General features: G+C 31.7%; 3 protein-coding genes across 5 annotated transcripts; 1 reads left to right on the top strand and 2 right to left on the bottom strand.

Moving 5' to 3' along the window:
* Positions 1 to 2,733: 2,733 nt before the first annotated feature.
* Positions 2,734 to 5,633, bottom strand: LOC112801187 (uncharacterized). 3 transcript variants are annotated; one of them, XM_072237082.1, is made up of 4 exons: positions 5,059 to 5,633; positions 4,851 to 4,977; positions 4,630 to 4,774; positions 2,734 to 3,107 (listed from the first exon to the last, which is right to left on the bottom strand). In XM_072237082.1, the coding sequence occupies exons 1-3, from the start codon at positions 5,318 to 5,320 to the stop codon at positions 4,717 to 4,719; spliced, it is 447 nt and encodes a 148-aa protein (XP_072093183.1). In that variant the 5' UTR covers positions 5,321 to 5,633; the 3' UTR covers positions 2,734 to 3,107; positions 4,630 to 4,716. The 3 variants fall into 3 exon arrangements, 2 of the variants coding, with proteins under 2 accessions (XP_072093183.1, XP_072093184.1); XM_072237083.1 differs by having other exon boundaries at positions 2,934 to 3,093; positions 5,059 to 5,452; XR_003201784.3 differs by lacking the exon at positions 5,059 to 5,633 and having other exon boundaries at positions 3,009 to 3,107; positions 4,855 to 4,983.
* Positions 5,634 to 13,977: 8,344 nt separating this feature from the next.
* Positions 13,978 to 15,347, bottom strand: LOC140184882 (uncharacterized). Its single transcript, XM_072238077.1, has 4 exons — positions 15,321 to 15,347; positions 15,128 to 15,239; positions 14,354 to 15,011; positions 13,978 to 14,293 (listed from the first exon to the last, which is right to left on the bottom strand). Exons 1-4 carry the CDS (start codon positions 15,345 to 15,347, stop codon positions 13,978 to 13,980), a joined length of 1,113 nt encoding a protein of 370 aa, XP_072094178.1.
* A 6,400-nt stretch (positions 15,348 to 21,747) lies between these two features.
* Positions 21,748 to 22,437, top strand: LOC112803436 (uncharacterized). The gene has a single exon (XM_029298702.1). It carries the CDS (start codon positions 21,748 to 21,750, stop codon positions 22,435 to 22,437), a length of 690 nt encoding a protein of 229 aa, XP_029154535.1.
* The last annotated feature ends 39,376 nt before the right edge of the window (positions 22,438 to 61,813 follow it).

The following is a 61,813-nucleotide window of genomic DNA, read 5'->3' as shown; positions in this document are numbered from 1 at the left end:
ACGCTCGGTTCTAAATTTTGGGCCGCAATATCTGCAGGGTACAATTCAATAATTTGTTACAACTTTTGTGGGCCACTTTTCGAAAATATAAAACTTTCAGGGTCCCAATATATAATTATAGGGTACAACCCAATAGAATTATTATATATACATATAATTATTATGACTTATAGTTGTGCCTTTGCTTTTTACTTCATAAATAGGGGTTTCGCATAGTATATACAAATTCAGAAAATATTGTTCGTTATTTTTAACCATGAATTTGACTCCTCCAAAGCGCACTTCCACATTTTGGACTGCAATTTTTAGGTGTTACAACCCGATAAATTATTACAACCAATGTGTCACTTTTCGAAAATGTAAAACTTTCATGGTGCCAATGTATAATTATAGGGTACAGCCTAATAGCATTACTATATATACATATAATTATTGTGGTTTATAGCTGTGCCTTTATTTTTTCTTCATAAAAAGGGGTTTGGTATAGTACATATAAATTTAGGATATCTTCGGTATTTTAACCACAAATTAGACCCGTCAAAAACTCAATTCCAGATTTTAGGCCACAGTTTCTGCGAGAAATAACTTAATTATTTATTACAATCTATGTGTCACTTTTCGAAAATATAAAACTTTCATGGCGCCAACGTATAATTATAGGGTATAGTCCAATAGTATTACTATATATGCATATAGTTATTGTGGTTTATAGTTGTGCCTTTCCTTTTTGCTTCATAAAAAGGGGTTCTCCATAGTACATACAAATTCAAGATATCTTGTTCGCTATTTTTAATCACGAATTGGACCCTTCCAAAGCTCAGTTTCACATTTTGGGTCCCAATTTTTGCGGGGTATAACCCAATAATTTATTACAATCTATGGGTCACTTTTCGAAAATTTAAAACTTTCATGACGCCAACGTGTAATTATAGGGTACAATCTAATAGCATTACTATATATGCATATAGTTATTGTGGTTTATAGATGTGGCTTTACTTTTTGCTTCATAAAAAATGGTTTTGCATAGTAGATACGAATTCTGAATATTTTGTTTGCTATTTTTAATCACGAATTAGATCACTCCAAAACTCAGTTCCACATTTCAGGTCGCAATATCTGCGGGGTACATCCCAATAATTTATTACAACCTATGTGTCACTTTATGAAAATATAAAAGTCAGGGGCGCCAAAATATAATTATAGGGTACAATCCAATAGCATTACTATATATACATGTAATTATTGTGGTTTATTACTGTGCCTTTACTTTTTGCTTCATAAGAAGGGGTTCTACATAGTACATACAAATTTATGATATCTTCTTCGTTATTTTAAACCACGAATTGGACCCCTCCAAAACTCAGTTACACATTTGGACCACAATTTCTGCGGGTTACAACCCAATAATTTATTACAACCAATGGGTCACTTTTCGAAAATGTAAAACTTTCATGGTGCCAATGTATAATTATGGGGTACTACACAATAGCATTATTATATATACATATAATTATTGTGATTTATAGCTGTGCCTTTATTTTTTGCTTCATAAAAAGGGATTCGGTATAGTACATATAAATTTAGGATATCTTCTTCGATATTTTAACCACGAATTGGACCCTTCCAAAACTCAATTCCAAATTTTAGACCGCAATTTCTACAGGGAACAACCCAATTATTTATTACAATCTATGTGTCACTTTTCAAAAATTTAAAACTTTCATGGCGCCAACCTATAATTATAGGGTACAATCCAATAGCCTTACTATATATGCATATAGTTATTGTGGTTTATATCTGTGCCTTTACTTTTTGCTTCATGAAAAGGGGTTCTGCATAGTATATACAAATTCAGGATATCTTTTTCACTATTTTTTTATCACGAATTGGACCCCTCCAAAGCTCAGTTCCACATTTTGGGTCGCAATTTCTACGGGGTATAACCCAATAATTTATTACAATTTATGGGTTACTTTTCGAAAATGTAAAACTTTCATGACGCCAACATGTAATTATAGGGTACAACCCAATAGCATTACTATATATGCATATAGTTATTGTGGTTTATAGCTGTGCTTTTACTTTTTGCTTCATAAAAAGGGGTTCTGCATAGTACATACAAATTTTGGATATTTTGTTCGCTATTTTTAATGACGAATTGGATCCCTCCAAAGCTCAATTCCACATTTTGGGACGTAATATCTATGGGGTACATCTCAATAATTTATTACAACCTATGGGTCATTTTACGAAAATATAAAAGTTCAATGGCGCCAATATATAATTATAGGGTACAACCCAATAACATTACTATATATACATATAATTGTTGTGGTTTATATCTGTGCCTTTACTTTTTGCTTGATAAAAGGAGTTCTGAATAGTACATACAAGCTCACGAATTGTTCGCTATTTCTAACCACGAATTGGACCCCTCGAAAACGCAGTTCGACATTTTAGGTCGCAATTTTTGCGGAGTATAACCCAATAATTTATTGCAATTTATGGGTCACTTTTCGAAAATGTAAAACTTTTATAGCGGCAACGTATAATTATAAGGTACAACCCCATAACATTACTATATGTATATATAATTATTGCAGTTTATAGTTGTGCCTTTGCTTTTTGCTTCATAAAAAGGGATTCTGCATAGTACATACAAATTCATGGTATCTTGTTCGCTATTTTTAATCACGAATTGGATCCCTCCAAAGGTTAGTTCCACATTTTGGGTGTAACACCCTCTCTATCAGAAGTCACGCTTCCGGCTGCGCTACTCTGATAGAAAGAAGTATTACGACTACTTTACATACTAAATACTAAAATAGGAGCCTGTGACTTGCACTGTAGCGCTGATTTCTTTGAAAAACCGGAAATAAACAGTTGATTTTAAGGAAATACAAACATGCATAGATTCATATACAAGACTACTTACATAATAACTCATAATATAATATACATATAAAACAAACAAATCCTATCCCTCTTACAAACTTGTGATAACAAAGACGAGGGAAGAAAATAATCTAATTAATTCAACAACTTATAAACCAAACGCAGTACAACTCTTCTTAATGCTTCTTCTTCCGGTTCCTGAAAAGGTAAAGCTGTAGGGGGGGTGAGAACCTAACCACATGGTCTCACCACGGAGTTTCAAAGTTGTCATAAGAAGATATTTATTAAGAAACTGTTTTCAAGCTCAGTGATTATCATTGCCTTATGAATCTTTTAAAACCAATAGGAAATCGTTCAAAACCCTTTTCAAAGAAACAATGTTTAATCTTTCAGAAATCCGAAATCTTTCCTTTCTTATAAAAAAAAACCTCAATCAGAAATTAACCACGCAATCAAACAACACAATCATTAATTCAGCATCCCAGTTCATTCTCAAATGTAGCACGCCAGAACAAACACAGGCAAGACAGACAAGGAAAGCACAAGTAGGTAGCAGTTACAGCAAATAGTTCAAGTAGCAGTTAAAAACAGTTTAGCAATTAGGCAAACCAAAACAAGTTCAAACCCAAGCAAAGCATACAAATGCATATGGTGCATGCCTGTCCTATGGCTGATGAGGCTCATCTGTCGGTTATCCAGCCAACCCGACAAGTCTGAATTGTACTTAGACTGTCCCCCGATGTGCATCCCCAAGAGTCTATGCATAGCTTTTTCTCAAATAATCAATATTACTCAATGGGGGTAACATTTTCCGGGAATTTATATAGTGCCCGGTCACCCACTTACATCGTAGGGTCAACAGAGTATCGAGTTTTCAACCTGGTACACGTGGTGGCAAGCCACGGCACTTAATCCAGGGAACCTCGTATGTCAGATATTTCAAATTCATAAGCCATGTGAATAATTCAAAGTTCACATCTCATCATACTCAACATCATAATCATTCATCAATCCAAATCTCATTTCCAAGTTCATTTCAAAGAAAATCCTCATCATCCTCTTTTTCATTCTATTTGTTAACAATCTCAATTCCAAAATAAAATTCTTTCTTTGATAGACAAATCAATCTTAAAACGTATAATGCTTAAAAACAAATCTTTTTAATTAATTACTTTAAATAAAACTTTCAATTTTATGAAATTTCGGCAGCATCTCCTCTAAAACTCGAACACTGCCACCCTTTTCGGGTCCCATCCAAACATCTCTCAAACCTTTTCTCAACCATTTCCAAATCTCAAACATTTTCCAGAATTGAACCAGTACCAATGTCAAATTATTTTCAAATCAACCAATTCTAACAATAAAACTCTTTTTAAAATCGAATCAACTCAAATATTAAATCATTCATAAAATCAAACCAACTCACAATCAAACCATTCCCAGAATCAATTTATTTTCATATCTCAAATTATTTCCAAAATAGTTTCATTTTTATTACTAAGTAAACTCTAAAACCAAGAAAATACACCTTTCTTAATAATCAAGTAAATGACATTCCAAACCGGTTTTTTATCCACAACCACACACCACTCACGCAATCAAACATCCAATAATTCAGTCCAACAAACCATCACATCCATAAGACCAATATAATCACAGAAGTAAATCTCTTTGCATCAATATCTATTTATCACAACTCTGTAATATAAGATAGATTTTAAGAAAAACCCCTACCTCAAAAGTTGAACCCATAAACTAAAGGCGTCACAAGAACCATTCCTCTCCGCCTGAAACCAACTGCAGCCTCAATCGCAGGTCTGCTCACTTCCACAATAGCAGAAACGACTTTAATTGCAACAGGCAATCCGATAACTCAATCCTAAAACATAAATATCACGAAAACCTTAATAACACATAATAGAAAACTAATGGCGAGGGTTCGCAATAAGATATACCTACAGTAAGAGCAAAATGGAACAGCCACAATCCTGAGATGACCCGGCGGCATCTCCGACAGCGGCCAGAAACTCCGATGGTCGAACGGTAACCTTAACTTTGATATAAAATCGTCGGAATTCAATCCTACAATACTAACAGCTCAGAGCCTCTAATAACTTATATTGGAATATTGATTTCAGAAGTTCTGGAAGTAAAAACGCTTACCAAGAAGGCAAAGGCTCGGCAGCGGCTTCCGGCAGCCAGAACAGCGGCGGTTCGTGGCGGTGACACGGATCTGGCAGTGGAACAGCGGTGGAAGGTGTCTCCCTCTCCCATCACATTCTGACCCTTCCTTCCATAGCTCAGCTCGGCGATGAAACAGATCCACGGCGCTGATGGAAGCATGGCGGTGACGAGGCAGATCTGACGGCGACGGGATTCTCGACGGCGTCTTCTCCCTCTTCCCGCGAGCGTTCTCCCTTGGCATGACTGCGCGGCGGCTTGGCGGCGACGGACTCAGAGGCGGCGACGACAGGGACCCGCGGAGACAACAACGGACACGAGGCTCCTTCCTTGTGCACGCTCTCTGCTCTCAGACGACAGCACGGCAACCCAACAGTGGCGGCGGCGCTCCAGTGGCGCGACGACTCCTCTCCCTGCTCCGGCGATGATGGCGATTCGGGATGAGGGCGACGGCGTGTTTCTCTGCTCCCTCAACTCCACCCTCTCTCTCTCTTCCTCGGATCTCCCTCCTGACAGCACAGCGGCGGCGACGGTGGCAGTGATGCCCACCGGCGCCGTCTCCCTCTCTTCCCCTTCTACTCTCCCTCTTTTCTTTTCCCGTTTTCTCCCCTTCCTTTCTGCCGTTTCTTTCTTTCCTGTGTCTGCTGGGTATGTGTTTAGGGAAAAGGGGGAATAGGGTGAGTGCTGATGAGTGGCGGTGAGTGTGGGTAAAGGTTAGGGTAAAATTAAGGTTAGGGTTTGTGTATAAAATTGGGGATTTTGGGATTAATTTAGATTTGGTTAATTTTAATCAAATTAGGGTATAGAGTGTTAATTTAAAATCTAATTTAATCCTCAAAACTATTTTAAAATATTATTTATTGTATTAAAATACTAATTGATTTGAAATCAAATTCTTTAATTCAATTTATAAGATAATAAGATTTATTTTCTTTATTCCTAAAATTTAAAGTATTAAATCATAAAAATATCAATTATTTGAATTAAATCACATAAAAATTCTTGTCATTCCATAACTACTAATTTTATAATTTAAATATAAAAAATAATTCAATAATTATAAAATTAGGTAAAATTCTAATTAATTATTAAAACCTGATTTAATTTTTGATTTAATTAGCTTTAATAAAATAATTTCTAAAAATAGAATTTCTAATGAATAAATGAATTGAGATTAATTCAAAATAAGATTTATTTAAAAAAAATTCTGGATCTTACATTGGGCGCCAATATCTGCGGGGTACAACCCAATAATCTATTACAACCTTTGGGTCACTTTTTGAAATTGTAAAACTTTCATGGTGCCAACGTATAATTGTAGGATACAGCTCAATAGCATTACTATATATACATATAATTATTGTGGTTTATAGCTGTATCTTTGCTATTTTGCTTCATAAAAAGGGGTTCTGCATGGTATATATAAATTTGAGATATCTTGTTTGCTATTTTAATTACGAGTTGGACCCCTTCAAAATTCAATTCGACATTTTGGGCCGTAATTTTTGCGGAATACAACCCAATAATTTATTACAATCTATGAGTCTTTTTTCGAAAATGTAAAACTTTTATTGCTCTAACTAGGGGTGTTCAAAATTGAACAAAACCGAGTAACCGAACCGAAAAAACAGAAAAGTGAACAAACCAAAAATAAAAAAAACCGAATAAATGACATATTGCTTTTTTTGCGGTTCGGTTCGGTTTTTGGTTCTTCCAATAAAAGTTCTAACCAAACCGAACCGAACTGAGTTACTTAAAAAACCTTAAATAAATCAACCCCCAACCTAGAGTAGATGACCTAGCTAGCTGCACTCATTCAGTAACCCTTCGCCCTCTCTACTCTCCATACTCAATCACTCCATAATCCATAACAGCGCCGGAAACTCCTTTTTCCACCTTCTACAAAGCCGTCATCCTCTCAACTCCTGACGTTGCCGGACAGAACCCTCGCGGCGGCCCTTCCTCGTCGCTTTTCCCCCTTCCCGGTGCAGTCCTTTCTTTCTCTTCCCCCCTTCGTCGTCGTCCTTCACACATAGTAGCCGCCGCTCCTCCACTCCTTGTCTCTCCACGCATGAGGAGCTGTCGTCATCCTCCATGCACAGCAGCCGCCGTGTCTGCGTAGTCCCTGTTTTCGCTATCTGGGCTCTCCGTGTCATTCTCCCTGCACTATTTGTCTGCGTCTAGAATGTAGTTCTAAGTGTTGGTTCTTGATTTTTTTCTGAACTTTTTTTCCTTCTGATTTCTAATTGGTACTGATTTTCTAATTCTGATCATGATGATTTTCAATTTGTTATGATGATTGGTTTTGATCTATTTTTGTTCTGAGCCAATGTGAACAAGGACAATAATTATCATTGGGAGGGATGGAAGATTGGGTTAAGTCTAATGATTTGATCAAATCGAAGAACTTCACTTTGTGTGAATCAAGTATAGTGGTGTTTTGCTTCTTTATTTTTTGATAGCTTTCTTTTATTCTTTATTTAATACTCTTAGAAATTAGATTTGTTTTGATAAAAGAAATTCAATTAATTGTCAGTAACCAATTAAAATGAGATCCATGTCAATGAATGGTCCTAATTTCAAGATATTGCATATTGTTATAACTTCTGTTGAGTATTTGTTGTTGCAAAAACTTGGAAATTGTTAGAGTATTTTTTTCAATCTATTTTATTTTGTTGTTGGAAACTTTTGTTGAGGACTTGTTGGAAATTTGCAAATTGTGATTGAGTATTTGTTCAATATATTTGATTATTGTTTAATTTATTTTGTTTTGTTGTTGAAACTTCTGTTTAATCTATTTTATTTGAATATTGTTTAATTTGCAATGTTATGACATTGTGAAATCGTTATTAGTTTATTAGTTGCTTACACTTTATTATTTTTTATACTTGTTATGACTCTAACCGTTTCTGTAACTTTTAGACACTTTTTTTTTTGAAATTTTGAAAAACCAAATAAATCGAACCAAACCAAACCGATATTAATTGATTTGGTTTGGTTTAGATGGTCTAAAAAATTTAGAATTTGATGGACAAAATTATTTTTTCTATAGTCTCATAACCATCTGTTATAATTGGTGTATACTATTTATATTGGGTTATTTTTTACCATAAGTCCATAATTAAATGGAGATTTTAAATAAAAAGACATTTATTAACACACACTATCATCTCTCACTAATTCTAATTTATTTATTTATACCCCCTCATTATTACAAATAAAACTGCTAACTTATTTGATGATCGTTAAAATTTTCAAATGAAATATTATGGCTGAAATTTTGATAACCATACTCTATAGATATTCAAAAAACCGATATAAAAGCAATCGATGATGAATTGGAAGGTGAACTACTCACATGCATTATTATGTTGTATGCCGCAAAAATTACGGTCTAAAATGTGAAACTGAATTTTGAAGAGTTCAATTCATAGTTAAAATAAACGAATAAAATATCCTGAATTTATATGTACTATATAGAATTTTTTTTTATGAAACAAAAAACAAAGGCACAGTTATAAACCACAATAATTATATGTATATATAGTAATATAATTGAGCTGTACCCTATAATTATACGTTGGCCATGAAAGTTTTACATTTTTGAAAAGTGATCTATAAGTTGTAATAAATTATTGGGTTGTAACCCGCAGAAATTGCGGCCCAAAATGTGAAACTGAGCTTTGGAGGGGTCAAATTCGTGGTTAAAAATAGCAAACAAGATATCCTGAATTTATATGTATTATGCAAAACCCCTTTTTATGAAGCAAAAAACAAAGGCACAAGTATAAATCATAATAATTATTTGTATATATAGTAATGTTATTGGATTGTACCCTATAACTATGTGTTAGAGCTAGGGGTGTTCGGTTTGCAGTTTGGTTCAATTTTTTAACAAAAACTCATCCGATCCAATGTTATTTTAATTGCTAACAAAAGTAAATTTGGCTAAAATCTATAAGTTATTAGTTAGAAACTTATTTGTACTTATCAGTGACTATTAAAATTGGTAGTACTTATTAGTATATTATTGGTTAACGGTGAGTCGGCGATCACACTAAAAAAAAAATACTATTTAATATTTATTTATATAAATCCAACACAATTAAAAGAAAATAATAAAAATAGAGAGAAAGATAAGTATTTTTTTCTTAATTCCTAATTCGAGACATATTTTGTTAAATTTAAATTTGTTATTTTTATTTGGTGTTATTTTTGAGTTAGATTTGTATTATACTTAAGTCACTTGTGCTAATTTAAAATTATCTTTTATATTAAAAATATATATTTTAGAATAAAATTAATAATATTATATTATATTTTTATTAATATTTTTTATATTATACGATATTTTTTATTTTAAAATAATTTATTTTAGTATAAATATAATATAATATTTGTTAAATTTAATTTTTAAAAATAAAATTTTATTTTTAATATATAAAATTTATAAATTTGTATATATTAATTCTATATTGAGTATATTCGATTTACTTTGATGTGTATTTTTTTTAGATCACTTGGATTGAAGTCAAGATGAATCTACTAACTTTTTAAAGACGAATTTAAATCTACTTAAATCTAATTCGGTCCGACTATAAATACTCTAGATAAAGAGATGAGATTTTTTTTTTGTAGATACAAAATTAAAAATTCTATATGATACTATAATAACTTGTTTTAATTTGCTATTATAAATACCAAGCAATCAACCTTAATTAATTTTATAAGGATAAAATAATCCAAAATTCAATTTATTGCCACATTTATATATTTTTTAACTAAAGTCTATATCAAATATAATGGAACACCATGTGTTACTGTATGGCTGTTAATAATTATGTTAATTACTAAATTTTCTTATAATTTGTATGATGATGTAAAAACACATACATTGGCCTTTCTATAAAATGATTCTCTCATGTGATGAATCTTATATTTGTATGAAGGAAGCTTGATAGATGAGGAAAGAATATCTGGATATTTAGTGGTCCAAAATTCTTTATAAATTTTATTTATTAAAAGTTTAAATCAACAGATGAGATTAAAATATTTTTATATATAAAAAATAATTCTATAAAATATATTTATATTAAAATATTTTAAAAAAATATTTAAAAATATCTATTTTATCCTTCTTCTTTGTTATTATTTTTATTAACATTTATATGTGGCTAAATTTTTTTTATGAAAGTAAAAATAATGATAAAACAAAAGAAGTAAGAAATAACTGTTTGCCAATTATTAGGAGAAGTTGATGGAGATAAATAAAATAGATGAAGAATAGGACTTTAGGAGATAACCGTTTGCAAATTGTTAGGAGAGGTTTGCCAATTGTTAGGAGAAGTTGATGGGATAAATAAAACAGAGGAAGAGTAGAAGATAGTCATTTTAATTCTCTTCTCATTTTTTTTTTGTTTTATTTATTGTGTATCAACTTCATGCCATCTTTTAATTGGTATGAGTTAGCATCTTATAAATAATTAAATATAATTTTTGAAAATAATAAAAAATATTAATAATTTAAATTAGACCAAATTCTTAAAAATGGAATGTTTCAAATAATAAAAAAGATGGACGATTTTAAATAATAAGGAAGATAAACAGTCCATTTTAAATAATAAAAAAGATGGATTGTCTATTTAAAATAAGCACGTTAACACGTTCCCTATTAACGTGTTTAAAATGGATTGTCCATTTTAAATCATTTTAAATCATTTAAACGTGTTAACGTGTTTATTTTAAATCAACAGTACATCTTTTCTATTATTTAAAATAAATAGTTTATCTTTCTTATTTTTTAAAATCGTTCATCTTCCCTATTAATTAAAACGTTCCATTTTAAAGAGTTTGGTCCAATTTAAATTATTAGTATTTTTTATTATTTTTAAAAATTATATTTAATTATGTATAAATACATATATTTTATTTATATTGTAAACGAGATATATGCAAAATTATCTCGTTTACACTGTAAATGAGATAAGAAAAAGAAATTTATTTTAGTAAATATTTTTAAATTATTTATTTTAGTAATTATTATAATTATTTTATTTATTAAAATAAAAAATTCGCTGAAAAAATGAAAAAAAATAAAAAAATAAGTATAAAATAATCATTTTACATTATATTTTATATTTTTCTTTTAAAAACCACCAAGATCTTAGGTTCCACCTAAGTCAATTCCTTGTTTGAAATGACTTAAATAGAGTGATATAATAATTACATATTCTAAATTCGGTTCTTACATCTGCACGTCTCCGCACCATGCTTTGATTTTTTTTAATGACTAAATAGAAAAAAAAAGACAAAATTAAATTAATTGACTAGGTTCATATCTAAATTTATTAGATGTTAAAGTTTATTCTATGGTGGGCTCTAATTGGAGTGAATGTTTGTGCCAGAAACAGCTGCTTTAGCTATACAATCTGCAACACTATTTGTATTCCTCTGAATTAAAAGAATAGAGACTCTCCAATTTCAATTCAATACCTCCTGTATATGCTTTGCCAAATCCCATTCCGGAATATCTTTACCAAGCATTCTTTGGTTTACCAAAAAAAGAGCTTCTAAACAGTCTGTTTCACAAATAACCTCACGAAAATCCACTCTCCCAAACAAGAAGTAAACCTCTTCAAATTGCATACATTTCAGCAAAAAGAACACTACACACTTCGACTTTCCCAGTGCAACCTTTCAACCAATATCCATCAGGATTGCGAATGATACAACCAAAACCAACATAGCCAAAAGGAGCAAAACAACTAGCATCACAATTCAATTTAATAGAATGAACTGGAGGTGGAACCCAATGCAAACAAAGCGAAGGAGGAGACAAAGATTGATGCATAGCAAAAATAATGTGAAACTCCCTTACTGAACTACGAATCAAACTCACCACTTTACTAGCACTCCAAGAATCATCTATATTAAATAAGGCATGATTCCTGCTTCTCCAAATTCACCAGATGGTCGAAAAGAAAAAGAAAAACATCTCCACTCCTTACACCTCTGTAGAGCTAATCACGTAAATCCGAGTTATCTGAATACAGGACTAAAACGTTCCAGACCTCCTTGGCATTAAGGCACCCCCGAAGACAATGAAGAATGGATTCAGAACCATTCTGACACCGATGACAGGTGCTAGATAAAGCTAAGCCACGACCCAAACGAAACTCTACCGTAGGAATATGCAGTCGTCATACCCACAACCAATTATCATGCTCATTCCGATCAAATTTTTTTTGGCTAGCCAACTGTACCCACTCCTAGCTGAGTAGAGTCTAGAAGATGCCACACCCCACGACCAACCCGAACTCTCTCCAGCATTCAAATCCGGATTATAAGCATTTAAACGCTGTTTGACATCTTCTGGAATGATAGAGAAAATATCATGGAGATTCCATTGACCATCTTTCCAACGTCTCTAATAGTTAAATCAGAGTCAGATATATGTACAAAAGGGACATCTTGAGCAATTGGGCCCTCAATACTCCAATTGTCAAACCAAAAAGATTGATCAAGTGACCCAACGCACCAAGAGAAGGCATCCTTAAGAGCACCAAAAGCCTTTGAGATACTCTTCCAAACATGAGAAGTGTTGCAAGGGACAGGGCCATCTAAAACTCCCTCATTCCTCAGGTACTTCACCCTCAATAGAGCAACCCAAGGCTTGTCCTGACAATGAAAAAGTTGCCAAACCAATTTACCAAGTAAAGATATATTAACACACGCAGGACCTCTAATACCGAGGCCACCAAATTTCTTTGGAGTGATCACGGTCCTCCAATTAACAAGAGAAAGACCTCTACCATCAACTTGACCCTTCCAAAGGAACTATCTCATCATAGAAGACAATTTATCGCAAACCCAATTTGGAAAAAAAGAGACCTGCATATGATAGGTAGGAATGGATGCTGCAACAGAATTGATCAGGCAAAGTCTCCCTGCTTTATTTAGAAGCCTTCTTTTCCAGTTAGCTAATCTTCCTCTCACCTTTTCAATCACCGAATGAAAAGAAGCCCTACTGGTACGAGAATGATTAAGGTTAACTCCAAGATATCTTCCTAAGTCCAAAGCAAAACGTATTGAAGAAATACTAGTAAAAATATCTCTTCTACGAGCAGTCACATTTTTAGAACAAAAAGCTTTAGACTTTTCAAGATTCACTTTCATGCCAGATGCATTGCAAAAAATGTTAAGAGAATGCATGACCATTTGGACTTGACTCTTTGTAGCCTGACAGAAAAGTAAGAGATCATCTGCAAACATCAAATGAGAAAATTTTGGGCGACCCCTAGTAATAGAAACTGGTTTCCATACACCCTCGACCACCTTATGAGATATATAGCAAGCAAGTCTTTCCATATAAAGCACAAATAAGTAAGGAGACATTGGATCGCCCTGTCTAAGTCCCCTTCTAGGAGCAAAACTATCCAATCTATTCCCATTCCACATAATAGAAAGAGATGATACGCGAACACAATTCATAATCAAATTAACAGTGATGATAGGAAAACCAAAAGCAATGAGAGTACTCTCCAAAAATTTTCAACCCACCCTATCATAAGCTTTTTCAAGATCAATTTTAAAAGCAAGAGTACCTTTCTTGAATTTTGTGTGCTTCATGAAATTCAGAATTTCTTGTGTCATAATAATATTATCAGGAGCACCATGACTCGGAATAAAACCTTCTTGTAAAGGACTAACAATATCTGGAAGAAAAGGCCGAAGTCGATTAGTCAATACTTTGGTGATAATTTTATAAACAACATTACACAAGCTAATAGGCCTGAAATCTTTCATAAAGGCAGGGTTATCAATTTTAGGAATAAGCACAATTAGAGTTTCCATGATGCTAGGATTTAAGTACTCTCCCAAAAAAGTGCTCCGGACAATATTTCAAATCTCAGTGCCTACTATCTCCCAATATTCTTTAAAAAAATAAGCTTGAAAGCCACCTGGACTAGGAGCCTTAAAAGGGCTCATACTAAATACTGCTGACTTAACTTCCGCAAAAAAGACAGGGTCAATTAACCTAGCACAAGCCTCAGTGCTTAGAGTGGGTATCGAAACATCCCCTAAACAATCAACCTCAACCTCTTCCATTGTACCAAAGAGATTCTTGTAAAAAGAGAGGGCTTCTTCCTGAAGAATATCTGGATCAGTAGACCAAGACCCATCTCTAACATATAATCCATGTACTCTATTATTGTTTCTACGCACCAAAGTCTGAAGATGAAAGAATTTAGTGTTTCTATCCCCATACTTGACCTACTGCTCTCTAGATTTTTGGTACCAAAAAAGTTCCTCTTGCAATAAAAGCCTATTGTAATCTTCCCTCAGTTCAGCTTCTTTAATTCTCAAAGATAACACAACGATAACCTCCAAACGCCGTTGAATCTGATCAATCTGATATTCCAGCTTACTTTTCTGCACAAAAATATTTCCAAAAATCTTTGAGTTAAAGTCCAAAGAAGCCTGTTGAACCATCTTAAGCCTTTCAGTAACGCCTCCAAACTCTTGACTCCAAGCCTTACTAATAACATGTTTATAAGAAGGATGTGTTGCCCACGCAGCTTGAAACCTAAAAGGACAACAATCTTTCACTCTGGGGTCACCATGATAACGAACTAAAATAGGACAATGATCAGAATGAAACCTGCTAAGAATTTCAGAATAACCCTCAGGAAACATTGTCATCCACGCCTCATTAACTAGAGCTCTATCCAACTTTTTAGCCAAATCCTTGCCAGCCTGAACTGCTCTATACCAAGTATATCTCCTACCAGTCACTTTAAGATCAAAGAGCTTACAGTCATCTAGAGTAGTAGTTAATAGACTAGCTCTGTGAGAAGAAAAATAAGCACCTGTACTCTCGTCTGGTGCCACAATCTCATTAAAATCACCAACAGTCATCCACGGTCCATTATGGCCTGAATTAATAGAACGCAAATGATCCCAAAGCATACTTCTTTTTTCGAATTGAGGACTCCCATACACTGTACTACAAGCCAAACTAAGTTGCCCACACTCACTTTCACTGTGATACATTGGTCAATTTGGTCAATAACCACACAAGAAGCATTAGCAATAGAAGATAGAAACCAAATGCCACCCTTGTGTCCTACTGCTTCCTCAATACCAACACAATGAAAACCCAACTGATCCCAAAAATTCTTCAAACTATTAAACATGGTATGAGTCTCAAAGAGAAAGACGAAAAATGGTTTATATATTCTCACCAAATTTTTGCAATGCACACGGGCCATCTTACTAGACGCACCCCTCACATTCCAAGCTATGATATTGAAACTATCCATAAAAAACAGCAAAAAGGGAGCTCCAATAACAAACCCGAGACTCAACATGATGTCCCTGTCTTCGACGATCCTGCCTTTAATGGACTCTCAAGTTGCAGCAGAATTTTCTCCATCGAAACTTGCGCCACACCCGCTGTCGATGCTCCATCCTTATCTACTGGTGAATTCTGCAAAGAGTTTGGGCGAGGACGCTTTTGCACAGTGCCATTTGTTGTCTCGCCTTGCTGCTGATGATGAACGTTGTGTCGGGTCCCTGAAGAAGCCACACTAACCAGTTTTCTAATATTGATGCCCCTACTTAATTTTACTTTGGATCCAGTAACATGTGTTGTATGTTGGTGATTAGGCCTTGTCCAAGTATTGGTAGCTTTGTTAGGAGTCTTCTTTGCTTTTGGTTGGACCTGATGAGTGCTAGGAGAAGGCTTTTGACCCATGTTATACTTTTCTTTCCTAATCACTTGAGTCCAGCCTTCCAAATCCTCATGTTGTGCATGGTCTACATGAACAGCATGCAAATCACTATCCATCAAATCCGGGACACCAACATTTACAGTTTCATCTCCAAGATTTTTGCCAAAATTAAAACTTGCCTTTTCCACATGCACCGGATTTTTTGAATTTGAACTTTCTAGCTACTTTGCTACATCGCCGACCACCTTGGCATTAGTTCCTCCTCCCGCATTTCTGTCAGTCTTGCACACCTTCATATCATGACCAAACTTGAGACAGGAGCCACAAATAAGGTGAAGACTTTCATATTCAACACATTCAACAAGAATCTTCTTAGTCAGTGGCAATCCTAAATCTATCTGAACACAGGCTCGAACATATCATCCTCTTTCAACTAATTTTGTTGCCAAATCAACCTTGACGGGAATGTCAACTATAGTCGCAACACGGAGCATTGCATCTTCTTGGTAGCACCAAATTGGTAATCCGAAAATTCTAATCCACACTAAAGTTGCTCCAAAATAGTTTTCACTTGATCTAAACTCTTGATCCCAAGGCTTCACAGCCACATAATTTCCCTCGATCATCCATGGACCTCCTAAGAGAACCTTTTCTCGCTCCTCAGCCACATCAAACTTTACAAGAAAATAGTCAAACCCCATATCCAATAAATCAAAACCTCCCTTAATCTGTCATATCGTTCAGAGTTTATGAGATAATGCAGTGTAGCTATAATGTTTACCTAGCACCTTAATCACTATAGCATCCTTATAAGGTTCTGCCAAACAATTCTTAGCTTCTTGGGTAAACATGACACTCGTTGGCAAGAGTGCTTCCCAGAAACTACCGCAATGTTATCTCCCGACAAAGTTTCAACGAGAGAAAAAGTTTTAGCAATCTTGGAACCCACAACTTTGTTCCTGAAAGAAACCTTGAAAGACTTAGAAACCCCTCCCAAAATATGATCCTCCTTTTTTCCTGATGCAAGTCCTCCTCCACTCTCCCTCTTATCTCTTCTGCCGACATTCGACTCTTACCGTATTTCACCCTTAAAGTCTCTTCCCCCCTCACTCCACCGCTCATCTTTTGATTGCCTTCTCTACATTTTATCTCTATTAATTCTTTCTCAATATATATTTGTTTCATTACCATCTTCTATATTTTTCATATGCAATTTGTCTTTAATATTAATGTTAAATTGTTAATTGTACATTCCATTGGTTCAGCCATCCTATTAAATGCTTCTTTGAAGCTTTGACGAATTATGTTTCACCGGTGTAATAAAATAATTCTTCCAATTCTATTTTATCTTTTATGTTTTTTTTTTTAAAATATCATTTTAACATGTTATAAATATTTTAGTGTTTTACTGCCACCCACACAGAAGTAGAGAAAACAGCTTCAGAGTTCGCTTCTTTTTCTTCAAAAACATAAATTTGTCTATCATGAAAAAAAATATAAATTAATTCTTTAAAAATTAAAAAAATATGCTATTTTTGTAATTATAATAATTTTTCTATACTAATTTTTAATATTATGTGGATAGCCTCTAAATTTATAAAATTATAATGAATAAATTAAAAGATAGTCTAATTATACTAATAATTATAAGTATAAATTTAGTAAAAAATATGAATTTATTTGTGATAAATACGTATTTAAGAAAATTAATTTATTATATATATAAGTAAATATCAATTTTAAATAAAAAAATCGGTTATTTCTTTATTTTTTATATTGATATAAAGTGGTATTAATTTTGTTTACTTTGTTTTATTGCTACCATAAAAATATATAATTAATTCATATTTTTTAACAAAATTATCATTGAAAGTAGATATCAAATTTGAAATTATTATTTACAAATTATGTAATTTATATATTCAAAATGATTAATAGATAAATATTAGTAACTACATATGTGATGAGTAATACAATTATAAATAATACGATGATATTATTTAATTTATTATTCATATAATTCTATTAATTAAGTAAATATAGTCAATCTTTTAATTATTTTTTAAATTAATATATTAATTAAACACAAAGAAGTTACACATATATTGATTATGGTGTAATTTTAATTCTTTAGAAATTAATAAAAAATAATACATCAGCAAAATCTACCCTCTTAATATAAAATTTGTATTTTCGTAAAAATACACATACATATGATGAAAAATAAAGATTTAAATTTAAAATTTTCTCTTTTACATATAAATACTTAGTTCATCAAGTTAGTAATTTTTTTTGTAACTTAAATAAGTTAAACAGTTAGTAATTTAATTTGTTAATCATAAATAAATAATATTTGATATTATAAAATAAAAAAATAAAAAATACCCTTTTACCTATAAAATTGTTTAATTATATTACAAATTAAAATTTAATTTTTAATTTTAAAATATTGAAACTACTCCAGATTTATTTTTAAAAAGTAAAATATTTTCACATTAAACATAAAAATACCAAAATATCTTTTATGTAATAATTTTAAAATTGATTTTGTCTTCGATAGAAAAGGTAGAGACTGAATCTTTATAAACTAACCTTTCAAATTCTATATTAGTGGCTTATATGAGTCTCTACAATAAATATGGTAATCGAAAATTTGACCCTATATGTATGATGAATTTCAAATAAGTGGTATTAGATTTAACCTAATTTAATATCATAGATGAATGAAAACTTTGTTTAAGTTAAAATGAGTTGAAAAATTGTAAAAAAACGATCACCATAAATATTTTTATAAAGTTTGAAAATTTATATTACGCTTGTTATATTTTGCAATGGATACAACTAGAATAACGAATAATATTAAAAATAACGAGTATAAGAAAAATGTTTGAATTTTATAAACAAATTAATAAATATTTAGTTGTAATTATTATTTTAATTTTATTGATAATTAAGATTCTATTGTGTATTTATAATTATTATAAATATTTTTATAAAATTTAAAAGTATTTATTGTATTAATAGTTCCAACTAATAATGAGTAATCTAATTCTAAATTTTTTTATTCAATCATGTAAATTTAATGAATTTTTAAAAATAAAATTAGTTGATAAATTAAAAAGACTGACATTTAAAATTTAAACACATTTATAATTATTAACTATGATGTTTTAATTATTTATATTTAGAATTGTTCATATCAATTTAAATTAAATAGTATTTAATTGTTATAATTTAGTAAATCTTTAGTAATGGTAAATAAGTAGTAATCAATAATTAAAATTGTTTGTGGTCCAAGTAGTTAATAAATTATTTTAATCTCGTAAAAGAAAATATACACGTATTTTTGAAGCAGTGAGGTAAAAATTTTTTTATTTTATATCATAGTAAACAAATTTTTAATAAATTAGATAATAATAATAATAATAATAATAATAATAATAATAATAATAATAATAATAATAAAAATAATGAAATGTAATAATAACATTAGTAGTAATAATACCAATGTAACTGACAAATAGATAAATAATAATAAGATATACCAGTGTAGCAACAGATAAGGTTAAGGTTTTTTGTACGATATTTTTGAATTTTAGATTGATCTAAAAATAACATATCTACCTATGAATTAGTTCTTTTAGTTTTTTTTAAATTTTTTTCCATACTCAAATTCTTTTAAGGTCCTATAAAGATAGGGTAGATGTTACAATATTCTCCTATTGTTGGATTTTGAAACTCTTTTATATTATTAATATTATAATTAATAATTATTTTAAGTTTAACCAGTCTTTCTTTTTTGATATGGACAAAGCAAAAAAAAAAAAAAAATCCAAACCCACCCGACTCAGATACAGTAAGAAATCTGAACCGTAAATCTACTTTTTCTACAGTCAGTATGTTGAAGCAGGAAATAGGACTGCCTCTCCAATAACCTCAAGGTTCAAAATTCTTGCCACCCTGTCAGGGGAGTTCCAAGCCACCGTCTGTCACTGCACGCAACTCTTTTAGGACGCCGCCAGTCCCTGACCACTGCTGTGCCACTACAATACCTGGCGCCAGGGACAGATGTATTCATTGGGGAGTGGGGGCAACTGCCCCCAGTGAAATTCCAAAAATGTCTTAGTATTTCTTAGTGAAATGTCTAAATTGCCCCCAGTATATAATTAATTTTGACCCCAGGACCTAGACCCCACTTCAAACTAAATCCCTAACCGTTCTTTTTCTCCAATCTTCTTCATCTGCTCCAGCCCTCCCTCCAGGCTCCAGCCGCCAGTTGCCGTGTCGCATGCCACCAGGCACCAGCCCACCGGCACCACTCCACGTTTCAGACAGTGTCACGGTTCTCTCCTCGCTGACGTCTCCGCCCTCGTGTCTCCAGAGTCCAGAGTCACTGGCTCACTGTTGCCGCGCCGCGTCTCCGCATGACCGCATCCCCTTCTGGCTTCTGCCTCGTGCCTTCTTCTTCTTCGAATACTGCGAATCTGAGTTCCTCTTCTCTCTTCGGTTTTCACAGTTTCACTCTTCAGACTTCAGTAGAGAATGCCTACCTTTCGTCTTCGTCCTGCTGCCGCTGAACGCCGCACGTCCGCACTGCTACTGCCTATTGGGTTATGCACTTTTGCTTCTTAGTTCCTAGAGTTCAGCTGTTCAGATTCAGTCTTGAATTATTCTATTTCTTGGTACATTCATGAATCATGATTCATCAATCTGCAATTCTGTTTATTCACTTATTTGCTAATTGGATTAATTTGTTTGATAATTGATTTAGTTGGTTTGTTAATTGTGAATTTGTGATTGAATTTGTTCTGATGTAATTGCAACTTTGCAAGTTTAGTTTGATTAATTTGTTTGTTAATTCACTTATTCACTTCTTGGATTAATTTGTTTGTTAATTTGTGAATTGGGATTGAATTTTATACATTTACACTGTACTCCTTTTTTTCTTCTTCGATATATAAAGATTGTGTCTTTTGGTCTTTCCTACTTGTTTAAGATGGGAAAAAATGAAGACTAATATCTGATATGTAAAGACTCATTATATGGTATTGTTTATATGAGCTTTGAAATAAGTTTATATATATGGTATTGTTTAAATTTCATTACAGCCTTACAGGGCCTTTGAAATAAGTTTATATGCTCAATTTTTGTTTCTGGAGTCTGGACTACTATTCTACTAATGTTGAACAATGACTCAATGAGTAATATTACCTCATTGACTTAGATGGCATTTATAGGCAGGCTTATAGCAATTCTGTCTCATCATCAGATGTGCATCAGCACCGCAAGAGCTTAGAATGGATTGAGATATTAGTTGTTGTTATTTTTGTTGGAACTTGGAAATTTATTTAAATGACATATGTATATCAATTTTGTATTTATAATTTTTAATTTGTGTAGAATTGTGAACTTTTTTATTAATTAATTAACTTAGATTTATAATTTTATCTTATTAGTAATGGAGAAATATTTCAAAAGAACCTCGTCATTGGAGATTAGATCTCAAAATAATTCATTGACCTCTTCTAATAAAAGGAGGTTTTTAGAATTCGAAGTAGAGAGTCTTATAGCAGATCCAGGACAACGACCAAAGATTTCAAGTTATCACCCGAATGACAGAGACAAAATTAGATGTGCATATTTGTAAAAAGGTCCTTGTCAACCAAGGACTCATGATTTTTCACAAACTGCTTATGATTCTTCTTTTCGAAGATTTAATCCTAATTGGTTTGATGACTATGGCAACTGGTTAGAGTATAGTATATCAAAAGATGCTGTTTTTTGTCTTTGTTGTTATCTTATGAAACCCGAGACTGAAGGTGGTGATGCTTTTATAACTAATGGCTTTTCAAATTGGAAAAAAAAGGAGAGACTACAAATTCATGTTGGGATTCATGATAGCACTCATAATCAGGCTTAGAGAAAATGTGAAGCACTTATGAGACCAAAACAACACATCACTGCTGCTATTGAAAAACAATTTGAGAAAGCTAAAAAGAATTATCAAATTCACTTGACAGCAACAATTGATTGTATTAGATTTCTTTTGCGACAAGGATTGGCCTTTCGTGGTAATGATGAGACGGATGATTCTGTTAACCAAGAAAATTTTTTGGAACTTCTAAACTTTCTTGCGCAACATAATGAAGAGATTGATCGTGCTTTCAAAAATGCTCGTGGAAATCTTAAACTAATAGCACCCTCAATCCAAAAAGACATTGTAAGAGCTGCTGCAAGGAAAACGACAAAAGTCATTGTTGATGATCTTGGTGATGAATTATTTGTTGTATTGGTTGATGAAGCCCGCGACATTTCCATTAAGGAGCAAATGTCAATTTGCTTAAGGTATGTGAACAAAGAAGGACAAGTTAGGGAGCATTTTCTTGGTCTTGTTCAAGTTTCTAATACTAATGCTTTATCTCTAAAATTAGCATTGGAGTCATTATTAGAAACATATAATTTAAGTTTATCAAGAGTACATGGACAAAGATATGACGGTGCAAGTAACATGCAAGGAGAATTTAATGGTTTGAAAACTTTGATATTGAAAGAAAATTCTTATGCTTTCTATGTACATTGCTTTGCCCACCAACTTCAGTTAGCTCTTGTAACGGTTGCAAAAAAATAAGTTGAAATTGCTTTGCTTTTTAATTTGTTAACCAATTTGTGCAATGTTGTTGGAGCTTCGTGTAAACGAAGAGATATGCTTCGTGATAGTCAGATGACTAAGACAATTGAAGCATTAAAAAGTGGAGAAATTTCTAGTGGGCGTGGTTTGAATCAAGAAACAGCTTTAAAAAGAGTTGGAGACACTAGATGGGGTTCACACTATGGAACTATACTTAGATTAATTTCTTTATTTCCTTCTGTGGTTAATGTTCTTGAATATGTTGAGGAAGATGGAAATAATTCAGAACAAAGAGCTGAAGCATGTCATTTATTGAATGTCATTCAATCCTTTGAATTCATTTTCAACTTACACTTGATGAAAAATATCTTGGGAGTTACTAATGAGTTATCTCAGGTGTTACAAAAGAATGATCAAGATATTGTAAATGCTATGGCATTAGTCAAAGTGTCTAAGCAACGATTGCAAAATATAAGAGATGATGGTTGGTCTCTTTTACTTGATGAAGTCTCACTGTTTTGTGACAAACATGATATTATTGTTCCAATCATGGATGATATATTTGTGTCACAAGGAACATCAAGACGCAAAGCTCAAAAGATATCAAATTTGCATCATTTTCAAGTTGAGATATTCTATCAAGTAGTTGATAGACAACTTTAAGAACTCAATAATCGTTTTACAGAGGTGAATACTGAATTGCTTCTTTGCATAGCTTGTTTGAATCCAAAACAGTCAATTTTTGCATTTGATAAGGAGAAGTTGATCCAGTTAGCTCAATTTTATCCATTAGAATTTTCTTGCACTCAACTTTTGGCACTTGACAGTCAACTTGAGAACTTCATACTAGATGTGCGTTCTGATGATCATTTCTCGGACTTAAATGGAATTGGTGCTCTTTCTCAGAAGTTGGTTGAGACTCGAAAGAATATTGTTTATCCATTAGTGTTTCTTCTTTTAAAGTTGGCTTTAGTTTTGCCTGTAGCAACTGCATCAGTTGAAAGAACCTTTTCTGCTATGAACATCATAAAGAGTCGACTTCGTAACCGTATGGGAGATGAATTTTTAAATGATTGTTTAGTGACATACATAGAAAGAGAGACATTTGACTGTATTGACAATGAAAAGATTATTCAATCTTTTCAAAATATGAAACCTAGAATAATAGAATTCTAAATTATTTGTTATTATTTTGAATTATTATTTTATTATTTTGCCCCCACTAAAAAAATTTTCTGGATCCGACACTGCTTGGCGCACTTTCTTTTCCGGTTGTAATACTTCCATTGGCGTCCAGAGCTTCGACAAGACACCGCTGATTGTCTTCTTGCCGTCATAAGTTCAAAATTAGGTTTCATATCTTCCGTTTTGCATCTCAAAGACCTGGTGAACCAACGCCTGATCTTCTTTTGAACTTTGTTGTTGTCCCCGCCACAGGTGGCTTCGTCTGTGTGCTATTACTACTACTACTACAAATAAACACTATCCTCCATGGTTTTTCCTTAATTTTGATTCATTGCAAAAATTGTAATTTTACTTTCTTTTATTTAAAAAAAATGTAATAATTTTTCAATGGTCTATCTGCTTTTTTTTTATTTTTAAATATTGTTAAATTAAATTTTTTGCATTGCAATACCCATTTACTCATTTTATACTTATTTTATTTTGGGATTTGGCCATTTGTCTTAGTTAATACTAGTTCATAGTATTTTGATAGTAATGCATGTTAAGATTTTTCTTGCTTGCGAATTGATGCTACTTTAAATGTGATATTGTTATTGATTTGTGGTTATTATATGGTCATATTTGTTATGTTGAATTTTGTTCTCCTAGTATGTAAATAAAAATTAAAACTTAAAATAATTTTTAACCGGCACATAATCGATTGTTGTTGTAAGCTAGTGTGATGATATGATATTTATTCATGATCGCTAAATTTGTAAGTTTGTTAATTGAATAGACTCAATTTTTTAAACTCTGCATTTTTTATAATGAAAATTTTGTACTCCCTTTTTCCGTTTGATTGTTTTTCTTTGAGTTTGAGACATGTGACCTTTTCTATAGTGAATTTTAGTCATTTGATAAATAATTTTTTTTTCTGTAATGATAATGCTATGTAGACTGATACGAACTTATTATTAAGCTTTTTAATAATTTATGCCTAATTATCATTGTGTAGTATTTAATTTATTAGGCAAAAAAATAGATAACATACGTATTTTGGTGTTGTTTGATTTCTTCATTTGTAAGTCTAATTTTGAGCTTTATCCGAAACCATTTTGTCTTGTAGTACTTAGTACTCAGATCTTAATTTTTATTACGGTGTTGTTTATGTTCAGATTATTTCCTTGCAAATGTCATTCATGGGAGAGGACGAGATCATGGATGAATGTGAGTATGAGCATGAGGATAGTATTTTTTATGATGAGAAGTATTCTGGTGATAGGTCATACTTAGATGAGTTGCAGCAGGAAGAAGAGTTGGGTGATGAGTTAGATGGTGAGGAGATATTTGAAGAATTGACAGATTATGATTATGATTATGATTATGCATATGGATTGGATTCAATTGAGGATTTATTGAAACTTGACTTTTTAAGCATTGGTGAGGTTGAAGTTGACAAGTTTCACTTTGGAACCCTACCCATTGCTTTTGAATTTTACAACAGATTTGCAAAAGAGCCAAGGTTTCAGTGCAAGAAAAGACAAAAACTGGAAGAACTCAAATGACGAGACCTAGACCTACATGCAGAGATTTGTGTGTTTTCAGCAAGGATATCGATTAGTGAAGTGGTACACTTTGCCAAACAGAAAAAAGGAACCAAAGACTGAGACAAGAACTGGGCGCGAAGCACAATTCCAAGTCAAGTTTGTAAAGGTAACCGGAAGATGGCATGTGACTCGATTTTCAAATGTTCATAATCACAAACTATTGGAAGGATGGCTGAGCAGGTTATTGCCAGGTCATCGGAGTATGTCCAAAGCCGAAATTGCACTCATGAACAACATGTGTAAGTCGGGAATTAGCACATCCTAGGTTTATGCTTTGCTAGCAAGTCAAAGTGGTGGTTTTGACAAGTTGAACTATGGTCCTAGAGACATGTACAATCAAATAGCTAAGGTGAGGCGTGAGATTCCAGAGGATGTGGCGAATTCTTCAGATTCCATTGTGGAAGAGAAGGCTGCAAAGGATAAATCTTTATACTACCAAGAGCTTCGGGCGACGGATGGAAGGTTACTAAATCTCTTTTGGTGTGATGGTTTATGTAGAGAGGACTATGAATTGTTTGAAGATGTTGCGTTTGATGCTACATATAACAAGAATAAATATAAGTGTCCTTTTGTTGTGTTCACATGTGTTAACCATCACAACCAAACTGTTGTCTTTGCTGCATGCATTGTAACAGATGAGACGAATGAGAGTTATATATGGGTGTTGCAACAGTTTTTGGAGGCAATGAATGGTAGAACCCCATCCTCTATGATAACTGATGGGGCAAGGGCAATGAAGAATTTGTGTGGTTGGCATCTCTTGCGTAATGCAATGACAAATATGTGTAGTCCTCGTTTCACATCTTAAGTTTAAGGATTGTATGTTAGGAGATTACGAGATTCCAGTGTTCCGTAGCAACCGGCAAACATTGGTAGAGGAATTTGGGATTGAGGAAAAGGAATGGCTAGATGAAATTTATGAGAAACGTCGATCATGGGCAACATGTTACATCTGAGGGAAGTTCTTTGTCGGATTTAGGACGACTACATCATGCTACAAGGGTTTGCATTCATTGATTGGGAAGTATACTATGACTTATCTGAGTTCATTGAGCACTTCCAACGAATGTTGGCCATATGCGGTTTAGGAAATTTTATGCTGAATATGAATCTGCTCGTGGAGTTTCAGTTATGCAAACTTGTATTGAATCACTTGAGATGTGTGCTGCTGATACTTACATAAGGGACGTATTCTTTTTATTTAGGCCTATTCTTGTTCGGGCGGGTGCAATGAGAGTCGTGGATTATCAAACAAGAGACAATGGTGTAGTTTATTATGTTTGTAGGTATGCCAAACCAACAAACGTGTGGGAGGTTGAGTGGGTGGATAATGGTAACACAATCACTTGTTCATGCATGCGTATGGAATCATTCGGCATTCCCTGTGAACACATTATCTCTGTATTGGTTCGTAGGAATATGCGCAAAATTCCTAAATGTCTAGTATTGCATAGATGGACTAAGAAAGCAAAAGAATCTATGTCTGAGTCAAGTAGTTTTACAAGCAAATTACTAGCTAGCAGTCGACTTTGTATCCTCAATGAGTGTGCTAGGATGATGTCAGAGGTTGCATGTACTACTACAGAGAGGTTCCATGAAGCAAGGGATCTTATGTTTGATCTTTATAGCTCATACATAATACAGGATGAAGGGAACACGCCTTCGAAACCTGGACTAGGAGGTGGTACCAATCCTAAAGGGTACAGGGGTCGGAAAAAGCCCCAACATTGTAGCAATGAAGAGTCAATGACACTTACAAACTAAAGATCCTTAGTTGGCTGCATGAACTGTTCGACCATGAAAACTAATATCTCATCCAAATTATTTCCATCCAATATGGTATCCTAGATATTTATTCTTATTTCGGTAGAGATTAATATGTATATAATCAAATTATAAATAACATTATAAATAGTAAACTAATGCACTTACAGCAAAAGCTGGAGGAAGCTGCCAGACGTTTTTCCATGTTAATAAAGTCTGATTATGGACACATTTCAAGGCAGTCAAGTACAATATCTTTTGTCTTCTCAGTTATTTGTTGTGTTGGATAGAGTGACTCAAAATCCTTTCTAGTTGCAGTCACATCTCTTATCTTAAGAAGCTCTTCTCTAGAATAAACAAATAAAAAAATATGAAACCCAAATGTGATAAAAAATAATAATAATAAATAATCTATCACTATACTGTAGCAACTCAAGCATGAGCGTTACCCTGGATCCGCATTTCATGCCCTGCCAAATATTTGAACAATTTGGCTACAAATTAACATAGCTATTAGAAGTTTACTTTAATTTATGTATACGTTATTAAAAGAGATTATATAGACATGTCATTGAAAGAATGATAACACAAATTTCACTTGGCTATTAACATTATATAACTTTTAAAATTTCCGACATAATGAAAACTAAAGGGAAGTAAAAACTTATTGCATCTTGACAAGAGAGCATGGTATAACAAAAATTACTTAAAAAAAATATTAGTCTAAACATCTCACGTCTATGATAATAATTATTTAATAAAAGACTCTTACCCTTGTAACATTGAAATAGTATATTTCTTTGTCTTTGTTTTCTTTGTTCCCTTCAACACTATGCTCTTCAGCGTTCCTTGCCTTCCCACCGCAGCTGTTTTTTTTACTTTTGGAATCTTCCGAGGTTTAGCATTTGATGGCAAAAACGTTAATTTTCTGCCGGCTCCAATTGTGGCTGTTGACCGAGACTTTTTTTACAACAAATTAACTAAAGTTTATGGCTGAACAAATAATTTGAATTAAGTACCATATCCAAAGCCAATGAAAATATGTTTGCCATGTGTCTAACATACCAGCTGAAAATCGGTATATTGTATTTAATTCGAATAAAAAATGAATTTGATATATCTTGGAAAAAAGAACATAGCAATCAATCAAAAATGGACCCGAAATCCCATGTTGCAATACATACCGATTGTGGGGAAGTTTGCTTTCGGAGGTTGCTCCCAATATTTCCAGTTGACTTGTTCGAATTCACACTAGTCAAGTAGATGTTGAGGTTGTTCTTGTTGTTTTCTGCTCTCACTTGTTCCCTTTTTCTATTGCTTGGAGTAGTCTTGGTATTAGATTTGCTACACAACAGATTTGTCACGTCTACAACACCCTCGTCATTGTCAACCACGTCAGTAAGAACGTCCATTGCGGGTGTGCCAACTCCCAATGGCCTAAGCTTGCTTACAAATGGTCTCAAAGACAGAGATGGTTTCACAATGGGCTTCTTCTTCCTTTTCTTTTTTGGACTGAGCAACAAGAATGTCATTCTTGTGTTCCATTGACAACAAGTTGGCTCGAGTATTCAGGCATTCTATTTTATGTAAAATAGTAAATTTTAATATGTGTATCATTCGATAACATATGAACTTAAATAATCTCATAGCAGTAAAAGGATTTAATCTTTGTCAAATGTGTTCTATTGAAAAATACATTGATAAAAGAGAGGACTTGTCCCACTGTGCAATCCGACAGCTTGCCACTCTCATCTTGACTTCGAGAAGAACTGATAAATAAAGTTGGTTAGACGAAGTCATTCTATATGGCATTCAAAAAAAATAGTAAATGATAGCACAAAATATTTTAGACCCTGAACATCACATTTGACAAAGGTGAAGGCTATATATATATATATATATATATATATATATATATATATATATATATATATATATATTCCGATGTCATTTATACCTCAAAAATTTTGTTTGGAGAGACTACGCCAGCCTTGTCTTGTATCCTTTTCCCCTTTCTTCAGCAAACAATCATCTCCATTATTACTATAAAATACATAAACTAGGACATTAATTCGTGTAACTGAAATAATAAGGCAAAAAAGAGAGTAGAGCCATTAAAAGGCAAGTATGATCTTCCGAATGTTGGTTGGCCTGAACTAGAATTATTGCAATTGTCCTCCACTTCTATGTGGTGTACCTTGTCAGTTGTTTTCGGGTTTGAAAGTGGTTCATCTTCTTTATGGGTCATCTTTAACAACGAAATTTCTTGGAAGAGAAAAAAGTACTCTCTTTTAAGGTACTCAGCTATTCTTATATATTGATACGATCATCCACCAACAATCAACCTATACTGAGAAGCGGAATCTCCTCGTAACACGATAAGCATATTAATTATAGTTTTAATGAATTAATTGTAATTTTAATGAATTATTTGTAATAAATAACAATGAAGATCATTCAAAGGAATTTAAATTGCTCTATTCAATGACGCATAATAAATAAACACATGATGATTGATATTCAGTTATATAAATAATTTATAAGCAAAAAATGAAAAAACAATTTTTGTTGAAAAACTACAAGTATATTAATTGTGGTGTAAATGATTTATTTTCAACAAATAATAATTAATTGTAACTTATATGATTTAAACTACTCTATTCAAAATACCCCAGGCTTTAATACATGAGCTTTGGTATGAAATTACTCACATATACCAAACTATTTACATAATTTATAAACAAAAAATGAATATGTTTTCTTTCTTCTCGTAAAAATCCATTAACTTATTAATTATAGCCCTTATGACCTATTTCCAACAAATAACCATCACGATAACCATATAAAATTAAAATTGCTCTAGTCAACTATCATCATGTGACCAAAACACAATGTAAAATTTACTTGAAGTAGTTTAAAGCAAAGTAGTTTGATCCTTATATAAATTATCGTGTTTACGAACCGACCATTAAACCGTTTGAAAATAGGTGAATGGAATCCGAATCACAACCCAGATGGTTTTAATCTTTCCCCCCAAAAAAGGCAATAGTAGAAAGAGGATCGATCCAGATAAAGCGGCGGATGGTGGCCGTAAAAGCGGCAGAACGTCTACGAATGTGAAGACGAAAACCATGACTGAGAGAGAAAAACGAGACAAACACAACGAGAAAGGGAGACAAAGACATGTCCATGAGAAATCGAGCTCTAGCATGGAGTGATAGAAAAGCGGCGTGCGAATGAGATGAGAGACGTGAGGATTTTCCATTTTTATTCAATTTATTTTGACTAATAACAGAGAGTGAAAGGCTCTGGTATGTGGTTGCTGAAGACGAATTCATTCATTAGGTTTTTTAATTGAGGTTAATAATTTGGGAAAGTCTATGGTGTTAATTGCCGGAATCAACATGTGAAATTGACACTATGTAGCAAGCTGTAATTTGGACGCGTGCAAATAATCTTTAACTATGATATCGGGTTTGAGAAAATAACGGTTACAGAGCCATACATTCTATTTTTTGTTGGAGGAAGGAGATTAATTAAGTGTGATTAGGTGATTAAATTTAGGATGTTGTTGGGCTGAACTTTTGACACTCTAATGGACCAGGAGTGATATAGCCTGCTTTCTTTTTTGGTAATTTTCACAAATTAGAATACCATGTAAAAAACAATGGTCAAATAAGACGAAAAATCTGAATACTATGTATTATTAAAAAAATAAAGTATTAATCAAGTTAGGTTGGTCTAGTGATTAGTTCACTAGTCTTCTTAATCAAATATTGGGGTTCGAATTCCGTCTTGTGCATATAAATACATAAATATTTATTTATTATTTTTCTTACAATTTAAATAAAATATTTTCTATAGAACTAAAAAGATGTTATAAAAACCTAAAAGTAGGTTTATGTTTAGATATCTCATGCACAAAGATATTTGGGTATAACGATATAAAAGTACTTTTTTTGTTTATTTATTACATAAAAAACATCTTTTTTTTAAAGAAAAAATCTTTTAAACAAAGATATTTTTTATTTTTCTAGTACTTTTATTTTTACTACTAGAAATTTGCCAAACACCCTAAACAATAAAAATAAGATATTTTTTATCAAGATAATGACTCCTAAACAAGCACTTTGTTGAGCTTGTACTTGTTCTCCAGATTATCGATCTTGTTCTTGTACTATTGTTATGTACGATGTTTCATTAGTTATTTAACTTTAATCTCACAGTAGGACTACATTGAAGCTAAAGAAATTTTTTTTGGATTCAAATAGGACACTTTAAACCTTAAGGACCAAAACAGAATTATGTCCAAACATAAAGATTAATTTAATATTTTATCCAATTAAAAAATTATCTTACCAAAAAGATTTTAATATATCATAGACGTTTGAATTAATTACCATTAATGAAGTAATATAAAATAAATATCTATAATAAGATATAGTTGGTATTTTTTTTTTAAAAAAACAACAATTATTACTCATTATATGTTTTTTGAATTCACGGGCGGAAGTACATACAACTAAAAGGGGCAATGCCCCCCAAAATTTTAATTTTTATTTAAAAAACAAAAAGTATAGCCACCCATTTTTTTATTTTCCAGCCTCTCGGTTTTTGTTTCATAACTTTTCCAGTCCCCTTTTAATTTATACAAAAAATCCAGCCCAATAGCCCATTTCCCATCCCCTTTTTTTATTTTCCAACCTCTTCTCAATCCTCCCATTTTGTTCGTACAACCAGTCTCCCCCTTCCCGCCTTCACTTTCCAGAATTTCAGGTAACTATTTTTTCTATTCTTTTTCTTCTTTATCTCTTTATTCTTCTTATCTTTTACCTCTTTGACTCTTGTTTTTTTTTGTTTTTTACAGATTAAAAAAAGATAGTAGTTCAACAAGTGATTCTTCACTCCTCTTTCTTAAAAAATGTTATATTTTTATTCTTTTTTATTTCAAAAAAATTATTGAACTAAATCAACTAATAATAAAGAAACATAGTCATACGAAAATAGAACAAATGAATTGTATTTAATCTAGCATTGTAATTTTTTTGTATATTTTTTATTATTTTTCTGTTAGTCTTGTCTAATTTTTTTATGTTTTTTTATATATTTAGTTATTTACTTAATTTATTGTTATTTGTTAATTAAGTTTATGTTATTATATGTTAGTTTGTATATTTAGTTTTTTTATTATTTTTTATATTATTTATATTAGGATGTTAGTATTATTGTTCTGAATTTTAATATCTTATTTTGAATTAAAATATCATTTTTATATTTTATAAAGATTTAGACTGTAATTTATACTTTTTGCTAAATATATTTTTAATTATAAGAACTTATTTGCCCATTTGAATTATGAGTAAGTTCAAAACCATTGATACATTTTTTAAAAGAAAAGATCAAGAGAATGAAAATGTTTCTACTATTACTACTCCAATACTTGAGGGGTCATCAAATTTCATTACTTCAAGTTCTCCATTGAATAGCTCAAAGCATCTATGACTTCTTCCAAATCAACTGGATGTTTTTCGTTTGGAAAGAGATCTTGGAATGTGACCAATGATTTAGAAGTTTCCTCCAAATAAAAGAGATGAAATCCGTCGGGGTTATATTAAAGTTGGGCCAAATCAACCAATTCTTGATAATTATCTATTTTCTGGTGATAAAAGTCATTGTTGCTTTCAAGCTTCATGGTTTAAATTGTTCCTATCTTGGTTAGAATATTCTATAGAAGATGATGCTATATATTGTTTTCTGTGCTTTCTTTTTGCTAAGGAACCTTCAATCAATACGGGTTCAAATGCTTTTATTAAGAATGGTTACAGGAATTGGAAGAAAGTAAATAGTGGAAAAGAATGTTCTCTTTTGAATCATATTGGCAAAGGTCCCAACTCATTCCATCATAAGGCGCTGAAATCATGTGATGATTTGATAAAACAATCACAACATATCGACAGACTTCTTTATAAGCAAACATCAGAAGAGATTGAAAAGAATCGAATCCGACTAGGAGCATCTATAGATTGCATTAGGTGGTTGAAATTTCAAGGTTGCGCATACAGAGGACATGATGAAAGCCAAAGTTCAAGCAACAGAGGTAACATTTTGAAAATGTTGAAATTTTTGGGATCTTACAATGAAAGTGTGAAAAAGAATGTTTTGGAAAATGCTCCAAAAAATGCTAAGTATACTTCAAATGATGTCAAAAAAGAAATTCTACATATTCTTGCTACTAAGGTGAGAAATTCAATTAGAGAAGAGATTGGAGATGCCAAATTTTGTATTATTGTTGATGAAGCTAGAGATGAATCTAAAAAGGAGCAAATGGCCATTGTTTTGAGATTTGTTACTCTAGATGGTTTTGTTAAAGAGAGATTCTTTGATCTTGTGCATGTCACTGATACTTGTGCAACAACTTTAAAGAAAGAATTGATTTCTATCCTTTCTCATTATAATCTCCAAGTTGAAAATATTAGGGGTAAAGGGTATGATGGTGCTAGCAACATGCGGGGTGAGTGGAATGGTTTGCAAGCTTTGTTTCTTAAAGATTCTCCACAAGCATACTATGTACATTGTTTTGCTCATAGGTTACAATTAGCATTGGTGGCAGCTTTAAGAGAGGTACTTCAAATTCATGAATTTTTTACTCAATTAAACTCTATTGTCACTATTGTTAGTGCTTCTTCAAAAAGACATGATCAATTACAAGAAGCTCAAACAATTGAAAATGCAAACTTGGTTGCTCAAAATGAATTAGAAACAGGCAAAGGTGCGAATCAAATAAGCACTTTACAAAGAGTTGGGGATACTCGATGGAGCTCTCACTTTAATTCTATTTGTAATTTGGTAAAAATGTTTACTGCTACCAACATTGTTCTCAATAATTTCATTGAAAACAGGACAACTTATGCACAAAGAGGTGAGGCTTATGGTGTTAGTAAAAGTTATAATATTTTTTGTTGCATTGGTTGTTTAAATTTGTAAGTCGATCATTAATTTTTATAAGGGCATTTTTGTCTTTATAAAATTACCTATAAGAATGTCGGATAAATTAAAATTTAAAATTATGTTTTTTGATTCATTTAAAAAAAATTAATTCTAAAATAATTTTTATTTTTACATTTTTAATTTTTTTATGCATTTAAACAATGTCAATACCAAAAAGATATTTTTATCTTTTTTATTAATATTAAAATAAGTATTCTGCTGATCCTTATAGTTTCACAGAATTTTTAATTAGGTCTCCATATTTTATTAAACAAAATAAAATATTTAATCAAGTGTTAGGCATATTTATTTTGTTTGACATAATATTCTGTTAATTCCAATGTCTTTATCACTCCATGGACTTAATTATAAAATCTAATATCTTATAAGGACCCAATTGAAAAAAAAAGTATAGGAACTCAATTAAAATTCGGTAAAAATATAGGGACTAACAGAATAATTAAACTATTTTTTATTTTAAAATTAAGGTTTTAAATAGTATTTTCTTTAAAAACAGAATAAATATAATTACACATATGAATACAATAATATGACTACGTTTATTTTTATCAAATTAAATTAAATTGTTAATTTAAACTATATCCATTTAATTTTAAAATAAAAATTTTTAAATTAAGTGAATAAAATTATATTAATTGAAAAAATAAAAATATACCAGTACGATCAAAATTGTACTGTAGTGAGAGCATATTCACCGAATCCGCAAACTTTACGTTAGTACCCAAGTTTGTCGATCTGGAAAGTTCATCGGTAGTGTTTGGAAAAGAGATAGAGACTAAAATAAGTCTTAGTATTATGTTTGGTATAAAATGAGAGACAGAGACTAAAATAAGAATGAAGTTTTAATTTAATTTGCAAAAAAGGTAAAACTGGAATTAATTATTAGAGAAAAGGACAAATAAGACCATGATCTTTTTTTTCGCAGTCATTTTGGTCCCTAAAGATTGGAAAATACATTCATGCTCCTGACCCCTCCAAAACGTGGACAAATTTATTCCTCTGTTAAATTGACTCTGTTGGACCTACAGAAAAGTCTGACGTGGCTCCCGTGGCGCTGACCTGGCCGTTATGGGAGCCCACATGACATGTAGCTTTTGAAAATAGGACATATTAGTCCTTCGACCCCAAAACGACGCCGTTTCACCTAGGACATATTAGTCCTCTGAGACCAAAACGACGCCGATTCACCAATGACCCTCTAGACACACTTTAATCCCCTTATGCAATACCCATAACACCCATATTTGAGTTAGAGGATTGACTAAGTTATGGTGAAAAATCTTGCTTCCGTTGTCTTAAGTCTCAACTAGTTTCACCCTTTGCCACTGATGGTTGAGCTCTGTACCGTTACACTCGGCGGCAAGGGTTTCTCCTTCTCCTCCACCATCTTCGTCGTTGTCGCCAGCCTCGCCCATGTCTGCATCCATACATCCGCCCTCGACAGGCTCTCCGCCTCATCGTCCTACGCAACGTCGTCGTTGAAGCACACCATCGCAATCCCTAGCTTCCTCTCCTTCTCAGAAACCAGAGCCTTACTCCTCGTACTTCTCAACAAGCTCCTCCGCTCTCCACCCCCTGTCGTAATACTCGAGAAATGGCTCGGTCTTCAAGAAACCCCAGGGATTCCTTGCAATTCTGCTTGCTCTGATTCTCGTTCCGTCGTCGTTTTGTTTCGCATTTTGGGCACTGCACCCATTTCGCCAGACGGGAAAGAAAATGAAAATTTGAGGGGTGAAATTCCCAAGATTTCCTTGGGATTCGAGGTTTTTGGACAAATACGCATTTCTAGGGTTTCTTTGAACTGGTCTAAAGCTGTGTGATTCTGCTGAGGCGTTTATATCTATTGGTCCTTCTTTTTCTTTCTTCATGACTCCGGATGTGGTTTTGAGCTGCGAGGTTTATTTCTCAGCTATGGGGTAGGCAAATGCAGCTTTTTATTTTGTTTTCTTGAGGGTTTGGAAGTGCTGAGTTTAATTGAATTGGAATTTTTCATAGAAATAGGCTCAAGGTTGGTTTAAAGTGTTATTTGTTTTGATTTGAGATGTTTTACAAATGGGTATTAGATTCATTCTACGGAAGCACATGTTATTGCAACTTGAATGGCCGATCCTTAGGAAGCTGGTCCTATTGAGAGGGATATAGAGCATGTTTGAAATCACTTGTTCTTCATTTTTTAGGCTTCGGTTTTTCTGGGAGCTATAATGAATGTAGTTGTTGTTTGATTCTAGTATCACATTTTATTGAAATACATGATTCATTAGTTGTGCCATTGTTATTTTGTTGCTTAAATAACTTGTAATTGATATTCTTTGCTGACTGAGGAGATAACGAAGCTTGAAGCTGTGGTCTTCCCTCATACTTCACGGTTTTGCAGTTGCAGATTCATGGAACTTTGAGAGAGCAGGTTAAATGGGTCTTATGGGTATTGCAAAAAGGGATTAAAGTGTGTCTGGAGGATCTTTGGTGAAACGGCATCGTTTTGGTGTCAGAGGACTAATATGTCATGTTTTCAAAAGCTACATGTCACGTGGGTTTCCGTAACGGCCAGGTCAGCGCCACGGGAGCCATGTCAGACTTTTTCGTCGGGTCCAACGGAGTCACTTCAACGGAGGGGTAAATTTGTTCACGTTTTGGAGGGGTCAGGGACATGAATGTATTTTTCACTCCTTGAGGACAAAAATGTTCGCAGAAAAAATATTCAGTGGCCTATTTGTCCTTATTTCTCAAAATATTATTAAAGTTGCAGTCTCTGTCTCTAAAAAATTTCAGTCTTCTGTGTCCCTAATTTTTGGAGGTACTGAAATACTGAAATTTTGGAGACAGAGACTAAAATTTTAGTACCAATCTCTGGGCCAACAAACATAATACTGAGTCTCAGTCTTCCAATCTCTGTCTCAATACCTCAAAAGAAACGTTACCTAGGCGAATTTTATAAAGTTAAAAAAAAGTGGATCCTGGAAAATAAATTTGAAAAATTGTTATAAATAATATTTTTTAATTTAAAAAAAGCATGTTAGTTTTTAAATAATTAAATGTAGTTTTTTGCTCTATCTTTTTTTTTTTAATTTTTTTAAATTATTACTCTCGATTAATTTTTTTAATAACATGAAGTGAACAAGCACCAAGATAACATTCTATCATTCACTAAGTAGCCATGAAAAAGAATGATACAAATCAATGTAAAATAGATAAAATGAGAATCAGCACAACATAAAAAAAAGTATAATATAGACTAAATAAAAAATTCACAACAAAATCGCAGAATAATTCTAAATAATTAAAAGCAGTATCGAATTCAAGTAAAAAAATATATAAATATTTGTAAGCCAGCATGAATTGTTGCTCAATTTTAATTTTTCATAATTAAGGAAGAATAGGAGATAATGGAATAATAAGCTTTATGAAATTTTCAAAAAAAAAAAAAGTATAAAGCTCTAGATTTACAGGTTAAAAATAGAGTTGCACATGAATCAGATCGGATATAGCCTAAAATTCTATTCGATCCGCATTACACTCATCGGATCGGATCGGATACGGTATCCGCATTTTTTTAGGCTGGATCCGATCCGATCCGATCCGCAGATCGGATATCGGGTATATTCGCATAATTAAATAAACTATTTTAAGATTCTGTTTGCCTGTTTTTACAAAAAAATATTCAAAAAATTCATTTTTTATTTGTTTAAGCCTATTTACTCCTAAAATATTATCAATAATAGTTCTTTTGAATAATAAAAACAAAATAATAACACAAGATTTAAGTTTAATTATTTTAAGTTGAAGTACAATATAAAAAATTGAAAACAAAATAACATAAAATTCATAAAATAACACACTAAGCTATTTATGTGTGATATGCAGATATGCGAATTTAGGGATCGGATCTGCGGATATCACTGCCAAATCTGCAATCCGATCCGACCACACTACGGATCAGATCCGATCTGATCCGATGGCTCTGCGGATCGGATAATATCTGCAAAATTCGGATCGGATGCGGATAATTACCACGGATATGCGGATATTATCCGATCCATGTGCAGCCCTAATTAAAAAAAATCTTTTTTAAGAAACTGTTTTAAATGCATATTAAAATGTGAAAACAATCATCTTTAGAATTTTAGCATACTAATTAAAAAATAATAACATAATATATGCTTAGTATGCATAATAAGAATGAATTTTAACATAATAGAATAAATTAAATATCAATAATTAAACTTAAACCTCAAAATACTTAAGCTAATTAATTTTTAAAATTTAAAAAATATTATAATCAAATTTACTATGAAACGCTAGTACTTAATTAAAGTAATCAGAAGCAGCTGACGCTCTCAGGCCACCATAGGTGACGTATTGGACACGAAAAAGCCAATGGATTGGATTTTATTCATATCAAATTTAAATTTCAATATTCTAACTTTAAAAGATATTTTAAATTTTAAAATTAATTTTACAAGGGTATAATTATCATTTCAAAATTTTTAAATTCATATCTTTATTTTTATAGTTTACTCTTTTTTAAAATTATATCATATTTCTAATTCAATATAAATTACTTTAATTTTAAATGTAACACCCTCACTACGAGAATACCACGATTTCAACTGCGCCACTTTGATAGCAAGAAGTATTATGACTACTTTATATACTTAATATTAAAATAGGAGCCTTTGATTCGACATCGTATCGCTGCTTTCTTTTAAAAACAGAAATAAATACTTTATCTTAAAAAAACAAACAAACATGCATAGATTCATATACAAGATTTCCTACATAATAGCTTATAATGTAATATACATATAAAGCATACAACTCCTGTCTCTTTTACAAAATTGTAATAACCAAGACGAGGAAAGAAAAATTATCTAATTTAATGCAATATCATATAAACCAAAATGCAGTATCACTCTTCGTAATGCTCCTTCATCCGATTCTTGAAAAGATAAAGCTGTAGGGGGTGAGAAACTAACCACACGGTCTTACCACGGAGTTTCAGAATTGTCATAAGAAGATATTTAATAAGAAAACTGTTTTCACGCTCAGTGATTATCATTGCCTTATGAATCTTTTAAAAACCAATAGTTAATCATTCAAAACTTTTTAAAGAAACAATATTTAATCTTTCAGAAATCCAAAACCTTTCTTTTCTTATAAGAAAATCTTAATCAGAAACCAACCACGCAATCAATCAACACAATCATCAATTCAGCACCAAAGCTCATTCTCAAAAGTAGCACACCAGGACAAACACAGGCAAAACAGAAAAGAAAAAGCATAGGTTTAGATAGCAGTTACAGCAAATAGTTCAGGTAGCAGTTAAGAACAGTTTAACAATTAGGTAAACCAAAACAAATTCAAAATCCAAGCAAAGCATACAAATGCATATAATGCATGCCTGTCCTATGGCTAATGAGTTCATGTGTCGGTTATACAGCCAACCCGACAAGTCCGGTTTGCTAAACCATTGGACTATCCCCCGACGCGAATCCCCATTAGTCTATGCATAGCTTTTTCTCATGTATATATCAAATCGCTCAATTGGGGGTACCATTCCCAGAAATTTATAAGTGCCCGATCACCCTTACGTCGTAGGGTCAACAGAGTATCGAGTCTCAACTTGGAGCAAGTGGTGGCAAGCCACTGCGTCTACCCAAGAAAACTCGTGTCTTAGATAATTCAAATTCATAAGCCGTATGAATAATTCATTCAACATTCATCAATATCTAAGACATTCTCAATATCATCAGCATTCGTCAATCCATATCACATTTCCAAATTCATTCAAAAATCATATTTCAAAGTCAATTCTCATCATCTTTCTTTCCATTCCATTTATCAACAATCCCAATTCAAAATATAATTCTTTCTTTTCTAAATAAATCAATCTTAAAACATATAATGATTAAAACCAAATATTTCCAAATAATTACTTCAAGCGAAACTTCCAATTTTATAAAATTTCGGCAGCATCTCCTCTAAAATTTGGACTCTGCCACCATTTTCGGGTCCCGTCCAAACCTTTTTCAACCATTTCCAAATCTCAATCATTTTTCAAAACTCAACTAGTTCTAACATCAAGTTATTTTCAAATCCAACCATTTCCAATAATAAATCTTTTTTCAAAATTAAACCAGCTCAAATATTAAATCATTTATAAATCAAACTAATTCAAAATTAATTTATTTTCATATCTCAAATCATTTCCAAAGCCAATTCATTTACATTATCAAAATAACTTCAAAACCAAGAAAAATCACTTTTCATAATAACCAAGTAAATAACTTTTCAAATCAATTTCTTATCAACAACCGTACACCATTCAAGCAATCAAGCAACCAATAATTCAGTCTAGCAAACAACCACATCCACAAAACAAACATAATCATAGAAGTATTTTTTTTGCACTAATATCTATTTATAACAACTCTGTAATATAAAATAAATTTTAATAAAAACCCTACCTCGACTAGCTGAATTCACATAGGTTAAACATGGTAACTCCCTTCCCTTTTTGTTTCATGGTAGCAGCACCAATTTTAACTTTTCAAACATACCTTGGCAGAACTAAAACAAAGACATACACTATCAAAATTAAAAGAAGATCATAGCAGAAAAATAAAATGGCAGCAGAGTAAGGATAGAGGAGTTACATATTTAGAAATAGCAGAATTGGGATTGAAACTGGAAAAGGGCAGTGCTGATTCGAAGACAAAAACAGAGGAGGCTGTGGTGGTTGAATGGGACCGAAGTAGTGACAAAGGTGGTTCAGTAGAAGCGGCGTTCATAACACCTTTCCAGCGGCAACCACGGTGACTCCAACAGCAGTGATAGCTAGGGTTCGGCGGCGATGGTTCCTTCTGGTGGCATCTCGGACGGTGGTCACCACCCACAGCGACGCTCTCCTTCACAGACCTTGGCAGCAGCGACGATGGAAAGGCAGCGCTACTTCCTCTTCTCCCTCGCGAACTCATCTCTTTCCCTCTCCTCTGTTCGCAGTTCACGGCGACGGCAGAAGTTTCATCAACGGTGATGCAGCAGCGGTCTCCGACGGCGAGCTCAGCAGCGACCAGGCACGATAGAACTGGCGGCATCCTCTTCATTTGCGACGGCAACAACAGGGCACGACTCCTCCCTCTCTCTTTTCTTCTTCCTCCATTCACAGCTGTCTCTTCCCTCTCTTTCTCCCTTTCTGTTTCCCCCCTTTTCTTATCTTGCTGAGGTTTCTGTGAGTGAGGTGTGAGGGTGAGTGAGTAGTGGTAAAGAGTGGGTGTGGGTAGGGGTTAGGTAAAATTAGGATTAGAGTTAAATTTGGGGATATTTGGGTTAATTAAGGTTCGATAATTTTTAATAAAATTGGGGCATAGAGTATTAATTTGAAATCTTATTTAATTTTTAAAAATTATATTAGAAAAAATATTACTTAATTATCGATTGCTAATCAGCTTCTGATCAAGTATTCTAATTTAAAATTTGAGATAATATAATTTATTTTCTATTTATAAAAATTAAAGTATTAAAATTCTAAAATCTTAATTATTTAAATTAAATCATATAAAATTCTTATTCTTTTACAACTATTAAATTGTATAATTTAAATATAGAAAATTATTCAATAATTATGTGATTAAGTAAAATTTTTAATTCAATTATCAAAACTTAATTTAATTACTTTTAATAAAATAATTTCTAAAAATAAAATCTTTAATGAATAAATAAATTGAAATTAATTCATAATAATATTTTTTTTGAAAATGCTGGGTCTTACATCCTACTCACATTATAAAAATTTTCGTCCTCGAAAATTGATACAAAATAAAAGAAATTTTATATTACTTCACTCTTGAATGCATTTAAAGAAAAGCAAAAAAGTCCTCACTATAGGTATACATATAGTTTCAAATAGCAGGATTTTCATATGGCATAAAGGTATAAATGGTATAAGTGTGATGCGAAACAGAAGTTACAAGATAGACTTGATGTACAAGATGATATGTTTCAAACATATGATGGTAAAGCAAGGCAGCAAAAGGTTATAAAACAGGTTAGGGTTAAAACAACGTGCTTAACGTTCGCACTTTGATCTCACACCAACTTCAGAGATTCAATTATTCAAACTTCAACATAACTTATTTCCACCATCCTCACTCGTACTTCATCGAACAACTCATCTGAGGGTTTTCAACCTCGTCAAACACTTTGCAAATCTTATTGGTCACAAGCCTAACATCAACAAAACTCTTTCACATGAAACAAGCTTCTACAACTCCCTACAACGTCGTATACTTACAAATTTCACCTTTTGCGTTCACCAAACGTGTCCTAAAGGACTAATGTGTCGTTTACCAAGTCTCACAGTCGCACAAGATACCAAAACTAATCTTGAGTATACTCAGAAGGATGATAGACCATAGAAAAGAAAGAAAAGCGACAAGGACCGTGTTTGCGAGACTTTGAAAGAATTGTTGAAATCACAAGTAGACAAGGATGAACAAGCAATAAAGAGTGCTGGAAAGAGAATCAACTGACAACTTAAGAGTAACTCTTGAATCGAAGGAATTCGATAGGACTAATAAGATGAAAAATAATGCAGTATTTTGAAACGAATTCAAGTTGAGTCAAGTAAATATGAGGTTTACAAAAGAAGAATATCCAAAACCAAAGACAAAATTCACAGAACTCAAGAGTATGATTTAAGGATACTCTTGAATACATTGTTCATAAAGAATGAAAAACTTAAGAAAAAATTATTTCATGTTATGTAAGAGAAAATGAGTAACAAACATCCTTCAAAAGATTAATAAAAGCGTAAATGTGGCATTATTTCAATATAAATTCAAGTGGAAATAGATTACGCAAAGTTTGTAAATGGAAAGATTAATTTGGCTAAGAGCAAAATTGTATTTTCTCTTCTTTTTCAAGCATGCATGAAAACTGCGATCTCGTTGGAAGGAAACTTAAGATAAAGTTTTTCTTGTAAAAGAAAAAAAATATGCATTACAATTGAACATGTTTAAATCACATACAGATATTTTTAAAGTATAAGGTAAAGGAGTGTAGGCTGAATTGAAAGCGATTTTATTAAAACTTCAATAGACGGTTATATCGCACCAAAACAAGTTCAAATCACATCAAAGAGAGGCACTGTTCAAGTAAGGAAATGCAAAGTCAAGGATAACTTTGCATAATAGTAAATCAAAACTTGTTTAAAAAGGTTTAAAACAAAACTCCAATAATATACTTGAAATCACAACCTTATAAGGATGGTTAATAATATTAAGATGCGCTAAGAAGGAAACCAACTCATTTCAAGAAAGAAACTTAAATTAAAGGATTTCAATTAGGATTCATAAAGCATGTCACTCATAGAAACAAAAAGTTTAAGAAGGAACTCAACTACTTAAAAAAGTTGATTCAAAACTTAAATTTTTTCAAAAGAATTCAATACTTTTTCAAAAGGGTTCAAAACAAAATTCTGAAGGTATACTTGGAATAACCACCTTGCAAGAATCATTTAAGAAGATTACGATGTGCTTAAAAGGAAATCAGCCCATGGAAGAAAGGATCTTTAAATCAAGAGAATTCAAACAAAAACTCACTGAGCATGGATTATCAAACGAGTTTCCAATTGGTCCAAAGGAATACAAAACGCACCAGGAAGACAACTCAGTCAATAGATAATTCTCAAGAAAGAACCTTTGACTAAAGAAAGACAAATAAAAGGACAAATGATGCATTAGATGGAAACGAATTTAAGTTGACTCGGATGAGTATGAGATTCACAAGAAATGGAAAATTAAGACTAATGGTGACGTTAAAAAAAAGTAAGAGAATAATTAAAAATAGAATCAAATACGACATCCACAAAAATGAAAAGTTTAAGAAAAGAATTGGTCTATTCATAAGAAGAAAGACATGAGTCCAACATTTTTTTTAAAAGAACAACAATTGCATAAACAATGTAGTATGCTAAATCAAATTCAAATTAAAAATAAATTAGGTGAAGTTTACCAAACAAAAACCAACTGGAAAGAGATAAAAACCTTTCTTTGAAGGATATCTAAATACATAATCAAATAAGGATATTCGTAAAAACTGCAATAAAGTCGTTAGAGAATCAAGCTGTAATCTTAAGAAGGAATTTGAATCTAAGAACTTCGGTAGGAACAATTAAGAAGAAGGACGGTACACTCTTTTGAACCGAATCTAATTTGGGTCGAAAAGAATACTAAAAATCAATAGTAGCGTTCACAAGGAATGGATAAACTCAAAAAGGAATGAATTCACTTTTTCGAAAAAAGTACTAAAGGTATTGCATCAAAACAACTCAAATTAAAATAACATATGCAGGGTTTATAAAATAGAACTTAATTAAGCTATGAGTAAAAATATTTCCTCCAGAATCTTGAAACATACTCAGGTACAAAATCACATAAGAATACGTATAAAAATTATGATAAAGTTGAAAGTAAATCAAGTTGTAGTAAAAAAAGAAATCTAAGGTAGAAATTGTTTTCACATATCTATAAAAGAATAGGTCAAACATTATAGACAAACAGATCTAAGTATATAAAGAAATTTTTTTGAATTCATGTAGGGAAGTATATGCTAAATTAAAAGGGGTCTCATCAAAAGTTCGAAGGATGATTGTGGAATAGAATTAGAGAGAAAAAATAGTCAATTCTAAACTTTTTCAATCCCAAAACAAGAATTTTAAAAATAGACTGTAAGAAATGATGCATCACACCAAAACAGGTTCAAGATCAGATCAATGAGCTCAAGATTCATGAAGAAGAGTATAATTAACAATAAAGACGAATATATATATATATATATATATATATATATATATATATTATTTTTTTAAAGATACAAGCAAACTTTCAAGAATACAATCAAGCAAGGTTATGGATGAATAATAAAATATGGTCGGAAAATGGTTCAATCATAGTTCAAGGAAGGAATCCGAGTCAAGGAACTTCAATGAGGATAGTAAAGAAGGAACGATATGCCAACTTATGCAATGCAAATAAGAATCACAAGTTGAAACCAAACACCAAAAGCGAACTCTAGCATTCCCTAACCATATGACTCACATTACCCATTCTTATCAATTCCAATTCGTCTATAATGATCTGTTAACTTTTTCGTACACATAAACCATCAACATTAAGTTGGCCAGACTTAATATCAACAGATATGCGACAGTAAGCTAACAGCGTTAATCAATAGACAGTCATGCGCATAAAGCTCTAATTCTTGTTATCCAAACAAGACCCACTACACGACAAACACTCAGAATATGCAATTAAGCATAGCTAGTCCATTCCCAAGGCTCTAATCAGGATGAACTACTCTGATACCATAATGTAAGACCATCACTACCAAAATTGCACGCTTCTAGTTGTGCCACTCTGATAGCAAGAAGTATTACGACTACTTTATATACTTAATATTAAAATAGGAGCCTTTGGCTCAACACCGTATCGCTGCTTTCTTTTAAAAATAGAAATAAATACTTTATCTTAAAAAAAAGCAAACAGGCATAGATTCATATACAAGATTTCCTACATAATAGCTTATAATGTAATATACATATAAAACATACAACTCCTATCCCTCATACAAAATTGTAATAACCAAGACGAGGGAAGAAAAATTATCTAATTAATACAATATCATATAAACCAAAACGCAGTATAACTCTTCATAATGATCCTTCATCCGATTTCTGAAAAGGTAAAGCTGTAGGGGGTGAGAACCTAACCACACGGTCTCACCACGGAGTTTCAAAATTGTCATAAGAAGATATTTGATAAGAAAACTATTTTCAAGCTCAGTGACTATCACTGCCTTATGAATCTTTTAAAAACCAATAGTTAATCATTCAAAACTTTTTAAAGAAACAATATTTAATATTTCAGAAATCTAAAACCTTTCTTTTCTTATAAGAAAATCTTAATCAGAAACCAACCACGCAATCAATCAACACAATCATCAATTCAGCACCAAAGCTCATTCTCAAAAATAGCACACCAAGACAAACACAGGCAAAAGAGACAAGAAAAGCACAGGTTTAGGTAGCAGTTACAGCAAATAGTTCAGGTAGCAGTTAAGAACAGTTTAACAATTAGGCAAACCAAAATAAATTCAAAACCCAAGCAAAGCATAACAATGCATATGATGCATGCCTGTCCTATGGCTAATGAGCTCATCTGTCGGTTATACAGCCAACCCGACAAGTCTGGTTTGCTAAACCATTGGACTGTCCCCCGACGTACATCTCCATGAGTCTATGCATAGCTTTTTCTCATGTATATATCAAATTTCTCAATGGGGGTACCATTCCCGGGAATTTATTAGTGCCCAGTCACCCTTACGTCGTAGGGTCAACGAGATCGAGTCTCAACCTGGAGCAAGTGGTGGCAAGCCACTGCGTCTACCCAGGGAAACTCGTGTCTCAGATAATTCAAATTCATAAGCCGTATGAATAATTCATTCAACATTCATCAATATCTAAGACATTCTCAATATCATCATCATTCGTCAATCCATATCTCATTTCCAAATTCATTCAAAAATTATATTTCAAAGTCAATTCTCATCATCCTTCTTTTCATTCCATTCATCAACAATCCCAATTCAAAATATAATTCTTTCTTTTCTAAATAAATCAATCTTAAAACATATAATGCTTAAAACCAAATATTTCCAAATATTAAATCATTTATAAAATCAAACTAATTCAAAATTAAACCGCTTCCAAAATTAATTCATTTTCATATCTCAAATCATTTTCAAAGTCGATTCATTTACATTATCAAAATAACTTCAAAACCAAGAAAAATCACTTTTAATAATAATCAAGTAAATAACTTTTCAAACTAATTTCTTATCAACAACCATACACCACTCAAGTAATCAAGCAACCAATAATTTAGTCTAGCAAACAACCACATCCACAAGACAAACATAATCACAGAAGTATATTTTTTGCATCAATATCTATTTATAACAACTCTGTAATATAAAATAAATTTTAAGAAAAACCTGTATCTTGACTAGCTGAATTCACATAGGTTAAACATGGTAACTCCCTTCCTTTTTTGTTTCATGGCAGCAATGGTGATTTCAACGTGACCGAAATGGTGGCAGCAGCACCAATTTTAATTTTTCAAACATACCTTGGTAGAACTTAAACAGAGACATACGCTATCATAATTAAAAGAATATCATAGCAAAAAAATCAAATGGCAGCAGAGCAAGGATAGAGGAGTTACATATTTAGAAATAGCAGAATTGGGATTGAAACTAGAAAAGGGCAGTGCTGATTCGAAGACAAGAATAGAAGAGGCTGTGGGGGTTGAATGGGACTGAAGTAGTGACTAAGGTGGTTCAGTAGCAGCGACGTTCGGAACACTTCTCCAGCGGCAACCACGGTGACTCCAACGGCAGTGATAGGTAGGGTTCGGCGGCGGTGGATCCTTCTGGTGGCAGCTTGGATGGTGGTCGCCACCCACAGCGACGTTCTCCTCTACAGACCTTGGCAGCAGCGGCAATGGAAAGGCAGCGCAGCTTCCACTTCTCCCTCGCGAACACATCTCTTTTCCTCTCCTTTGTTCGTGGTTCACAGCGGCGGCAGAAGCTTCATCAACGGCGATGTAGCAGCGGTGAGGGAATGGCGGTCCCTGACGGCGAGCTCGGCAGCGACCAGGCGCGACAGAGCTGGCGGCATCCTCTTCATTTTCGACGGCGACGTGGACTCGGCTCCATGGAACGGTGGCGACGGCACAGTGGCGTTGCGGCGGCAACAACAGGGCACGACTCCTCTCTCTCTCTTTTCTTCTTCCTCCATTCGTAGCTGTCTCTTCCCTCTCTTTCCTCCTTTCTGTTTCCCCCCTTTTCTTATGTTGCTGAGGTTTCTGTGAGTGAGGGGTGAGGGTGAGGAGTGTGTGTGGGTAGGGGTTAGGTAAAATTAGGATTAGAGTTAAATTTGGGGATATTTGGGTTAATTAGGGTTTGATAATTTTTAATAAAATTGGGGTATAGAATATTAATTTGAAATCTTATTTAATTTTTTAAAATTATATTAGAAAAAATATTACTTAATTATCGATTGTTTTTGATCAAGTATTCTAATTTAAAATTTGAGATAATATAATTTATTTTTTATTTATAAAAATTAAAGTATCAAAATTCTAAAATCTTAATTATTTAAATTAAATCATATAAAATTCTTATTCTTTTATAATTGTTAAATTGTATAATTTAAATATAAAAAATTATTCAATAATTATGAGATTAAGTAAAATTTTTAATTCAATTATCAAAATTTAATTTAATTATTTTTAATAAAATAATTTTTAAAATAAAAACTTTAATAAATAAATAAATTGAAATTAATTCATAATAATTTTTTTTTGAAAATTTTGGGTCTTAGATAAAAAGATATTTTAATTTTTAAAATTAACTCTAAAAAGATGTAATTATAATTTCAGGTCTTCCAATTTTTTTATTTTTATTTTTTTGTTAATCGTATAATAGTCTAAAAAAATAAGATATACCAAAATAAAAAATAAAATAAAATTCTTAGCCCAAATTTTTTTTTTACTCACTATTAATATTAAATACTAACAAAAATTGCCATACAACTTAAAATGGGTCGACTAGTTCTAACCCAAAAAAAAAAAAAAAAAACTTCTCTTCCTTCACATTTATGGAGCTTTAAAACTCCAAACATATACTTTGGCATTGTATTTTGTTTTCAGAGCATTGAAACTCTTTTGAAGTTTGGAGTATGAAATCGGTCCCTTGTTTACTAGTGATGCTAAGGGGCTAAGTTATCTTTAAAAATGGGAAAATTATAGGTAGATAATAAAAATACTAAACAATGTGAATAATGGATATATTGGATGTTTATTTCATTAGGTATGTGAATGGTTATTCAATATTAAAATTTAGGTGGGTAATTTAGAAGTATAGTGTGTTTTTATTTTATTGATGGTTGTTCATATTGTTTAAGAAAGTTATTAGTTACATAACATAACCCTTAAAAATATTGTTAAAATTAAAATATTATTTTTTATTATTTAATAATATTTTTAATTTAAAAAATAGAAAAGTTTTATTAAAATACAAAAAATGTAATTTTATTAATAATTGTATAGCTATTATAATTGTGAATACTATAAATTTTACTATAGTATTATTTATATTTTTTATTATTATTTATCTGCTTATGAGCAATAACAAAATGGGAATGGATTCTCTTCGGTGGAAAAAAATTGGATGATGTTTAGTGTTTAATTTCACTTTTTATTATTTTCTTTTTTTTATTTATTTTTTATCCCACTTATAGAATTAAAGGTAAAAGATCACATTTTATTCTTTCAAGTGTTAAAGAGAAGTTCCATTTCCATAACAAAATACTTATACATATACCACGTTTTTAAATGAAATACGTAATGTGGATATTATATAAACAATATCTAATCTAAGGGTCCATCTACTGTAAAAATGTAAATCTGTGCAGATTTACAGATTTTTGTTTTATTGATTTAAAAGCGTATCACTAAAAAGTGTTGCTTAAAGAGAAAGTGTTACCCTTAATCGTTAACTTGGCTCTGATACCAATTTTTTATCGTCGACTTTTTTCAAAATTTCTATTAACTCTTCATATTTTATTTTGAATAAGTTTATAATTTGTATAGATTCAATTGGTGGTGCTTTATTTAAATAATTTGTAAATTCATAATTTAAAGTATTGACCATTTCTACTATTTCTCTTGCATTTATTTTTAGTCCTTGTATATTTATAATTTTCATTTATAACTTTTCAATCTTGTTTTAGTTTATAATATTCTTTTTTGCATGGATTATTGTATATAAAATCTTTTATCTGTTTGTCTTTTTCTTTAATATAATTTCTTAAATCCTCAATAACTTCTTTTATTTCTACACTTTCTCTTGTTTCTAAATATCTGTTTAATTTTTCAATTTCATTCTCCATTTTTTCTTTTAACAGCTTTAATTCTTTTAAGTCATAATATGGTTTTCCAGGCATTTATAAATTTTTTAAGTTTAATTCCAACTTGTTTATATTTATTCTTATTTCTATCCTTTTTATTATAAGATCATTAATTTCAATCTGAAGATTATTTAATTCCCTTTTACACTCCTTTATTTTACTTTTTAATTTTCTCGTTCTTTTTTTTATTTTATTTTCTGGTTTTTCAATCTTTTTATGCTTCATTATTTTAAAATTTCTGCAAACTCTATCATCGATTCATCACTATTTTCTAGAGATTCTATTAATTTTTCTAGTTCTTCCATTTCTCTTTTCAACTTGTCATAGATTATTTTTAGGGCTTCAATTGCTCTTTGATTTATTTCAGAATAATTTAAATGATTTTCTCTTTTAAAGAGCTCTTGTTTCTTGTCTTGATAAATTACATATATTTCTTCTTTATTTATTGTCATAATTTAATGTTTAGGATTTCATTTAATTTTTCGACCTTTTTTGTTAGTTCTTTTATTTCAGAATTTTCTTCTTTAATTTTTAACTTAGATAAACTTAAAGGGCTATTAATTTTAGATTCTCTTATTTGAAAATTTGATGAAACTAATTTTCCTGATGGTTCTTTTAATAATAGAACTGGGTTTTCAATAGCTTTATATTTTGGTATTTCTGTTTTTACAATTTTCTGAAATAATTCATCAACATAAATTCTTTCTCTGTTTTTAAATATTATACTATGACGGCTATTTGTTAAAGCATAATTTATTGCATATGTAATTGAAAATGGTTCGTCATCTTGTTCCATTAGATTCTTTCTGTGAAATTTATAAGCCAAACTTATAGATCTTCCAAGATTTTCAGTTGATAAAGGTATAGCGTATCCAAGATGGACATTGAATTTAACATTTACGTTTGCCAATTTTCCATGAACAATTCCAATTATTTGATTTATTGGGTCATCAGTAATTCTTTTGTCACAGATTGCTAAGCTTATTGGTGAATTAATTCCTTTCATATATGTAGATTTGATTAAGACTTGTATAGTACTAATATGAATCCATCCAATTTTAGATCTTTTTTATTGATCTTTAATTTTCTCAATCTGTTTACTCAATTCTTCATCATTTATCAAAGCTATTTCAAGTTCTCCATTGGCGGATTTTATCTTTATAGGGGCTTCAAGTTGAATTTTTCCATAATATATTTTATTTTTTCAATTAAAAACTTCTTTAAAAAGATTTTGTTTATTAAAATTTTTATTTGATTTGAGATTTAATTCTGTTTTTAGAACAGCCTGCTTTTCATTATCTAATAAGGCAGATAATTTATAATAATCAGATTCTTCCGTTAATTCTAAGCTTTCTAAATAATTCATAACTAAGAGATTAGGATAAAGGCGTACCTTTCTGGAGAAAAACTTCCTTTATTTAGTATATTTTACATAAGATGTTTTTATCTCCAGAGGGGAGATTATAGATATTAACTCCAGAGGGGAGTTTAAAACTATTTTTTCCTAAGGGAATTCTTTTTTCAGACTACAGAATCGCCTCGGCAGCTTCCTCCTTGCTCTCCTAGCATATGAGTACTCTTAGCCTTCTGCTTTCTGTTTTCTGATGCTTTCTACAATTGCCTAAGCATCCTATTTATAATAGTTGGGTTTGATGGACAATTCCCATCCTTACCCTTCTTATGACGTCATTGCTTACGTCATTGTTTGTTTTCTTGCACCAGCTACATTGTTGGTGCTCTATGACCTAAGTGCTTACGTCACTATGTAATAATGTTAAGAGATGCTTCAGATGCACTGTCCTCCTCTTTTATCATGTGACCCTCAGATGCATTGTCTTCTTCCTTCATCATGTGAGTTGATTCCGTTTTATTATTGCTTTCTTCAGATATCTCTGAGGCACATAGCTGGCACTTGTGGTCTTCTCTATCTTTTATCAAATAGCAGAGATTCCTCTTTATCCCTTCAGGAAGCTTTTCTAAAAGTCCAGATAAGTTGTAGAATGCTGATTCAAATTCCACCAAGAGTCTCATCTCTCTTTCTTCAATTTCATTTCTTTTACTGGATACAAGCAGAGTATTTCTACTTTTATAATTAATTCTTGTGTGAGATTCCTTCGTTATTTTTTGAGTTCTTTCAAAGACCCTTGCTAATGTACTGGCTAGCCTTCCTTCATGACTGTAAATTGTTAAATCTTGAATCTGATCAATTGGTTGAAAATTTCCTGGGAAGACGGACATGAATATTACTTGGTGTGCTGGAACCAAGCATTCTTCTTCTTCATTAAAAATAGGTTGACTGTTTGTAAATTTTAGGGATATATCCCTTGGATTTACATTGTCAATCATATTTTTAAATCTCTTTACTGCATCAACGAATCCTGCAGGAAACTCACTAATAATTTTTAGATCATTAAAAATTAAAATTGTATCAACTAATCCATACTGGAAAAACTGATAGGTGTTAGACGGGGAAGCATCTGGAAATATAACCAGCTTTGTTAGCTGTTCTTTGGCAATAGGATAGTATCCCAAAATTGCCCTTTTTTCTTCAGTCCAATTCAGGACTATGTTAAGGGTTTCTCTGAGATTTGTTCTACAGACCCTTTTCTTTTCCTTGATTTCAGCCCTTGTAGGAATATTTCTTATTATCCCTATTCTCTCGGTTTGAATTGGAGCTTTATCTGCTCTTTTTAGGGTTTGCTCTGGATGGAGAGCTTCATATTCCCTGAAGGATTCCTTTGCCTCTTCCAGTGTTAGAAACCCTCCTTTATGAATTATCCTTGATTGATGTGTGAATGGTGCTGCTTTTTCCCAGGCATCATATACTCCTTTCATGGGGCCATTATAAATTACATAATATTTTTTATCTTGGGTAGATTTTTTAATAATTTCAGCAATTGTTTTATTTTCTGAAATTTTTTCTTCACCTGATTTGTCCACCATGCTTAGCTGGCTGAACTCTGATGGTTTTGCTTGTTGTGTTGATTTCATTGTCTCAATGGCCTTCTTGAGAGATTGGATCTGTGTCCTTATTTGCTGGCAATGCCTGCATTTTTCGAATTCTTGCTCATATTTTTGAATTTCTTGATCTAATGTGTTGTAGACGAACTCCATTCTCTTGTTAATGTATTGCAATAACATTTTTGTCACCCTAAATATATTCAATTTTTATTGGATATTGTAACAAAAATAATTGCCATCTTACCAATCGCCCATGATTATAATCAACTTTTAAATTATATCGTATGAAACCTGTTAGGTAACTTGAATCTGTCCTTAATGTAAATTCTCTGGGTAGTAAATCAATTTTGCATTTCTTAAGAGATTTAATTGCTGCTAGAATTTCCTTTTCATGAGTGGTATATCTCTGTTCTGTTGGAGTAAAAGTCCCTGAAATATACCTGCAAAGTAATTCCTTTAGGGAATATTTAGAATCTAGTGATTCTTTTTCTTGTTCCAAACTTTTTATAGCTTTCTTATCTTTTAGACAACTTGACCAGGTTATGTCTGAAACATCTGTTTCTACTATTAAATAGTCATTTTCTTCTGGAATATAAAGTTTTGGAAGTTTTTCGCATAATTCTTTAATTCTTTGAATTTGCATACTATCTTTTTCATCCCATTTCTATTCTTTTTTAGTACTTATTTTTGGAAATAAGCTTTTAGTGTATTTTGTTATATTCTTTAAAAATCCTTGATCAGAAATATAATTTATACATCCTAAAAATCTTTGTAATTATTTCCTATCTTCTATTTTATTAGGAAATAAATTTACCTTTTCTAGAACATTTGGTTGAAGTTTTAGCTTTCCTTGGGTGGATAGAATTAATCCAAGAAACTCTATTTCTTGTTTTGCTATTCTTGCTTTCTTTTTGCTAAGAACCAATCCTTTTTCTTTACATCTTTCTAAAACTATTAATAATTTTTGAAGATGATCTTCTTTATCCTGTTTTGTAAAAACTAGTATATCATCAATGTACACTAAAACAAATTCATTTAACTCTTTTAGATTTTCTTCCATAAATCTTTGATAAATACCTGAGGCTTGTTTTAATCCGAATGGTAATACATTCCATTCATAGAGCAACACACTTGTTGATTCTTTTGTTGGGCAAGTAAAAGCAGTTAATTTCTTCGTTTCTTCGTCTAAACGAAGTTGCCAATATCCTGATTTTGCATCAAGAGATGAAAACCAAGTTGCTCCTTTGATTTTTTCTAAAATAGAATCTTTTCTTGGAAGTTTATGAGCATCACCAATAGTTGCTTCATTCATCTTCTTATAGTTAATAACCATTCTTCGTTTTCCCCTTTTAATTTCATTATTGTTTTTGACATAAAAGGCTGGAGCCGCATGAGGACTTTTACTTAATCTTATAATTTCTTTTTCTAAAAAATCTCTACATTCTAATGAGAACTCTTCTCTATCTCTTGCGGAATAAGGAATTTTATTTGGAACATTTATCTCTTTTGTAGGATCTTTTAATTTAATGCTTACTAATTCGTTATTTGTATTTTTAATATCTAAAGGATTTTCAGCACAAATTTCATCCAAGAGTTCTTCTATCTTTATTTCAAGATTATTTTTTGGAATTTTTATCTGAAAGTATAAATTTAAATAACATGTCTCTAATATAGAAAATATTTTAAATTTTAGAATCTTATCTATGGTAGTAGTTGGTATTTTTATACATTTTGATTTTTGATTTATTGAAGAATCGTGTGGAGCTTTTAAAACTATATATGTTAATTCTTGAATGAATGGATGATATAGCCTTAAAAAGTTATTTCCTATGATAAAATCCATTCCAGAATCTAACATATATATAGATGGAACAATGAACCTATAATTTTGAATAAAAATTTCAGCCATCTCTGCTTTTTGGTCAATTTTGTGTATTAATTTGTTAGCTATTCTAACTCTTAATGGTTTCTTTAATTTTTTTCAATCAAGTTTTATATTTGAACTAGCAAAGCATTGTGTTGCTCCAGAATCTATGAAAGCATTTATAAACTTTTCTGTTATTTTTATAGTAATAAATGTGACATTATTACTCAATCTCTGAGTCTGTTTTTGAGACATATTCAAAAATATAGTCTAAGTTATCATCAGATTCTTCTAATGGTTCCATGAAACAAGACTTAGCAATTTCTATTTGTTTAGTAAAATCCTTTTTATCCTTCTTTTTTGGACATTCATTTGCATAGTGTCCTTCTTCTTGGCAATACCAACACTTACAATTTTCTTTTTTATTTGGGCAATAGTTATTTTTTTGTCTTTTGTTTTTATTGTTATTTTCCTTCCTAAAATATCTCTTTTTTCTCTAGTTTGGATAGTATTTTCTTTTTCTAAATTGATATTTTCTTTTTCTTTGAAGGTTTTTATTAAGACCATATTTTTGAGGTATCTCTTCATTATCCTAACAGCAAATTCTAATTATATTTGCAAATCTTTTTTGAGTCGCTTCTTGCATACAACGTTCTTTTATTTCCTCTCTTATTGCAGAGGTTGCTCCACCAAAATTATTTTCAATTGTCCCTCTATTTATTTCTCTTATAAATCTTCCCATTATAAATTCATTAGCAGGATATGGAAGTTTTGTTATATACATACTAAAATAATGATTTTTATCTTCTTTTAATTTGTAATAATGTATTCTATATTCACATATATAAGACTCCACATTACATAAATCATATATCTGAATATTAGCTAAATGGTTTTTTGCTTCTTGATATTCTTTATTATAGACTTCTTGTCTATGATCTATAATATTTTTTCCAAAAAATTCTTTATATAGAATCATCATTATATATAATATCTTATCATAAGCTGTTGTTTTTACTGCTAATTCTTCTATTATTTGGTTTTCTGTTGATGTCATATAATCTCTTATAGTTCCTTTAGTATGAAATCCTATGTAATTCCAAATGTCTCTTCCAGATAATTCACTAAGTTTTGGATTGGTAAAGGCTTCTAATAAGAAGGAATTTAACCAGTTTTCGAAATTTTTTTTTTCATTCTTTTTACAGTCTAGATCGAGCATTTTATCTCCTTCCATTTCTTGGATTTTAGGAACATATTTTGATGGTATTTTTGTATATTTTGAATCTTTATTTATAAACCCTTTTTTAAAAGCATAATTATCAAAACCTGTTTCCCATTTAAATTGAGATTGATTATCCTTAGATGTTCCAACTTCATTTTTTACTTGTATTGGAATTGCTGGTTCTGCGTCACTAGAATAATCTAGGATGTGTTCTTCATTTTCTATATTTTCAGAATTTACTAATTCTTCTTCTATTTGAAATCTCTGTTCCATAATATTATTTTCTTGAGCCATTTTTAATTGTTTAAAAAGCATTGTAACTTCTTCTAATTTTTCTTCAATATTCATAATTTTAGTGGTGGTTTTACTTTTAAATCTGTTATGTTGATTATATTTTGAAATTTTTCTTCTTTGGGATTCTCTTTTTCCTTATTTCTTTGAAATTTTATGGATACTAATATTTCTTCAAGCATGTCTACTATAGAATTTAATTGTAGGTTAAAGGTATGATAAAGATGTGGTGAATCATCTCCATGGTAACATTTTTTAGAAATTCCGTGTGAAAAATAAGTTTTTTCGGATTTTTGAAGTTCTTCAATAAAACTTATAGTAAAATAAAGATTTTGAAAAAAATCATTTTGTATTGATTTTAAGAATTCGGTGTCATTACAGTTAACACTAGTTAAAATCATTAATTTTTGATTTATTAATTTTGATAACTTAATTATTTCTTCTCTTAAATCTTTTAATTTACTTTTTTCCATAAAGTGACGCTTTTCTTTGTGAAGAATTACGGTTTTAAGTGAAAAATGTGACTTTAGAATATGTGGTTTGAGTTTTGTCATGTAAGCACATCTTTAAAATTTGCTCTGTAGCCTATATTTCTCTCTAATCTAATGGTCAAAATTTATTGGGCTATATTAGCAATGTCATGCATTGTCTAGGTGTCCGTCAAATTATCTACTTTTACTCTTTTAGTCCATATATTTTTGCGAGTATAGAGTGTCTTTTGAGTACATTTGTGATGCACATTCGTTTGGGCAGAATATTTGGTTAAGTTAAAGAATTCTATCTTAACAAATATAAAATGTTAAATATAAGTTTTTTTGGATAAAAGTCTTTTAAAATAAAAAAGTTAGTAAAGTAAATAATTAATTATTTTTAAATTAAGATAATAAGACACATGTTTCATAAAAAATTACAAAATCAATGATGATTAATTTTCACTTGAAAAATTTTAGGAGGCCAACACTTTTTTTTCACTTTACTATTTTACTAACGTCCTCATTTTAAAAGATCTAAATTCAAGTTTTTTACCATCTTTGACAACCAATAATTCATATATTGTGTTTTATATCTCAAAAATCATGAACACCTTCGATTGATGTTTGACCGTCATAAAAAGTGCTAATACAACAAGTGACAGAGTTCGCTGAAGTAAGCGATATTGGAGTGCATGTTGGGATTTTAGCTCAAACTTACAGATCTCAATTGGTTATGATAATTTGACACAACTAGCAGCACAGCTTGTCTGATGTATTCTTTTGGTCAATGACATAGAGGACAATTTTGATTCAGACGAAGAGTATATAGTTGACTTTGACTTATCCAATAAATTTACTTTTTATGAACTATTAGATTTTATTAAATAAATTTAAAAGATATTATAAAAGAAGAGTATTAATAGACTTTATAAATATAAAATATATTAGTGCATACATATATAAATACATTTGAATATATGATATTTTAAAAATAGTTAGTGTTGAGAGCAGTAAATATGGTGTGCAAAAAAAGTCTCAAAAAAACAAAGTTCAGTTCAATTAGTTAGTTAGATGTTGAGCTTTCTGTTATGATTTCTTGGATAACAAGTCTTACGGGACTTTTATTATAAATAAACTTTCTCTTTCTGGTGTAAACACATATATACTTTAATGCAGTTGTATCACTCATTGAATTTACATTTTCGTTGCATATTTTCTGTTAGAGAGTAGTGTTCGTGCAGCACTCTTCACATGGTATCAAGAGCTTTAGATCCTTGGTGATTTTTTTTTCTTTCTTCTTGTTGCAATGGCTTTTCCTTCTTCTGATCCAAATCAACCCAAGCCTCTTCTTTATCCAATTCATGAAAACAATTTTGTGACATGGCAACAACGAGCCTTATTCACCATTCTTGGCCAGAATCTTCAAGATCACTTTCTTCCTGATAAGCAATCTCCTCAATTTGCTTCAGAATCGGATAAGTCCGCTGGTATCATCAAAACTCTTCACAGAATGGAATCTTCAAGACTATATTCTGAGCTCGTGGTTTTTAGCTTTCATGGATGAAAACTTCAAGAGTCGCATGGTACATTGTAAGACAGCATTTGAAATACGGAAAAAGCTACAAATTTATTTTGCCTCATCTGCCAAAGTCAAATCTGAACAGTTCAAATCACAGCTCAAGAACATCAAGAAGCACAATCTTTCTACTACTGCATACATAGCAAAGGTTAAACATCAAGAATGCTACTTCTATTTCTCAGGCAAATCTTGTGCAAAATTCAAACTCTAACTCTTTCTGTTAATGTTGTTAGTGTGAGGAGTGTTGAAGTTAGTCCACATCAAAGAAAGCAAGAAAGAGTAAGGAGTTTATAAGATGAGAGACCCATTTATTTGGCAATTTAAGGTTTTGAGTTGGATGTAGTGTCTTCATGGCAATTAGGAAATCGACCACATTGTCAATTATATGGCAGATTTGGATACACTGCCCTATAATGTTTTCGCAGATATGATCAGAATTATCATGGACCAAATGCTTCAAATCAAGAATTCTCAAGCCTCATCTTCATCATCTTCACAATTCTCTACACCGCGAGCACCATCCTCCTCTCTTCATCAACCATCATCCTTTTTGGCAACTCCCTCTACCATTTCTGAAGCTGCTTAGCTTCCTGAGCTTCTCACCATTTAACCAATGAATCATCACATCCGCTTGCCTTATTGGATTATCATGGTCCTGATCAGTTTTATGTGGCTAATGAAACAAGTTTGAATATTTCAACGATTGGTAAAACCTTTTTAACTGACAAAAATTCTAATACAACTTTGGTTCTTAAAAGCATTTTACATGTTCCTGATATTGCTAAAAATCTTATCAGTCTATCAAAGTTTTGCTTAGATAATAATGTCTTTTTTAAAAAATTCCATTCTTATCATTGCTTGGTGAAATCACAGGTCAACAGAGAGATCTTTCTTTAGGACCTTCTTAAAAATGGTCTTTATACATTTCCAAATATGTTTGCTTCCAACTATGTTGATAATAATGCAAAATTTAATGCTTATAATTCAAACTGTAATCTTTCTAGCTTTATTTGGCATCAAAGATTAGGTCATCCATCAAATGCTATAGTTAAAGTTGTACTTCAATCATGTAATCTCCCCTTTAATTTCAATAAAAATGACTCATCCAAATGTGATGCTTGTTGTCTTGCAAAGATGCACACTCTTCCATTTTCAGATTCACAAACCATATATAATTCACCCCTTGAACTTGTTTTCATTGATGTTTGGAGCCCTGCTCCTGTGATCTCTAGGTCTGATTACAAATATTATATCTCATTTGTTGATATTTATACACGTTACACATGTTTATATCTTTTACAATCTAACGCACAAGTATTTCATATTCTGGTTCAATATAAAAATCTCATGGAGAAACAAACAGGTTTTCCACTAAAAGCTATTCAAACGGATAATGCTAAAGAATTTCTTTCAGCATCTTTTAAGTCTTTTTTGCAGATTCATGGTATTGTTCATCGCTTATCTTATCCCTATACTCATCAACAACAAGGGGTTGTTGAAAGAAAACATCGACATGTGACTGAAGTAGGAATATCTTTGCCTGCATTAGCCAACATGCCCAAAATCTATTGGGAAGATGCTTTTCTTACAGCTGCCTTTCTTATTAATCGACTACCCACACCTGTTTTAAAAATGAAAACTCCATATGAAATGTTAAATCATAGAAAACATGATTATAGTATACTTAGGATTTTCGGTTTGCAAGTTTTCCACATACTAGGCCTTTTAATTCCACAAGTTGGATTATAGATCTGTCAAATGTGTTTTCTTGGGATATGCTCTTTATTCTAAAGGTTTTAAGTGTCCCACTCTTGAAGGTAAAGTTTTAATTGTGAAAAATGATTTATTTGATGAATCATCTTTTCCTTATTCACAAATTTTCACTCATAACTAGTCTAACAAGGAATCTATCGACTCTAGAATTTCTTCTCATTTGTTAGTACCTTTTGTTCATGCTTCTGCTACTTCTAAATCTTATCCTCCCCACACTCCTCACCAATCTACAAACTATAAGTCCCACACTTATTCAGATTCTAATTCCTCTTTTTCAAATTCTAATCCAAATACTTCAATAATAGATCATAACAATTCGATACCACTTACTGCTAGTGAAATTTAACTTCCAAGAATTACATCTGATTCTTCTATCTCTATACCTCCTACTACTAACACTCACTCTATGATAACAAGGTCTAAGTCTAAATCACAACACCCTCAAGCTCTTCATTCTTCTAGTTCTACTAACCAACTTGACTTATTTCAGAATCCTCCCACTACAACTAAACAAGTCTTGAGCTCACCTCATTGGGATCAGGCAATGGGGGAAGAGTATGAAGAATCACACTTCGACTCTTACTCCTCCTCTACTAGACTCTGTCATTATTGGTTCAAGATGGGTTTATGCTATTAAAAAGGTACCAGATGGTTCTATTAGAAAAAAAAATACAAAGCTAGTTTGGTTGCTAAGGGATGTCACCAACAACATGGTATAGATTTTGATACAATTTTCAGTCCAGTTATTCAGCCTACTACTATTAGAACTGTTCTTACTTTGGCTCTTTCGAATGGTTGGTGCCTTAGACAATTTTATTTCAATAATGCGTCCCTTAATGGAGACATTACTGAAACGGTTTATATGACTTAGCCACCAGGCTTTGAGTCTGGTAATTCTTCTCTTGTTTGTAAGATCAATAAAACTATCTATGGTTTAAAGCAAGCCTCCTGGGCCTGGTATTTAAAGTTGAAAACTTCATTATAGAAGTTTGGTTTTCATCCTACACGTTCTGACACCTCTCTTTTCACGAAATTTACAACAACTTCAACTATATTCATCCTTGCCTATGTAGATGATATAGTCATACCTGGTAGTGATGAGATTAAAGTTAATGTTCTAAGATCACAAATGCATTCTATTTTTGCTTTAAAAGATTTGGAATCATTGCATTTTTTCTTGGTCTAGAGATACATAAAAAATCATATTCTACTTTTCATATTTCTCAACAAAAGTATGTTAAAGATCTTTTAAGTAGAGATAGCATGCTTAACTCTAAACCTATGCTAGCTCCTATGATTTCTACTTTAAAATTAACATCCCATGGTTCACCTCCTTTTGAAGATCCAACTTTCTACAGGTCTATCGTTGGGGAACTTCAGTATCCCACTTTAACTCACTAAAGGATTGTCTTTTCAGTCAAGCAAGTGAGCCAGTTCAAGCACAATCCTTTAGAACATCATTGGGTTGCTGTCAAAAGGATCTTGAGATACCTTTCATGAGTGGTAAGTCATGGAATTTGTTTTTCTAAAAGTTCTGATCTTCATGTTATGGCCTTTGCAGATTTAGATTGGGCAAATGACCTTGATGATAGGTGTTCAACCAGTGGATATTGCATATACTTAGGAGCTAATCCAGTAATTTG

Source organism: Arachis hypogaea, chromosome 5, assembly GCF_003086295.3.
Source record: "Arachis hypogaea cultivar Tifrunner chromosome 5, arahy.Tifrunner.gnm2.J5K5, whole genome shotgun sequence".
Classification (NCBI taxonomy): Eukaryota; Viridiplantae; Streptophyta; class Magnoliopsida; order Fabales; family Fabaceae; genus Arachis; species Arachis hypogaea.
The sequence above is the reverse complement of the archived record's forward strand: the minus strand, read 5'-3'. Positions and strand labels throughout refer to the sequence as shown.

Coding starts and splice junctions, on each gene's coding strand:
- LOC112801187 (XM_072237082.1), bottom strand. CDS start 5,320: ATGCCAAGGGAGAACGCTCGCGGGAAGAGGGAGAAGACGCCGTCGAGA. Junction 4,978..5,058: donor GCCGAGCCTTTGCCTTCTTG/GTAAGCGTTTTT, acceptor TTAGTATTGTAG/GATTGAATTCCGACGATTTT. Junction 4,775..4,850: donor CCATTTTGCTCTTACTGTAG/GTATATCTTATT, acceptor TTTATGTTTTAG/GATTGAGTTATCGGATTGCC.
- LOC112803436 (XM_029298702.1), top strand. CDS start 21,748: ATGAGACCAAAACAACACATCACTGCTGCTATTGAAAAACAATTTGAG.
- LOC140184882 (XM_072238077.1), bottom strand. CDS start 15,347: ATGGCCCGTGTGCATTGCAAAAATTTG. Junction 15,240..15,320: donor GTGTGCATTGCAAAAATTTG/GTGAGAATATAT, acceptor TTTTGGGATCAG/TTGGGTTTTCATTGTGTTGG. Junction 14,294..14,353: donor TACCAAAAATCTAGAGAGCA/GTAGGTCAAGTA, acceptor TTTGGTGCGTAG/AAACAATAATAGAGTACATG.